The sequence below is a fragment of the Delphinapterus leucas genome, chromosome 19, assembly GCF_059928025.1.
Source record: "Delphinapterus leucas isolate spDelLeu-1000000601 "Yukka" chromosome 19, BTC_Dleu_Yukka2, whole genome shotgun sequence".
NCBI lineage: Eukaryota > Metazoa > Chordata > Mammalia > Artiodactyla > Monodontidae > Delphinapterus > Delphinapterus leucas.
The window spans coordinates 1,946,574-2,018,662 of NC_143147.1; positions in this window are offsets into that span (position 1 = coordinate 1,946,574).

Here is a 72,089-nt window from a genome sequence, read left to right on the forward strand (position 1 = left end):
TAAACGCAGCAGTGAATATCCGATAAATCCCATTATCAAAATAAATTGCAAAAACAAAACACAATGACAGTGAAATAGAGAGCAATTCTTAAATAATTCATTCAGGGCTTGTGATGCAACCTGGATTTACCACATCTACACCCAGAGCTGGGTGAGACATAAGGCTGGACACTTCGGGCTGATAGCATTGGTGAGGTTCGGTGAGCAAATGCAGACCCTTTGAAGTCATACTGCATGGTACCATTCCATGGGTCCCAACTCTCCAGGTTTAAGGGATGCTTCCTTCAGCTAAAACATGCATGGGAAACCCAGAGTATGGTCCACCGTGTGATTGGGAATCGTTTTCAAATGCATCTCAGGTTTCCTCCCCTGGTACTCGGGTTCACCGTTCCAGACGCTTTACTAACACTCTCCCCACTTGGAGAGTCAGTGCCTTTAACCTCCTGTTTGGCACAGTTTGCAATTTCTGCGCAAGATGAACAGGAATAGGGAGAACCAATGAGAGACTAGCTGTAGGTTCTGCACGGGCAAATGGAATGCTCATTTCCCACCAGGAAGAGGAATTAACCAAAGGCTCAGTGTGCCCTGCCGGAACCAGATGAGGGCCTGAAGCAATCCTGAGGTTTTGCGGCCAGCTCACAAGAAAGCGAGTTGAAGAAAGGAGCTCAGGGGCACTGTAATTCACAAACCTGCAGTGTTATGAATGACAGCTATCGTCCAAAAATATATTGAAGTAAGTCTTCAAAGAGGACTTGAAAGTGGGGCAGAATTTCAGGAAAACGATTTCAGGGGGTAGACTGGAATTGCACTTAAAGCGTAGGAAAAGATGCAGAATGTCCAAAATGATGCACTTGGCCAAAAAGGGCGTATGCGTTTTTTCATGAATATATTCAGGAAAAAACGCATACGCTCTTTTTGGCCAACCAAGCAAGCGTGTAAAGGAAATCTGCACTACAATGAAGTCTCACTGCCCCCCGGTCAAAAGGGCCATCTGAAAAAAGTGTAAAATCCAGAAAGGCAGGACAGGTCATGGAGAACAGGGAGCCTTGTTATGCTGATGGGTGGGATGTAAATTGCCAACAGCCACTCTGGAGAAGCGTATGGTGTTGCCTGAAACACGTAGGAAACAAAGCAACAAGGCCTATGGCACTTCCACTTATGGTCCTATAGCTTAGGGAAATTAAAATCAAAAACACACAGCCACCCCAAAGTTTGGGACGGCTATCTTTACAAGAACCTCGTCTACGGTACAAGTTAAATATCCGAGAAAGCAAAAAATGGATACAGAAGTTGTGGTACGTACGTACAATGGAATATCACTCAGCAATGAAATCTACGTCATCAGGCCCGTAGCCGCATAATGAGTGGATTCAGGTACGACGATTCTACGAGAAATATGTCACACAGAAAAAGAAACATCATAAGATATCACTAATACACGGAACGTAAACGTGGCTACACATGAACTGAATTACAAAACAGAACAGGGTCTCAAATTTAGAAAACCAACTTATGCTTGCTTATGGTGAAAGGTGAGTTGGGGTGCTGCATCAAACCAGAGATTGAAATTAGCACAGATACCGTTCCATAAGCCAAATATATAATAGACAAGACCTACTCCTTGCTCAACAAAATGGACTCAACACCCCATATTCAACGCCTGGGAATATACCTGACAAGTAAGAATCTTAAGACTCATGGAATTATATGTCTCCATAAGGAAAACTTGAGTGTGTACAGCGGCCTAAACGCAGCAGTGAAAATCCGATAAATCCCATTATCAAAATAAATTTCAAAAACAAAACACAATGACAGTGAAATAGAGAGCAATTCTTAAATAAGTCATTCAGGGCTTGTGATGCAACCTGGATTTACCACATCTACACCCAGATCTGGGTGAGGCATAAGGCTGGAATCCTCGAGCTGATAGCACTGGTGAGGTTCGGTGAGCAAACGCAGACCCTTTGAAGTCATACTGCGTGGTACCCATTCCATGGGTCCCAACTCTCCAGGTTTAAGGGATTCTTCCTTCAGCTAAAACATGCATGGGAAAGCCAGAGTATGGTCCACCGTGTGATTGGGAAACGTTTTCAAATGCATCTCAGGTTTCGTCACCTGGTACTCAGGTTCACCGTTCCAGACGCTTTACTAACACTCTCCCCACTTGGAGAGTCTGTGCCTTTAACCTCCTGTTTGGCACAGTTTGCAATTTCTGCGCAAGATGAACAGGAATACGGAGAACCAATGAGAGACTAGCTGTAGGTGTCTGCACGGGCAAATGGAATGCTCATTTCCCACCAGGAAGAGGAATTAACCAAAGGCTCAGCGTGCCCTGCCCGAACCAGATTAGGGCCTGAAGCAATCCTGCGGTTTTGCGACCAGCTCACAAGAAAGTGAGTTGAAGAAAGGAGTTCAGGGGCACTGTAATTCACAAACTTGCAGAGTTAGGAATGACAGCTATCGTCCAAAAATGTATTGAAGTAAGTCTTCGAAGAGGACTTGAAAGTGGGGCAGAATTTCAGGAAAACGATTTCAGGGGGTAGACTGGAATTGCTCTTAAAGCATTGGAAAAGAGGCAGAATGTCATCAATGATGCACTTGGCCAAAAAGGGCGTATGCGTTTTTTCCTGAATATATTCAGGAAAAAACGCATACGCCGTTTTTGGCCAACCAAGCAAGCCTGTAAAGGAAATCTGCACTACAATGAAGTCTCACTGCCCCCCGGTCCAAAGGGCCATCTGAAACAAGTGTAAAATCCAGAAAGGCAGGACAGGTCATGGAGAACAGGGAGCCTTGTTATGCTGATGGGCTGGATGTAAATTGCCAACAGCCACTCTGGAGAAGTGTATGGTGTTTCCTGAAACACGTAGGAAACAAAGCAACACAGCCTATGGCACTTCCACTTAGGGTCCTATAGCTTAGGGAAATTAAAATCAAAAAACACACAGCCACCCGAACGTTTGGACGGCTCTGTTTACAAGAACCTCGTGTACGGTACAAGTTAAATATCTGAGAAAGCAAAAAATGGATAAAGAAGTTGTGGTACGTACGTACAATGGAATGTCACTCAGCAATGAAATCTACGTCATCAGCCCCATAGCGGCATAATGAGTGGATTCAGGTACGTCGATTCTACAAGAAATAAGTCACACAGAAAAAGAAACATCATAAGATATCACTAATACACGGAACGTAAACTTGGCTACACATGAACTGAATTACAAAACAGAACAGGGTCTCAAATTTAGAAAACCAGCTTATGCTTGCTAATGGGGAAAGGTGAGTTGGGGTGCTGCATAAAACCAGAGATTGAAATTAGCACAGATACCGTTCCATAAGCCAAATATATAATAGACAAGACCTACTCCTTGCTCAACGAAATGGACTCAAAACCACATATTCAACGCCTGGGAATATACCTGACAAGAAAGAATCTTAAGACCCATGGATTTATATGTCTCCATAAGGAAATCAAACATGTGTACAGCGGCCTAAACACAGCAGTGAAAATCTGATAAATCACATTATCAAAATAAATTTCACAAACAAAACACAATGACAGTGAAATAGAGAGCAATTCTTAAATAATTCATTCAGGGCTTGTGATGCAACCTGGATTTACCACATCTACACCCAGATCTGGGAGAGACATAAGGCTGGATTCCTCGGGCTGATAGCATTGGTGAGGTTCGGGGAGCTAACGCAGACCCTTTGAAGTCATACTGCGTGGTACCCATTCCATGGGTCCCAACTCTCCAGGATTAAGGGATTCTTCCTTCAGCTAAAACATGCATGGGAAACCCAGAGTATGGTCCACCGTGTGATTGGGAAACGTTTTCAAATGCATCTCAGGTTTCGTCCCCTGGTACTCAGGTTCACCGTTCCAGACGCTTTACTAACACTCTCCCCACTTGGAGAGTCAGTGCCTTTAAACTCCTGTTTGGCACAGTTTGCAATTTCTGCGCCAGATGAACAGGATTACGGAGAACCAATGAGAGAATAGCTGTAGGTGTCTGCACGGGCAAATGGAACGCTCATTTCCAACCAGGAAGAGGAATTAACCAAAGGCTCAGTGTGCCCTGCCGGAACCAGATGAGGGCCTGAAGCAATCCTGCGGTTTTGCGGCCAGCTCACAAGAAAGCGAGTTGAAGAAAGGAGCTCAGGGGCACTGTAATTCACAAACGTACAGAGTTATGAATGACAGCTATCGTCCAAAAATGTATTGAAGTAAGTCTTCGAAGAGGACTTGAAAGCCGGGCAGAATTTCAGGAAAACGATTTCAGGGAGTAGACCGGAATTACACTTAAAGCATAGGAAAAGAGGCAGAATATCCACAATGATGCACTTGGCCAAAAATTGCGTATGCATTTTTTCCTGAATATATTCAGGAAAAAACGCATACGCACTTTTTGGCCAACCAAGCAAGCGTGTAAAGGAAATCTGCACTACATTGAAGTCTCACTGCCCTCCGGTCCAAAGGGCCATCTGTAAAAAGTGTAAAATCCAGAAAGGCAAGACAGGTCATGGAGAACAGGGAGCCTTGTTTTGCTGATGGGCGGGATGTAAATTGCCAACAGCCACTCTGGAGAAGTGTATGGTGTTTCCTGGAACACGTAGGAAACAAAGCAACACAGCCTATGGCACTTCCACTTAGGGTCCTATAGCTTAGGGAAATTAAAATCAATAACACAGAGCCACGCCAAAGTTTGGGACGGCTCTGTTTACAAGAACCTCGTCTACAGTACAAGTTAAATATCCGAGAAAGCAAAAATTGGATAAAGAAGTTGTGGTACGTACGTACAATGGAATAACATTCAGCAATGCAATCTACGTCATCAGGCCCGTAGTGCCATAATGAGTGGTTTCAGGTACGACGATTCTACGAGAAATAAGTCACACAGAAATAGAAACATCATAAGATATCACTAATACATGGAACTTAAACTTGGCTACACATGAACTGAATTACAAAAGAGAACAGGGTCTCAAATTTAGAAAACCAACTTATGCTTGCTTATGGGGAAAGGTGAGTTGGGGTGCTGCATAAAACCAGAGATTGAAATTAGCACAGATACCGTTCCATAAGCCAAATATATAATAGACAAGACCTACTCCTTGCTCAACGAAATGGACTCAACACCCCATATTCAACGCCTGGGAATATCCCTGACAAGTAAGAATCTTAAGACCCATGGATTTATATGTCTCCGTAAGGAAATCAAGCATGTGTACAGCGGCCTAAACGCAGCAGTGAATATCCGATAAATCCCATTATCAAAATAAATTTCACAAACACAACACAATGACAGTGAAATAGAGAGCAATTCTTAAATAATTCATTCAGGGCTTGTGATGCAACCTGGATTTACCACATCTACACCCAGAGCTGGGTGAGACATAAGGCTGGACACTTCGGGCTGATAGCATTGGTGAGGTTCGGTGAGCAACCGCAGACCCTTTGAAGTCATACTGCATGGTATCATTCCATGGGTCCCAACTCTCCAGGTTTAAGGGATACTTCCTTCAGCTAAAACATGCATGGGAAACCCAGAGTATGGTCCACCGTGTGATTGGGAAACGTTTTCAAATGCATCTCAGGTTTCGTCCCCTGGTACTCGGGTTCACCGTTCCAGACGCTTTACTAACACTCTCCCCACTTGGAGAGTCAGTGCCTTTAACCTCCTGTTTGGCACAGTTTGCAATTTCTGCGCAAGATGAACAGGAATACGGAGACCCAATGAGAGACTAGCTGTAGGTGTCTGCACGGGCAAATGGAACGCTCATTTCCCACCAGGAAGAGGAATTAACCAAAGGCTCAGCGTGCCCTGCCGGAACCAGATGAGGGCCTGAAGCAATCCTGAGGTTTTGCGGCCAGCTCACAAGAAAGCGAGTTGAAGAAAGGAGCTCAGGGGCACTGTAATTCACAAACCTGCAGTGTTATGAATGACAGCTATCGTCCAAAAATATATTGAAGTAAGTCTTCGAAGAGGACTTGAAAGTGGGGCAGAATTTCAGGAAAACGATTTCAGGGGGTAGACTGGAATTGCACTTAAAGCATAGGAAAAGATGCAGAATTTTCAAAATGATGCACTTGGTCAAAAAGGGCATATGCGTTTTTTCATGAATATATTCAGGAAAAAACGCATATGCACTTTTTGGCCAACCAAGCAAGCGTGTAAAGGAAATCTGCACTACAATGAAGTCTCACTGCCCCCCGGTCAAAAGGGCCATCTGAAAAAAGTGTAAAATCCAGAAAGGCAGGACAGGTCATGGAGAACAGAGAGCCTTGTTATGCTGATGGGCGGGATGTAAATTGCCAACAGCCACTCTGCAGAAGTGTATGGTGTTTCCTGAAACACGTAGGAAACAAAGCAACACAGCCTATGGCACTTCCACTTAGGGTCCTATAGCTTAGGGAAATTAAAATCAAAAACACACAGCCACCCCAAAATTTAGGACGGATCTGTTTACAAGAACCTCGTCTACGGTACAAGTTCAATATCTGAGAAAGCAAAAAATGGATAAAGGATTTGTGGTACGTACGTACAATGGAATATCAGTCAGCAATGAAATCTGCGTCATCAGGCCCGTAGCGGCATAATGAGTGGATTCAGGGACGACGATTCTACGAGAAATAAGTCACACAGAAAAAGAAACATCATAAGATATCACTAATAGACGGAACGTAATCTTGGCTACACATGAACTGAATTACAAAAGAGAACATGGTCTCAAATTTAGAAAACCAACTTATGCTTGCTTATCGGGAAAGGTGAGTTGGGGTGCTGCATAAAACCAGAGATTGAAATGAGCACAGATATCGTTCCATAAGCCAAATATATAATAGACAAGACCTACTCCTTGCTCAACGAAATGGACTCAACAACCCATATTCAATGCCTGGGAATATACCTGACAAGTAAGAATCTTAAGGCCCATGGATTTATATGTCTCCATAAGGAAATCAAGCGTGTGTACAGCGGCCTAAACGCAGCAGGGAAAATCCGATAAATCCCATTATTATAATAAATTTAACAAACAAAACACAATGACAGTGAAATAGATAGCAATTCTTATATAATGCATTCAGGGCTTGTGATGCAACCTGGATTTACCACATCTACACCCAGAGCTGGGTGAGACATAAGGCTGGACACTTCAAGCTGATAGCATTGGTGAGGTTCGGTGAGCAAACGCAGACCCTTTGAAGTCATACTGCATGGTACCCATTCCATGGGTCCCAGCTCTCCAGGTTTAAGGGATTCTTCCTTCAGCTAAAACATGCATGGGAAACCCAGAGTATGGTCCACCGTGTGATAGGGAATCTTTTTCAAATGCCTCTCAGGTTTCGTCCCCTGGTACTCGGGTTCACCGTTCCAGACGCTTTACTAACACTCTCCCCACTTGGAGAGTCAGTGGCTTTAAACTCCTGTTTGGCACAGTTTGCAATTTCTGCGCAAGATGAACAGGAATAGGGAGAACCAATGAGAGACTAGCTGTAGGTGTCTGAACGGGCAAATGGAACGCTCATTTCCCACCAGGAAGAGGAATTAACCAAAGGCTCAGTGTGCCCTGCCGGAACCAGATTAGGGCCTGAAGCAATCCTGCGGTTTTTTGGCGAGCTCACAAGAAAGCGAGTTGAAGAAAGGAGCTCAGGGGCACTGTAATTCACAAACCTGCAGAGTTATGAATGACAGCTATCGTCAAAAATGTACTGAAGTATGTCTTAGAAGAGGACTTGAAAGTGGGGCAGAATTTCAGGAAAACGATTGCAGGGGCTAGACAGGAATTGAACTTAAAGCATAGGAAAAGAGGCAGAATGTCCACAATGATGCACTTGGCCAAAAAGGGCGTATGCGTTTTTTCCTGAGTATATTCAGGAAAAACGCATACGCACTTTTTGGCCAACCAAGCAAGCGTATAAAGGAAATCTGTACTACAATGAAGTCTCACTGCCCCACGGTTAAAAGGGCCATCTGAAACAAGTGTAATACCCAGAAAGGCAGGACAGGTCATGGAGAACAGGGAGCCTTGTTATGCTGATGGGCGCGATGTAAATTGCGAACAGTCACTCTAGAGAAGTGTATGGTGTTTCCTGAAACACATAGGAAACAAAGCAACACAGCCTATGGCACTTCCACTTAGGGTCCTATAGCTTAGGGAAATTAAAATAAAAAACACACAGCCACCCCAAAGTTTGGGACGGCTCTGTTTACAAGAACATAGTCTACAGTACAAGTTAAATATCCGAGAAAGCAAAAAATGGATAAAGAAGTTGTGGTACGCACGTACAATGTTATATCACTCAGCAATGAAATCTACGTCATCAGGCCCGTAACGGCATAATGAGTGGATTCAGGTACGACGATTCTACGAGAAATAATTCACACAGAAAAAGAAACATCATAAGATATCACTAATACACGGAACGTAAACTTGGCTACACATGAACTGAATTACAAAACAGAACAGGGTCTCAAATTTAGAAAACCAACTTATGCTTGCTTATGGGGAAAGGTGAGTTGGGGTGCTGCATAAAACCAGAGATTGAAATTAGCACAGATACCGTTCCATAAGCCAAATATATAATAGACAAGACCTACTCCTTGCTCAACGAAATGGACTCAACACCCCATATTCAACGCCTGGGAATATACCTGACAAGTGAGAATCTTGAGTTCCATGGATTTATATGTCTCCATAAGGAAATCAAGCGTGTGTACAGTGGCCTAAACGCAGCAGTGAAAATCCGATAAATCCCATTATCAAAATAAATTTCAAAAACAAAACACAATGACAGTGAAATAGAGAGCAATTCTTTAATAATTCATTCAGGGCTTGTGATGCAACCTGGATTTACCATATCTACACCCAGAGCTGGGTGAGACATAAGGCTGGACACTTCGGGCTGATAGCATTGGTGAGGTTCGGTGAGCAAAGGCAGACCCTTTGAAGTCATACTGGATGGTACCCATTCCATGGGTCCCAACTCTCCAGGTTTAAGGGATTCTTCCTTCAGCTAAAACATGCATGGGAAACCCAGAGTATGGTGCACCGTGTGATTGGGAATCGTTTTCAAATGCATCTCAGGTTTCCTCCCCTGGTACTCGGGTTCACCATTCCAGACGCTTTACTAACACTCTCCCCAATTGGAGAGTCAGTGCCTTTAACCTCCTGTTTGGCACTGTTTGCAATTTCTGCGCAAGAAGAACAGGAATAGGGAGAACCAATGAGAGACTAGCTGTAGGTGTCTGCACGGGCAAATGGAACGCTCATTTCCCACCAGGAATAGGAATTAACCAAAGGCTCAGCGTGCCCTGCCGAAACCAGATGAGTGCCTGAAGCAATCCTGCGGTTTTGCGGCCAGCTCACAAGAAAGCGTGTTGAAGAAAGGAGCTCAGGGGCACTGTAATTCACAAACCTGCAGAGTTATCAATGACAGCTATCGTCCAAAAATGTATTGAAGTATGTCTTCGAAGAGGACTTGAAAGTGGGGCAGAATTTCAGGAAAACGATTTCAGCGGGTAGACTGGAATTGCACTTAAAGCATAGGAAAAGAGGCAGAATGTCCACAATGATGCACTTGGCCAAAAGGGGCGTATGCGTTTTTTCCTGAATATATTCAAGAAAAAAACATACGCACTTTTTGGCCAACCAAGCAAGCTTGTAAAGGAAATCTGCACTACAATGAAGCCTCACTGCCCCTCGGGCCAAAGGGCCATCTGAAACAAGTGTAAAATCCAGAAAGGCAGGACAGGTCATGGAGAACAGGGAGCCTTGTGATGCTGATGGGCGGGATGTAAATTGCCAACAGCCACTCTGGAGAAGTGTATGGTGTTTCCTGAAACACGTAGGAAACAAAGCAACACAGCCTATGGCACTTCCACTTATGGTCCTATAGCTTAGGGAAATTAAAATCAAAAACACACAGCCACCCCAAAGTTTGGGACGGCTCTGTTTACAAGAATCTCGTATACGGTAAAAGTTCAATATCTGAGAAAGCAAAAAATGGATAAAGAAATTGTGGTACGTACGTACAATGGAATATCACTCAGCAATGCGATCTACGTCATCAGGCCGATAGCGGCAGAATGAGTGGATTCAGGTACGACGATTCTACGAGAAATAAGTCACACAGAAAAAGAAACATCATAAGATATCACTAATACACGGAACGTAAACTTGGCTACACATAAACTGAATTACAAAACAGAACAGGGTCTCAAATTTAGAAAACCAACTTATGCTTGCTTAAGGGGAAAGGTGAGTTGGGGTGCTGCATAAAACCAGAGATTGAAATTAGCACAGATACCGTTCCATAAGCCAAATATATAATAGACAAGACCTACTCCTTGCTCAACGAAATGGACTCAACACCCCATATTCAACACCTGGGAATATACCTGACAAGTAAGAATCTTAAGACCCATGGATTTATATGTCTCCATAAGGAAGTCAAGCATGTGTACAATGGCCTAAACGCAGCAGTGAAAATCCAATAAATCCCATTATCAAAATAAATTTCACAAACACAACTCAATGACAGTGGAATAGAGAGCAATTCTTAAATAATTCATTCAGGGCTTGTGATGCCACCTGGATTTACCACACCTACAACCAGAGCTGGGTGAGACATAAGGCTGGCCTCTTTGGGCTGATAGCATTGGTGAGGTTCGGTGAGCAAACGCAGACCCTTTGAAGTCATACAGCATGGTATCCATTCCAAGGGTCCCGACTCTCCAGGTTTAAGCGATTCTTCCTTCAGCTAAAGCATGCATGGGAAACCCACAGTATGGTGCACCGTGTGACCGGGAAACGTTTTCAAATGCATCTCAGTTTTCGTCCCCTTTTACTCGGGTTCAAAATTCCAGACCCTTTACTAACACTCTCCCCACATGGAGAGTCAGTGCCTGTAACCTGCTGTTTGGCACAGTTTGCAATTTCTGCACAACATGAACAGGAATACGGAGAAGCAATGAGAGACTAGCTGTAGGTGTCTGCACGGGCAAATTTAACGCTCATTTCCAACCAGGAAGAGGAATTAACCAAAGGCTCAGCATGCCGTGCCGGAACCAGATTAGGGCCTCAAGCAATCCTGCGGGTTTGGGGCCAGCTCACAAGAAAGCGATTTGAAGAAAGGAGCTCAGGGGCACTGTAATTCACAAACCTGCAGAGTTATAAATGACAGCTCTCGTCCAAAAATATATTGAAGGAAGGTTTCGAAGAGGACTTGAAAGCGGGGCAGAATTTCAGGAAAACGATTTCAGGGGGTAGACTGGAACTGCATTTAAAGCATAGGAAAAGAGGCAGAACGTCGACAATGATGCACTTGGCCAAAAAGGGCGTATGCGTTTTTTTCCTGAATATATTCAGGAAAAAACGCATACGCACTTTTTGGCCAACCAAGCAAGCATGTTAAAGAAATCTGCACTACAATGAAGTCTCACTGCCCCCCGGTCAAAAGGGCCATCTGAAAAAAGTGTAAAATCCAGAAATGCAGCACAGGCCATGGAGAACAGGGAGCCTTGTTATGCTGATGGGTGGGATGTAAATTTCCACGAGCCACTCTGGAGAAGTGTATGCTGTTTCCTGAAACACCTAAAAAACAAAGCAACGGAGCCTACCGCACTTCCACTTATGGTCCTATAGCTTAGGGAAATTAAAATCAAAAACACACAGCCACCCCAAAATTTCAGACGGCTCTGTTTACAAGAACCTCGTCTACGGTACAAGTTAAATATCCCAGAAGTGAAAAATGGATAAAGAAGTTGTGGTACGTACGTACAATGGAATATCACTCAGCAATGAAATCTATGTCATCTGGCCCGTCGTGGCATAATGAGTGGATTCAGGTATGATGATTCTAAGTGAAATATGTCACACAGAAAATGAAACATCATAAGATATCTCTAATACACGGAATGTAATCTTGGCTACACATGAACTGAATTACAAAACAGAACAGGGTCTCAAATTTAGAAAACCAACTTATGTTTGCTTAAGGGGAAAGGTGAGTTGGGGTGCTGCATAAAACCACAGATAGAAATTAGCACAGATAACATTCCATACGTCAAATATGTAATAGTCAAGACCTACCCCTTGCTCAACGAAATGGGCTAAACACCCTATATTCAACGCCTAGGAATACACCTGACTAGTAAGAATCTTCAAACCCATGGATTTATATGTCTCCATAAGAGAATCAAGCGTTTGTACAGCTGCATGAAGGCAGCAGAGAAAATCCGATAAATCCTATTATCAAAATAAATTACAAAAACAAAACACAATGACAGTTAAATAGAGAGCAATTCTAAATAATTCATTCAGGGCTTTTGATGCAACCTGGATTTACCTCATCTACACCCAGAGCTGAGTGAGACATAAGGTTGGACACTTCGGGCTGATAGCATTGGTGAGGTTCGATGAGCAAATGCAGACCATTTGAAGTCATACTGCATGGTACCCATTCCATGGGTCCCAACTCTCCAGGTTTAAGCGATTCTTCCTTCAGCTAAAACATGCATGGGAAACCCACAGTATGGTGCACCGTGTGACCGGGAAACGTTTTCAAATGCATCTCAGTTTTCGTCCCCTTTTACTCTGGTTCACAATTCCAGACCCTTTACTAAAACTCTCCCCACTTGGAGAGTCAGTGCCTTTAACCTGCTGTTTGGCGCAGTTTGCAATTTCTGCGCAAGATGAACAGGAATAGGGAGAACCAATGAGAGACTAGCTGTAGGTGTCTGCACGGGCAAATTTAACGCTCATTTCCAATCAGGAAGTGGAATTAACCAAACGCTCAGCATGCCGTGCCGGAAACAGTTTAGGGCCTGAAGCAATCCTGCGGGTTTGCGGCCAGCTCACAAGAAAGCGATTTGAAGAAAGGAGCTCAGGGGCACTGTAATTCAAAAACCTGCAGAGTTATAAATGACAGCTATCGTCCAAAAATATATTGAAGGAAGGCTGCGAAGAGGACTTGAAAGCGGGGCAGAATTGCAGGAAAACGATTTCAGGGGGTAGACTGGAATTGCATTTAAAGCATAGGAAAAGAGGCAGAACGTCGACAATGATGCACTTGGCCAAAAAGGGCGTATGCGTTTTTTCCTGAATATATTCAGGAAAAAACGCATAGGTACTCTTTGACCAACCAAGCAAGCATGTTAAAGAAATCTGCACTACAATGAAGTCTCACTGCCCCCCGGTCAAAAGGGTCATCTGAAAAAAGTGTAAAATCCAGAAATGCAGCACAGGCCATGGAGAACAGGGAGCCTTGTTATGCTGATGGGTGGGATATAAACTGCCAAGAGCCACTCTGGAGAAGTGTATGGTGTTTCCTGAAACACCTAAAAAACAAAGCAACGGAGCCTACGGCACTTCCACTTATGGTCCTATAGCTTAGGGAAATTAAAATCAAAATCACACAGCCACCCCAAAGTTTCAGACGGCTCTGTTTACAAGAACCTCGTCTACGGTACAAGTAAAATATCCCAGAAAGCGAAAAATGGATAAAGAAGTTGTGGTACGTACGTACAATGGAATATCACTCACCAATGAAATCTATGTCATCTGGCCCGTCGTGGCATAATGAGTGGATTCAGGTACGATGATTCTAAGTGAAATAAGTCACACAGAAAATGAAACATCATAAGATATCACTAATACACGGAATGTAATCTTGGCTACACATGAACTGAATTACAAAACAGAACAGGGTCTCAAATTTAGAAAACCAACTTATGTTTGCTTAAGGGGAAAGGTGAGTTGGGGTGCTGCATAAAACCAGAGATAGAAATTAGCACAGATATCATTCCATACGTCAAATATGTAATAGTCAAGACCTATCCCTTGCTCAACGAAATGGGCTAAACACCCTATATTCAACGCCTAGGAATACACCTGATTAGAAAGAATCTTCAAACCCATGGATTTATATGTCTCCATAAGAGAATCAAGAGTGTGTACAGCTGCATGAAGGCAGCAGAGAAAATCCGATAAATCCCATTATCAAAATGAATTACAAAAACAAAACACAATGACAGTGAAATAGAGAGCAATTCTTAAATAATTCATTCAGGGCTTGTGATGCAACCTGGATTTACCTCATCTACACCCAGAGCTGAGTGAGACATAAGGTTGGACACTCCCGGCTGATAGCATTGGTGAGGTTCGATGAGCAAATGCAGACCATTTGAAGTCATACTTCATGGTACCCATTCCATGGGTCCCAACTCTCCAGGTTTAAGCGATTCTTCCTTCAGCTAAAGCATGCATGGGAAACACACAGTATGGTGCACCGGGTGACCCGGAAACATTTTCAAATGCATCTCAGGTTTGTCCCCTTTTACTCGGGTTCACAATTCCAGACCCTTTACTAACACTCTCCCCACTTGGAGAGTCTGTGCCTTTAACCTGCTGTTTGGCACATTTTGCAATTTCTGCGCAAGATGAACAGGAATAGGGAGAACCAATGAGAGACTAGCTGTAGGTGTCTGCACGGGCAAATTTAACGCTCATTTCCAACCAGGAAGAGGAATTAACCAAACGCTCAGCATGCCGTGCCGGAACCAGATGAGTGCCTGAAGCAATCCTGCGGTTTTGCGGCCAGCTCACAAGAAAGCGTGTTGAAGAAAGGAGCTCAGGGGCACTGTAATTCACAAACCTGCAGAGTTATCAATGACAGCTATCGTCCAAAAATGTATTGAAGTATGTCTTCGAAGAGGACTTGAAAGTGGGGCAGAATTTCAGGAAAACGATTTCAGCGGGTAGACTGGAATTGCACTTAAAGCATAGGAAAAGAGGCAGAATGTCCACAATGATGCACTTGGCCAAAAGGGGCGTATGCGTTTTTTCCTGAATATATTCAAGAAAAAAACATACGCACTTTTTGGCCAACCAAGCAAGCTTGTAAAGGAAATCTGCACTACAATGAAGCCTCACTGCCCCTCGGGCCAAAGGGCCATCTGAAACAAGTGTAAAATCCAGAAAGGCAGGACAGGTCATGGAGAACAGGGAGCCTTGTGATGCTGATGGGCGGGATGTAAATTGCCAACAGCCACTCTGGAGAAGTGTATGGTGTTTCCTGAAACACGTAGGAAACAAAGCAACACAGCCTATGGCACTTCCACTTATGGTCCTATAGCTTAGGGAAATTAAAATCAAAAACACACAGCCACCCCAAAGTTTGGGACGGCTCTGTTTACAAGAATCTCGTATACGGTAAAAGTTCAATATCTGAGAAAGCAAAAAATGGATAAAGAAATTGTGGTACGTACGTACAATGGAATATCACTCAGCAATGCGATCTACGTCATCAGGCCGATAGCGGCATAATGAGTGGATTCAGGTACGACGATTCTACGAGAAATAAGTCACACAGAAAAAGAAACATCATAAGATATCACTAATACACGGAACGTAAACTTGGCTACACATAAACTGAATTACAAAACAGAACAGGGTCTCAAATTTAGAAAACCAACTTATGCTTGCTTAAGGGGAAAGGTGAGTTGGGGTGCTGCATAAAACCAGAGATTGAAATTAGCACAGATACCGTTCCATAAGCCAAATATATAATAGACAAGACCTACTCCTTGCTCAACGAAATGGACTCAACACCCCATATTCAACACCTGGGAATATACCTGACAAGTAAGAATCTTAAGACCCATGGATTTATATGTCTCCATAAGGAAGTCAAGCATGTGTACAATGGCCTAAACGCAGCAGTGAAAATCCAATAAATCCCATTATCAAAATAAATTTCACAAACACAACTCAATGACAGTGGAATAGAGAGCAATTCTTAAATAATTCATTCAGAGCTTGTGATGCCACCTGGATTTACCACACCTACAACCAGAGCTGGGTGAGACATAAGGCTGGCCTCTTTGGGCTGATAGCATTGGTGAGGTTCGGTGAGCAAACGCAGACCCTTTGAAGTCATACAGCATGGTATCCATTCCAAGGGTCCCGACTCTCCAGGTTTAAGCGATTCTTCCTTCAGCTAAAGCATGCATGGGAAACCCACAGTATGGTGCACCGTGTGACCGGGAAACGTTTTCAAATGCATCTCAGTTTTCGTCCCCTTTTACTCGGGTTCAAAATTCCAGACCCTTTACTAACACTCTCCCCACATGGAGAGTCAGTGCCTGTAACCTGCTGTTTGGCACAGTTTGCAATTTCTGCACAACATGAACAGGAATACGGAGAAGCAATGAGAGACTAGCTGTAGGTGTCTGCACGGGCAAATTTAACGCTCATTTCCAACCAGGAAGAGGAATTAACCAAAGGCTCAGCATGCCGTGCCGGAACCAGATTAGGGCCTGAAGCAATCCTGCGGTTTTGCGGCCAGCTCACAAGAAAGCGATTTGAAGAAAGGAGCTCAGGGGCACTGTAATTCACAAACCTGCAGAGTTATAAATGACAGCTCTCGTCCAAAAATATATTGAAGGAAGGTTTCGAAGAGGACTTGAAAGCGGGGCAGAATTTCAGGAAAACGATTTCAGGGGGTAGACTGGAACTGCATTTAAAGCATAGGAAAAGAGGCAGAACGTCGACAATGATGCACTTGGCCAAAAAGGGCGTATGCGTTTTTTTCCTGAATATATTCAGGAAAAAACGCATACGCACTTTTTGGCCAACCAAGCAAGCATGTTAAAGAAATCTGCACTACAATGAAGTCTCACTGCCCCCCGGTCAAAAGGGCCATCTGAAAAAAGTGTAAAATCCAGAAATGCAGCACAGGCCATGGAGAACAGGGAGCCTTGTTATGCTGATGGGTGGGATGTAAATTTCCAAGAGCCACTCTGGAGAAGTGTATGCTGTTTCCTGAAACACCTAAAAAACAAAGCAACGGAGCCTACCGCACTTCCACTTATGGTCCTATAGCTTAGGGAAATTAAAATCAAAAACACACAGCCACCCCAAAATTTCAGACGGCTCTGTTTACAAGAACCTCGTCTACGGTACAAGTTAAATATCCCAGAAGTGAAAAATGGATAAAGAAGTTGTGGTACGTACGTACAATGGAATATCACTCAGCAATGAAATCTATGTCATCTGGCCCGTCGTGGCATAATGAGTGGATTCAGGTATGATGATTCTAAGTGAAATATGTCACACAGAAAATGAAACATCATAAGATATCTCTAATACACGGAATGTAATCTTGGCTACACATGAACTGAATTACAAAACAGAACAGGGTCTCAAATTTAGAAAACCAACTTATGTTTGCTTAAGGGGAAAGGTGAGTTGGGGTGCTGCATAAAACCACAGATAGAAATTAGCACAGATAACATTCCATACGTCAAATATGTAATAGTCAAGACCTACCCCTTGCTCAACGAAATGGGCTAAACACCCTATATTCAACGCCTAGGAATACACCTGACTAGTAAGAATCTTCAAACCCATGGATTTATATGTCTCCATAAGAGAATCAAGCGTTTGTACAGCTGCATGAAGGCAGCAGAGAAAATCCGATAAATCCTATTATCAAAATAAATTACAAAAACAAAACACAATGACAGTTAAATAGAGAGCAATTCTAAATAATTCATTCAGGGCTTTTGATGCAACCTGGATTTACCTCATCTACACCCAGAGCTGAGTGAGACATAAGGTTGGACACTTCGGGCTGATAGCATTGGTGAGGTTCGATGAGCAAATGCAGACCATTTGAAGTCATACTGCATGGTACCCATTCCATGGGTCCCAACTCTCCAGGTTTAAGCGATTCTTCCTTCAGCTAAAACATGCATGGGAAACCCACAGTATGGTGCACCGTGTGACCGGGAAACGTTTTCAAATGCATCTCAGTTTTCGTCCCCTTTTACTCTGGTTCACAATTCCAGACCCTTTACTAAAACTCTCCCCACTTGGAGAGTCAGTGCCTTTAACCTGCTGTTTGGCGCAGTTTGCAATTTCTGCGCAAGATGAACAGGAATAGGGAGAACCAATGAGAGACTAGCTGTAGGTGTCTGCACGGGCAAATTTAACGCTCATTTCCAATCAGGAAGTGGAATTAACCAAACGCTCAGCATGCCGTGCCGGAAACAGTTTAGGGCCTGAAGCAATCCTGCGGGTTTGCGGCCAGCTCACAAGAAAGCGATTTGAAGAAAGGAGCTCAGGGGCACTGTAATTCAAAAACCTGCAGAGTTATAAATGACAGCTATCGTCCAAAAATATATTGAAGGAAGGCTGCGAAGAGGACTTGAAAGCGGGGCAGAATTGCAGGAAAACGATTTCAGGGGGTAGACTGGAATTGCATTTAAAGCATAGGAAAAGAGGCAGAACGTCGACAATGATGCACTTGGCCAAAAAGGGCGTATGTGTTTTTTCCTGAATATATTCAGGAAAAAACGCATAGGTACTCTTTGACCAACCAAGCAAGCATGTTAAAGAAATCTGCACTACAATGAAGTCTCACTGCCCCCCGGTCAAAAGGGTCATCTGAAAAAAGTGTAAAATCCAGAAATGCAGCACAGGCCATGGAGAACAGGGAGCCTTGTTATGCTGATGGGTGGGATATAAACTGCCAAGAGCCACTCTGGAGAAGTGTATGGTGTTTCCTGAAACACCTAAAAAACAAAGCAACGGAGCCTACGGCACTTCCACTTATGGTCCTATAGCTTAGGGAAATTAAAATCAAAATCACACAGCCACCCCAAAGTTTCAGACGGCTCTGTTTACAAGAACCTCGTCTACGGTACAAGTAAAATATCCCAGAAAGCGAAAAATGGATAAAGAAGTTGTGGTACGTACGTACAATGGAATATCACTCACCAATGAAATCTATGTCATCTGGCCCGTCGTGGCATAATGAGTGGATTCAGGTACGATGATTCTAAGTGAAATAAGTCACACAGAAAATGAAACATCATAAGATATCACTAATACACGGAATGTAATCTTGGCTACACATGAACTGAATTACAAAACAGAACAGGGTCTCAAATTTAGAAAACCAACTTATGTTTGCTTAAGGGGAAAGGTGAGTTGGGGTGCTGCATAAAACCAGAGATAGAAATTAGCACAGATATCATTCCATACGTCAAATATGTAATAGTCAAGACCTATCCCTTGCTCAACGAAATGGGCTAAACACCCTATATTCAACGCCTAGGAATACACCTGATTAGAAAGAATCTTCAAACCCATGGATTTATATGTCTCCATAAGAGAATCAAGAGTGTGTACAGCTGCATGAAGGCAGCAGAGAAAATCCGATAAATCCCATTATCAAAATGAATTACAAAAACAAAACACAATGACAGTGAAATAGAGAGCAATTCTTAAATAATTCATTCAGGGCTTGTGATGCAACCTGGATTTACCTCATCTACACCCAGAGCTGAGTGAGACATAAGGTTGGACACTCCCGGCTGATAGCATTGGTGAGGTTCGATGAGCAAATGCAGACCATTTGAAGTCATACTACATGGTACCCATTCCATGGGTCCCAACTCTCCAGGTTTAAGCGATTCTTCCTTCAGCTAAAGCATGCATGGGAAACACACAGTATGGTGCACCGGGTGACCCGGAAACATTTTCAAATGCATCTCAGGTTTGTCCCCTTTTACTCGGGTTCACAATTCCAGACCCTTTACTAACACTCTCCCCACTTGGAGAGTCTGTGCCTTTAACCTGCTGTTTGGCACATTTTGCAATTTCTGCGCAAGATGAACAGGAATAGGGAGAACCAATGAGAGACTAGCTGTAGGTGTCTGCACGGGCAAATTTAACGCTCATTTCCAACCAGGAAGAGGAATTAACCAAACGCTCAGCATGCCGTGCCGGAACCAGATTAGGGCCTGAAGCAATCCTGCGGGTTTGCCGCCAGCTCACAAGAAAGCGATTTGAAGAAAAGAGCTCAGGGGCACTGTAATTCACAAAACTGCAGAGTTATAAATGACAGCTATCGTCCAAAAATATATTGAAGGAAGGCTGCGAAGAGGACTTGAAAGCGGGGCAGATTTGCAGGAAAACGATTTCAGGGGGTAGACTGGAATTGCATTTAAAGCATAGGAAAAGAGGCAGAACGTCGACAATGATGCACTTGGCCAAAAAGGGCATATGCGTTTTTTCCTGAATATATTGAGGAAAATACGCAGACGCACTTTTTGGCCAACAAAGCAAGCATGTTAAAGAATTCTGCACTACAATGAAGTCTCACTGCCCCCCGGTAAAAAGGGCCATCTGAAAAAAGTGTAAAATCCAGAAATGCAGCACAGGCCATGGAGAACAGGGAGCCTTGTTATGTTGATGGGTGGGATGTAAATTGACAAGAGCCACTCTGGAGAAGTGTAAGGTGTTCCTGAAGCACCTAAAAAACAAAGCAACGGAGCCTACGGAACTTCCACTTATGGTCCTATAGCTTAGGGAAATTAAAATCAAAACCACACAGCCACCCCAAAGTTTCAGACGGCTCTGTTTACAAGAACCTCGTCTACGGTACAAGTAAAATATCCCAGAAAGCGAAAAATGGATAAAGATGTTGTGGTACGTACGTACAATGGAATATCACTCACCAATGAAATCTATGTCATCTGGCCCGTCGAGGCATAGTGAGTGGATTCAGGTACGATGTTTCTAAGTGAAATAAGTCACACAGAAAATGAAACATCATAAGATATCACTAATAAACGGAATGTAATCTTGGCTACACATGAACTGAATTACAAAACAGAACAGGGTCTCAAATTTAGAAAACCAACTTATGTTTGCTTAAGGGGAAAGGTGAGTTGGGGTGCTGCATAAAACCAGAGATAGAAATTAGCACAGATACCATTGCATACGTCAAATATGTAATAGTCAAGACCTACCCCTTGCTCAACGAAATGCGCTAAACACCCTATATTCAAAGCCTAGGAATACACCTGACTAGAAAGAATCTTCAAACCCATGGATTTATATGTCTCCATAAGAGAATCAAGCGTGTGTACAGCTGCATGAAGGCAGCAGAGAAAATCCGATAAATCCCATTATCAAAATGAATTAGAAAAACAAAACACAATGACAGTGAAATAGAGAGCAATTCTTAAATAATTCATTCAGGGCTTGTGATGCAACCTGGATTTACCTCATCTACACCCAGAGCTGAGTGAGACATAAGGTTGGACACTTCGGGCTGATAGCATTGGTGAGGTTCGATGAGCAAATGCAGACCATTTGAAGTCATACTACATGGTAACCATTCCATGGGTCCCAACTCTCCAGGTTTAAGCGATTCTTCCTTCAGCAAAAGCATGCATGGGAAACCCACAGTATGGTGCACCGAGTGACCCGGAAACATTTTCAAATGCATCTCAGTTTTTGTCCCCTTTTACTCGGGTTCACAATTCCAGACCCTTTACTAACACTCTCCCCACTTGGAGAGTCAGTGCCTTTAACCTGCTGTTTGGCACATTTTGCAATTTCTGCGCAAGATGAACAGGAATAGGGAGAACCAATGAGAGACTAGCTGTAGGTGTCTGCACGGGCAAATTTATCGCTCATTTCCAATCAGGAAGAGGAATTAACCAAACGCTCAGCATGCCGTGCCGGAACCAGATTAGGGCCTGAAGCAACCCTGTGGGTTTGCCGCCAGCTCACAAGAAAGCGATTTTAAGAAAAGAGCTCAGGGGCACTGTAATTCACAAACTTGCAGAGTTATAAAGGACAGCTATCGTCCAAAAATATATTGAAGGAAGGCTGCGAAGAGGACTTGAAAGCGGGGCAGAATTGCAGGAAAACGATTTCACGGGGTAGACTGGAATTGCATTTAAAGCATAGGAAAAGAGGCAGAACATCGACAATGATGCACTTGGCCAAAAAGTGCGTATGCGTTTTTTCCTGAATATATTAAAGAAAAAACGCATACGCCCTTTTTGGCCAACCAAGCAAGCATGTTAAAGAAATCTGCACTACAATGAAGTCTCACTGCCCCCGGTCAAAAGGGCCATCTGAAAAAAGTGTAAAATCCAGAAATGCAGCACAGGCCATGGAGAACAGGGAGCCTTGTTATGCTGATGGGTGGGATGTAAATTGCCAACAGCCACTCTGGAGAAGTGTATGGTGTTTCCTGAAACACCTAAAAAACAAAGCAACGGAGCCTACGGCACTTCCACTTATGGTCCTATAGCTTAGGGAAATTAAAATCAAAACCACACAGCAACCCCAAAGTTTCAGACGGCTCTGTTTACAAGAACCTCGTCTACGGTACAAGTTAAATATCTCAGAAAGCGAAAAATGGATAAAGAAGTTGTGGTACGTACGTACAATGGAATATCACTCACCAATGAAATCTATGTCATCTGGCCCGTCGTGGCATAATGAGTGGATTCAGGTACGATGATTCTAAGTGAAATAAGTCACACAGAAAATGAAACATCATAAGATATCACTAATACACGGAATGTAATCTTGGCTACACATGAACTGAATTACAAAACAGAACAGGGGCTCAAATTTAGAAAACCAACTTATGTTTGCTTAAGGGGAAAGGTGAGTTGGGGTGCTGCATAAAACCAGAGATAGAAATTAGCACAGATATCATTCCATACGTCAAATATGTAATAGTCAAGACCTATCCCTTGCTCAATGAAATGGGCTAAACACCCTATATTCAACGCCTAGGAATACACCTGATTAGAAAGAATCTTCAAACCCATGGATTTATATGTCTCCATAAGAGAATCAAGAGTGTGTACAGCTGCATGAAGGCAGCAGAGAAAATCCGATAAATCCCATTATCAAAATGAATTACAAAAACAAAACACAATGACAGTGAAATAGAGAGCAATTCTTAAATAATTCATTCAGGGCTTGTGATGCAACCTGGATTTACCTCATCTACACCCAGAGCTGAGTGAGACATAAGGTTGGACACTTCCGGCTGATAGCATTGGTGAGGTTCGATGAGCAAATGCAGAGCATTTGAAGTCATACTATATGGTACCCATTCCATGGGTCCCAACTCTCCAGGTTTAAGCGATTCTTCCTTCAGCTAAAGCATGCATGGGAAACACACAGTATGGTGCACCGGGTAACCCGGAAACATTTTCAAATGCATCTCAGTTTTTGTCCCCTTTTACTCGGGTTCACAATTCCAGACCCTTTACTAACACTCTCCCCACTTGGAGAGTCAGTGCCTTTAACCTGCTGTTTGGCACAGTTTGCAATTTCTGCTCAAGATGAACAGGAATAGGGAGAACCAATGAGAGACTAGCTGTAGGTGTCTGCACGGGCAAATTTAACGCTCATTTCCAACCAGGAAGAGGAATTAACCAAACGCTCAGCATGCCGTGCCGGAACCAGATTAGGGCCTGAAGCAACCCTGTGGGTTTACCGCCAGCTCACAAGAAAGCGATTTGAAGAAAAGAGCTCAGGGGCACTGTAATTCACAAACTTGCAGAGTTATAAAGGACAGCTATCGTCCAAAAATATATTGAAGGAAGGCTGCGAAGAGGACTTGAAAGCGGGGCAGAATTGCAGGAAAACGATTTCAGGGGGTAGACTGGAATTGCATTTAAAGCATAGGAAAAGAGGCAGAACATCGACAATGATGCACTTGGCCAAAAAGTGCGTATGTGTTTTTTCCTGAATATATTGAAGAAAAAACGCATACGCCCTTTTTGGCCAACCAAGCAAGCATGTTAAAGAAATCTGCACTACAATGAAGTCTCACTGCCCCCGGTCAAAAGGGCCATCTGAAAAAAGTGTAAAATCCAGAAATGCAGCACAGGCCATGGAGAACAGGGAGCCTTGTTATGCTGATGGGTGGGATGTAAATTGCCAACAGCCACTCTGGAGAAGTGTATGGTGTTTCCTGAAACACCTAAAAAACAAAGCAACGGAGCCTACGGCACTTCCACTTATGGTCCTATAGCTTAGGGAAATTAAAATCAAAACCACACAGCAACCCCAAAGTTTCAGACGGCTCTGTTTACAAGAACCTCGTCTACGGTACAAGTTAAATATCCCAGAAAGCGAAAAATGGATAAAGAAATTGTGGTACGTACGTACAATGGAATATCACTCACCAATGAAATCTATGTCATCTGGCCCGTCGTGGCATAATGAGTGGATTCAGGTACGATGATTCTAAGTGAAATAAGTCACACAGAAAATGAAACATCATAAGATATCACTAATACACGGAATGTAATCTTGGCTACACATGAACTGAATTACAAAACAGAACAGGGTCTCAAATTTAGAACACCAACTTATGTTTGCTTAAGGGGAAACGTGAGTTGGGGTGCTGCATAAAACCAGAGATAGAAATTAGCACAGATACCATTCCATACGTCAAAGATGTAATAGTCAAGACCTACCCCTTGCTCAATGAAATGGGCTAAACACCCTATATTCAACGACTAGGAATACACCTGACTAGAAAGAATCTTCAAACCCATGGATTTATATGTCTCCATAAGAGAATCAAGCGTGTGTACAGCTGCATGAAGGCAGCAGAGAAAATTCGATAAATCCCATTATCAAAATGAATTACAAAAACAAAACTCAATGACAGTGAAATAGAGAGCAATTCTTAAATAATTCATTCAGGGCTTGTGATGTAACCTGGAATTACCTCATCTACACCCAGAGCTGAGTGAGACATAAGGTTGGACACTTCGGGCTGATAGCATTGGTGAGGTTCGATGAGCAAATGCAGACCATTTGATGTCATGCTGCATGGTACCCATTCCATGGGTCCCAACTCTCCAGGGTTAAGCGATTCTTCCTTCAGCTAAAACATGCATGGAAAACCCACAGTATGGTGCACCGTGTGACCGGGAAACGTTTTCAAATGCATCTCAGTTTTCGTCCCCTTTTACTCAGGTTCACAATTCCAGACCCTTTACTAAAACTCTCCCCACTTGGAGAGTCAGTGCCTTTAACCTGCTGTTTGGCACAGTTTGCAAATTCTGCACAAGATGAACAGGAATAGGGAGAAGCAATGAGAGACTAGCTGTAGGTTTCTGCATGGGCAAATTTAACGCTCATTTCCAACCAGGAACAGGAATTAACCAAACGCTCAGCATGCCGTGCCAGAAACAGATTAGTGCCTGAAGCAATCCTGCGGGTTTGTGGCCAGCTCACAAGAAAGCGATTTGAGGAAAGGAGCTCAGGGGCACTCTAATTCACAAACCTGCAGAGTTATAAAGGACAGCTATCGTCCAATAATATACTGAAGGAAGGCTGCAAAGAGGACTTGAAAGCGGGGCAGAATTGCAGGAAAACGATTTCAGGGGGTAGACTGGAATTGCATTTAAAGCATAGGAAAAGAGGCAGAACGTCGACAATGATGCACTTGGCCAAAAAGGGCGTATGCGTTTTTTCCTGAATATATTCAGGAAAAAACGCATACGCCCTTTTTGGGCAACCAAGCAAGCATGTTAAAGAAATCTGCACTACAATGAAGTCTCACTGCCCCCCGGTCAAAAGGGCCATCTGAAAAAAGTGTAAAATCCAGAAATGCAGCACAGGCCATGGAGAACAGGGAGCCTTGTTATGCTGATGGGTGGGATGTAAATTGCCAAGAGCCACTCTGTAGAAGTGTATGGTGTTTCCTGAAACACCTAAAAAACAAAGCAACGGAGCCTACGGCACTTCCACTTATGGTCCTATAGCTTAGGGAAATTAAAATCAAAAACACACAGCCACCCCAAAGTTTCAGTCAGCTCTGTTTACAAGAACCTCGTCTACGGTAGAAGTTAAATATCCCAGAAAGCGAAACATGGATAAAGAAGTTGTGGTACGTACGTACAATGGAATATCACTCACCAATGAAATCTATGTCATCTGGCCCGTCGTGGCATAATGAGTGGATTCAGGTACGATGATTCTAAGTGAAATAAGTCACACAGAAAATGAAACATCATAACATATCACTAATACACCGAATGTAATCTTGGCTACATATGAACTGAATTACAAAACAGAACAGGGTCTCAAATTTAGAAAACCAACTTATGTTTGCTTAAGGGGAAAGGTGAGTTGGGGTGCTGCATAAAACAAGAGATAGAAATTAGCACAGATACCATTCCATACGTCAAATATGTAATAGTCAAGACCTACCCCTTGCACAACGAAATGGGCTAAACACCCTATATTCAACGCCTAGGAATACACCTGACTAGTAAGAATCTTCAAACCCATGGATTTATATGTCTCCATAAGAGAATCAATCGTGTGTACAGCTGCATGAAGGCAGCAGAGAAAATCCGATAAATCCTATTATAAAAATGAATTACAAAAGCAAAACACAATGACACTGAAATAGAGAGCAATTCTTAAATAATTCATTCAGGGCTTGTCATGCAACCTGGATTTACCTCATCTACACCCAGAGCTGAGTGAGACATAAGGTTGTACACTTCGGGATGATAACATTGGTGAGGTTCGATGAGCAAATGCAGACCATTTGAAGTCATACTTCATGGTACCCATTCCATGGGTCCCAACTCTCCAGGTTTAAGTGATTCTTCCTTCAGCTAAAGCATGCATGGGAAACCCACAGTATGGTGCACCGTGTGACTGGGAAACGTTTTCTAATGCACCTCAGTTTTCGTCCCCTTTTACTCGGGTTCACAATTCCAGGCCCTTTACTAACACTCTCCACACTTGGAGAGTCAGTGCATTTAACCTGCTGTTTGGCACAGTTTGCAATTTCTGCGCAAGATGAACAGGAATAGGGAGAACCAATGAGAGACTAGCTGTAGGTGTCTGCACGGGCAAATTTAACGCTCATTTCCCACCAGGAAGAGGAATTAACCAAACGCTCAGCATGCCGTGCCGGAACCAGATTAGGGCCTGAAGCAATCCTGCGGTTTTGCGGCCAGCTCACAAGAAAGTGATTTGAAGAAAGGAGCTCAGGGGCACTGTAATTCACAAACATGCAGAGTTATAAATGACAGCTATCGTCCAAAAATATATTGAAGGAAGGCTGCGAAGAGGACTTGAAAGCGGGGCAGAATTGCAGGAAAACGATTTCACGGGGTAGACTGGAATTGCATTTAAAACATAGGAAAAGAGGCAGAACGTCGACAGTGATGCACTTGGCCAAAAAGGGCGTATGAGTTTTTTCCTGAATATATTCAGGAAAAAACGCATACGCACTTTTTGGCCAACCAAGCAAGCATGTTAAAGAAATCTGCACTACAATGAAGTCTCACTGCCCCCGGTCAAAAGGGCCATCTGAAAAAAGTGTAAAATCCAGAAATGCAGCACAGGCCATGGAGAACAGGGGGCCTTGTTATGCTGATGGGTGGGATGTAAATTGCCAAGAGCCACTCTGGAGAAGTGTATGTTGTTTCCTGAAACACCCAAAAAACAAAGCAAGGGAGCCTATGGCACTTCCACTTATGGTCCTATAGTTTAGGGAAATTAAAATAAAAAACACACAGCCACCCCAAAATTTCAAACGGCTCTGTTTACAAGAACCTCGTCTACGGTACAAGTTAAATATCCCAGAAAGCGAAAAATGGATAAAGAAGTGGTGGTACGTACGTACAATGGAATATCACTCACCAATGAAATCTATGTCATCTGGCCCGTCGTGGCATAATGAGTGGATTCAGGTACGATGATTCTAAGTGAAATAAGTCACACAGAAAATGAAACATCATAAGATATCACTAATACACCGAATGTAATCTTGCCTACATATAAACTGAATTACAAAACAGAACAGGGTCTCAAATTTAGAAAACCAACTTATGTTTGCTTAAGGGGAAAGGTGAGTTGGGGTGCTGCATAAAACCAGAGATAGAAATTAGCACAGATACCATTCCATTCGTCAAATATGTAATAGTCAAGACCTACCCCTTGCACAACGAAATGGGCTAAACACCCTATATTCAACGCCTAGGAATACACCTGACTAGTAAGAATCTTCAAACCCATGGATTTATATGTCTCCATAAGAGAATCAATCGTGTGTACAGCTGCATGAAGGCAGCAGAGAAAGTCCGATAAATCCTATTATCAAAATGAATTACAAAAACAAAACACAATGACACTGAAATAGAGAGCAATTCTTAAAAAATTCATTCAGGGCTTGTGATGCAACCTGGATTTACCTCATCTACACCCAGAGCTGAGTGAGACATAAGGTTGGACACTTCGGGCTGATAACATTGGTGAGGTGCGAAGAGCAAATGCAGACCATTTGAAGTCATACTTCATGGTACCCATTCCATGCGTCCCAACTCTCCAGGTTTAAGCGATTCTTCCTTCAGCTAAATCATGCATGGGAAACCCACAGTATGGTGCACCGTGTGACTGGGAAACGTTTTCAAATGCACCTCAGTTTTCGTCCCCTTTTACTCGGATTCACAATTCCAGACCCTTTACTAACACTCTCCCCACTTGGAGAGTCAGTGCCTTTAACCTGCTGTTTGGCACAGTTTCCAATTTCTGCGCAAGATGAACAGGAATAGGGAGAACCAATGAGAGACTAGCTGTAGGTGTCTGCACGGGCAAATTTAACGCTCATTTCCCACCAGGAAGAGGAATTAACCAAAGGCTCAGCATGCCATGCCGGAACCAGATAAGGGCCTGAAGCAATCCTGCGGGTTTGCTGCCAGCTCACAAGAAAGCGATTTGAAGAAAGGAGCTCAGGGGCACTGTAATTCACAAACCTGCAGAGTTATATTTGACAGCTATCGTCCAAAAATATATTGAAGGAAGGCTGCGAAGAGGACTTGAAAGCGGGGCAGAATTGCAGGAAAACGATTTCAGGGGGTAGACTGGAATTGCATTTAAAGCATAGGAAAAGAGGCAGAACGTCGACAATGATGCACTTGGCCAAAAAGGGCGTATGCGTTTTTTCCTGAATATATTCAGGAAAAAACGCATACGTCCTTTTTGGCCAACCAAGCAATCATGTTAAAGAAATCTGCACTACAATGAAGTCTCACTGCTCCCGCTCAAAAGGGCCATCTGAAAAAAGTGTAAAATCCAGAAATGCAGCACAGGCCATGGAGAACAGGGGGCCTTGTTATGCTGATGGGTGGGATGTAAATTGCCAAGAGCCACTCTGGAGAAGTGTATGTTGTTTCCTGAAACACCTAAAAAACAAAGCAAGGGAGCCTACGGCACTTCCACTTATGGTCCTATAGTTTAGGGAAATTAAAATAAAAAACAAACAGCCACCCCAAAGTTTCAAACGGCTTTGTTTACAAGAACATCATCTACGGTACAAGTTAAATATCCTAGAAAGCGAAAAATGAATAAAGAAGTTGTGGTACGTACGTACAATGGAATATCAGTCACCAAAAAATCTATGTCATCTGGCCCGTCGTGGCATAATGAGTGGATTCAGGTACGATGATTCTAAGTGAAATAAGTCACACCGAAAATGAAACATCATAAGATATCACTAATACACCGAATGTAATCTTGGCTACACATGAACTGAATTGCAAAACAGAACAGTGTCTCAAATTTAGAAAACCAACTTATGTTTGCTTAAGGGGAAAGGTGAGTTGGGGTGCTGCATAAAATCAGAGATAGAAATTAGCACAGATACTATTCCATATGTCAAATATGTAATAGTCAAGACCTACGCCTTGCTCAACAAAATGGGCTAAACACCCTATATTCAACACCTAGGAATACACCTGACTAGTAAGAATCTTCAAACCCATGGATTTATATGTCTCCATAAGAGAATCAAGCGTGTGTACAGCTGCATGAAGGCAGCAGAGAAAATCGGATAAATCCTATTATCAAAATGAATTACAAAAACAAAACACAATGACAGTGAAATAGAGAGCAATTCGTAAATAATTCATTCAGTGCTTGTGATGCAACCTGGATTTACCTCATCTAAACCCAGAGCTGAATGAGACATAATGTTGGACACTTCGGGCTGATAGCATTGGTGAGGTTCGATGAGCAAATGCAGACCATTTAAAGTCATAATACATGGTACCCATTCCATGGGTCCCAACTCTCCAGGTTGAAGCAATTCACCCTTCAGCTAAAGCATGCATGGGAAACCCACAGTATGGTGCACCGTGTGACCGGGAAACGTTTTCAAATGCATCTCAGATTTTGTCCCCATTTTCTCGGGTTCACAATTCCAGACCCTTTACTAACACTCTCCCCACTTGGAGAGTCAGTGCCTTTAACCTCCTGTTTGGCACAGTTTGCAATTTCTGCGCAAGATGAACAGGAATAGGGAAAACCAATGAGAGACTAGCTGTAGGTGTCTGCAGGGGCAAATTTAACGCTCATTTCCCACCAGGAAGAGGAATTAACCAAAGGCTCAGCATGCCGTGCCGGAACCAGATTAGGGCCTGAAGCAATCCTGCGGGTTTGCTGCCAGCTCACAAGAAAGCGATTTGAAGAAAGGAGCTCAGGGGCACTGTAATTCACAAACCTGCAGAGTTATAAATGACAGCTCTCGTCCCAAAATATATTGAAGGAAGGCTGCGAAGAGGACTTGAAAGCGGGGCAGAATTGCAGGAAAACGATTTCAGGGGGTAGACTGGAATTGCATTTAAAGCATAGGAAAAGAGGCAGAACGTCGACAATGATGCACCTGGCCAAAAAGGGCGTATGCCTTTTTTCCTGAATATATTCAGGAAAAAACGCATACGCCCTTTTTGGCCAACCAAGCAAGCATGTTAAAGAAATCTGCAGTACAATGAAGTCTCACTGCCCCCGGTCAAAAGGGCCATCTGAAAAAAGTGTAAAATCCAGAAATGCAGCACAGGCCATGGAGAACAGGGAGCCTTGTTATGCTGATGGGTGGGATGTAAATTGCCAACAGCCACTCTGGAGAAGTGTATGGTGTTTCCTGAAACACCTAAAAAACAAAGCAACGGAGCCTACGGCACTTCCACTTATGGTCCTATAGCGTAGGGAAATTAAAGCCAAAAACACACAGCCACCCCAAAGTTTCAGACGGCTCTGATTACAAGAACCTCGTCTATGGTACAAGTTAAATATCCCAGAAAGCGAAAAATGGATAAAGAAGTTGTGGTACGTACGTACAATGGAATATCACTCACCAATGAAATCTATGTCCTCTGGCCCGTTGTGGCATAATGAGTGGATTCAGGTACGATGATTCTAAGTGAAATAGGTCACACCGAAAATGAAACATCATAAGATATCACTAATACACCGAATGTAATCTTGGCTACACATGAACTGAATTACAAAACAGAACACGGTCTCAAATTTAGAAAACCGACTTATGTTTGCGTAAGGGGAAAGGTGAGTTGGGGTGCTGCATAAAAGCAGAGTTAGAAATTAGCACAGATACCATTCCATACGTCAAATATGTAATAGTCAAGACCTACCCCTTGCTCAAGGAAATGGGCTAAACACCCTATATTCAACGCCTAGGAATACACCTGTCTAGTAAGAATCTTCAAACCCATGGATTTATATGTCTCCATAAGAGAATCAAGCGTGTGTACAGCTGCATGAAGACAGCAGAGAAAATCCGATAAATCCTATTATCAAAATGAATTACAAAAACAAAACACAATGACAGTGAAATAGAGAGCAATTCTTAAATAATTCATTCAGGGCTTGTGATGAAACCTGGATTTACCTCATCTAAACCCAGAGCTGAGTGAGACATAAGGTTGGACACTTAGGGCTCATAGCATTGGTGAGGTTCGATGAGCAAATGCAGACCATTTGAAGTCATACTGCATGGTACCCATTCCATGCGTCCCAAGTCTCCAGGTTTAAGCGATTCTTCCTTCAGCTAAAGCATGCATGGGAAACCCACAGTATGGTGCACCGTGTGACCGGGAAACATTTTCAAATGCATCTCAGTTTTTGTCCCCTTTTAGTCGGGTTCACAATTCCAGACCCTTTACTAACACTCTCCCCACTTGGAGAGTCAGTCCCTTTAACCTCCTGTTTTGCACTGTGTGCAATTTCTGCGCAAGATGAACAGGAATAGGGAGAACCAGTGAGAGACTAGCTGTAGGTGTCTGCACGGGCAAATTTAACGCTCATTTCCCACCAGGAAGAGGAATTAACCAAAGGCTCAGCATGCCGTGCCGGAACCAGATTAGGGCCTGAAGCAATCCTGCGGTTTTGCGGCCAGCTCACAAGAAAGCGATTTGAAGAAAGGAGCTCAGGGGCACTGTAATTCACAAACCTGCAGAGTTATAAATGACAGCTATCGTCCAAAAATATATTGAAGGAAGGCTGCGAAGAGGACTTGAAAGCGGGGCAGAATTGCAGGAAAACGATTTCAGGGGGTAGACTGGAATTGCATTTAAAGCATAGGAAAAGAGGCAGAACGTCGACAATGATGCACTTGGCCAAAAAGGGAGTATGCGTTTTTCCTGAATATTCAGGAAAAAACGCATACGCCCTTTTAGGCCAACCAAGCAAGCATGTTAAAGAAATCTGCAGTACAATGAAGTCTCACTGCCCCCGGTCAAAAGGGCCATCTGAAAAAAGTGTAAAATCCAGAAATGCAGCACAGGCCATGGAGAACAGGGAGCCTTGTTATGCTCATGGGCGGGATGTAAATTGTCAACAGCCACTCTGGAGAAGTGTATGGTGTTTCCTGAAACACCTAAAAAACAAAGCAACAGAGCCTACGGCACTTCCACTTATGGTTCTATAGCTTAGGGAAATTAAAATCAAAAACACACAGCCACCCCAAAATTTCAGACGGCTCTGTTTACAAGAACCTCGTCTACGGTACAAGTTAAATATCCCAGAAAGCGAAAAATGGATAAAGAAGTGGTGGTACGTACGTACAATGGAATATCACTCACCAATGAAATCTATGTCATCTGGCCCGTCGTGGCATAATGAGTGGATTCAGGTACGATGATTCTAAGTGAAATAAGTCACACAGAAAATGAAACATCATAAGATATCACTAATACACCGAATGTAATCTTGGCTACACATGAACTGAATTACAAAACAGAACAGGGTCTCAAATTTAGAAAACCAACTTATGTTTGCTTAAGGGGAAAGGTGAGTTCGGGTGCTGCATAAAACCAGAGATAGAAATTAACACAGATACCACTCCATGCGTCAAATATGTAATAGTCAAGACCTACCCCTTGCTCAACGAAATGGGCTAAACACCCTATATTCAACGCCTAGGATTATACCTGACTAGAAAGAATTTTCGAACCCATGGATTATATGTCTCCATAAGGGAATCAAGCGTGTGTACAGCTGCATGAAGGCAGCAGAGAAAATCCGATAAATCCCATTATCAAAATGAATTACAAAAACAAAACACAATGACAGTGAAATAGAGAGCAATTCTTAAACAATTCATTCAGGGCTTGTGATGCAACCTGGATTTACCTCATCTACACCCAGAGCTGAGTGAGACATAAGGTTGGACAATTCGGGCTGATAGCATTGGTGAGGTTCGATGAGCAAATGCAGACCATTTGAAGTCATAATACATGGTACACATTCCATGGGTCCCAACTCTCCAGGTTGAAGCGATTCTTCCTTCAGCTAAAGCATGCATGGGAAACCCACAGTATGGTGCACCGTGTGACCGTCAAACGTTTTCAAATGCATCTCAGTTTTTGTCCCATTTTACTCGGGTTCACAATTCCAGACCCTTTACTAACACTCTCCCCACTTGGAGAGTCAGTGCCTTTAACCTCCTGTTTGGCACAGTTTGCAATTTCTGCGCAAGATGCACAGGAATAGGGAGAACCAATGAGAGACTAGCTGTAGGTGTCTGCAGGGGCAAATTTAACGCTCATTTCCCACCAGGAAGAGGAATTAACCAAAGGCTCAGCATGCCGTGCCGGAACCAGATTAGGGCCTGAAGCAATCCTGTGGGTTTGCTGCCAGCTCACAAGAAAGCGATTTGAAGAAAGGAGCTCAGGGGCACTGTAATTCACAAACCTGCAGAGTTATAAATGACAGCTATCGTCCAAAAATATATTGAAGGAAGGCTGCGAAGAGGCCTTGAAAGCGGGGCAGAATTGCAGGAAAACGATTTCAGGGGGTAGACTGGAATTGCATTTAAAGCATAGGAAAAGAGGCAGAACGTCGACAATGATGCACCTGGCCAAAAAGGGCGTATGCGTTTTTTCCTGAATATATTCAGGAAAAAACGCATACGCCCTTTTTGGCCAACCAAGCAAGCATGTTAAAGAAATCTGCAGTACAATGAAGTCTCACTGCCCCCGGTCAAAAGGGCCATCTGAAAAAAGTGTAAAATCCAGAAATGCAGCACAGGCCATGGAGAACAGGGAGCCTTGTTATGCTCATGGGTGGGATGTAAATTGCCAACAGCCACTCTGGAGAAGTGTATGGTGTTTCCTGGAACACCTAAAAAACAAAGCAACGGAGCCTACGGCAGTTCCACTTATGGTCCTATAGCGTAGGGAAATTAAAGTCAAAAACACACAGCCACCCCAAAGTTTCAGACGGCTCTGTTTACAAGAACCTCGTCTACGGTACAAGTTAAATATCCCAGAAAGCGAAAAATGGATAAAGAAGTTGTGGTACGTACGTACAATGGAATATCACTCACCAATGAAATCTATGTCCTCTGGCCCGTCGTGGCATAATGAGTGGATTCAGGTACGATGATTCTAAGTGAAATAGGTCACACCGAAAATGAAACATCATAAGATATCACTAATACACCGAATGTAATCTTGGCTACACATGAACTGAATTACAAAACAGAACACGGTCTCAAATTTAGAAAACCGACTTATGTTTGCGTAAGGGGAAAGGTGAGATGGGGTGCTGCATAAAAGCAGAGTTAGAAATTAGCACAGATACCATTCCATACGTCAAATATGTAATAGTCAAGACCTACCCCTTGCTCAAGGAAATGGGCTAAACACCCTATATTCAACGCCTAGGAATACACCTGTCTAGTAAGAATCTTCAAACCCATGGATTTATATGTCTCCATAAGAGAATCAAGCGTGTGTACAGCTGCATGAAGACAGCAGAGAAAATCCGATAAATCCTATTATCAAAATGAATTACAAAAACAAAACACAATGACAGTGAAATAGAGAGCAATTCTTAAATAATTCATTCAGGGCTTGTGATGAAACCTGGATTTACCTCATCTAAACCCAGAGCTGAGTGAGACATAAGGTTGGACACTTAGGGCTCATAGCATTGGTGAGGTTCGATGAGCAAATGCAGACCATTTGAAGTCATACTGCATGGTACCCATTCCATGCGTCCCAACTCTCCAGGTTTAAGCGATTCTTCCTTCAGCTAAAGCATGCATGGGAAACCCACAGTATGGTGCACCGTGTGACCGGGAAACATTTTCAAATGCATCTCAGTTTTTGTCCCCTTTTAGTCGGGTTCACAATTCCAGACCCTTTACTAACACTCTCCCCACTTGGAGAGTCAGTCCCTTTAACCTCCTGTTTTGCACTGTGTGCAATTTCTGCGCAAGATGAACAGGAATAGGGAGAACCAGTGAGAGACTAGCTGTAGGTGTCTGCACGGGCAAATTTAACGCTCATTTCCCACCAGGAAGAGGAATTAACCAAAGGCTCAGCATGCCGTGCCGGAAACAGATTAGGGCCTGAAGCAATCCTGCGGGTTTGCGGCCAGCTCACAAGAAAGCGATTTGAAGAAAGGAGCTCAGGGGCACTGTAATTCACAAACCTGCAGAGTTATAAATGACAGCTATCGTCCAAAAATATGTTGAAGGAAGGCTGCGAAGAGGACTTGAAAGCGGGGCAGAATTTCAGGAAAACGATTTCAGGGGGTAGACTGGAATTGCATTTAAAGCATAGGAAAAGAGGCAGAACGTCGACAATGATGCACTTGGCCAAAAAGGGAGTATGCGTTTTTCCTGAATATTCAGGAAAAAACGCATACGCCCTTTTTGGCCAACCAAGCAAGCATGTTAAAGAAATCTGCAGTACAATGAAGTCTCACTGCCCCCGGTCAAAAGGGCCATCTGAAAAAAGTGTAAAATCCAGAAATGCAGCACAGGCCATGGAGAACAGGGAGCCTTGTTATGCTCATGGGTGGGATGTAAATTGTCAACAGCCACTCTGGAGAAGTGTATGGTGTTTCCTGAAACACCTAAAAAACAAAGCAACAGAGCCTACGGCACTTCCACTTATGGTCCTATACCTTAGGGAAATTAAAATCAAAAACACACAGCCACCCCAAAATTTCAGACGGCTCTGTTTACAAGAACCTCGTCTACGGTACAAGTTAAATATCCCAGAAAGCGAAAAATGGATAAAGAAGTGGTGGTACGTACGTACAATGGAATATCACTTACCAATGAAATCTATGTCATCTGGCCCGTCATGGCATAATGAGTGGATTCAGGTACGATGATTCTAAGTGAAATAAGTCACACAGAAAATGAAACATCATAAGATATCACTAATACACCGAATGTAATCTTGGCTACACATGAACTGAATTACAAAACAGAACAGGGTCTCAAATTTAGAAAACCAACTTATGTTTGCTTAAGGGGAAAGGTGAGTTCGGGTGCTGCATAAAACCAGAGATAGAAATTAACACAGATACCACTCCATGCGTCAAATATGTAATAGTCAAGACCTACCCCTTGCTCAACGAAATGGGCTAAACAGCCTATATTCAACGCCTAGGATTATACCTGACTAGAAAGAATTTTCGAACCCATGGATTATATGTCTCCATAAGGGAATCAAGCGTGTGTACAGCTGCATGAAGGCAGCAGAGAAAATCCGATAAATCCCATTATCAAAATGAATTACAAAAACAAAACACAATGACAGTGAAATAGAGAGCAATTCTTAAACAATTCATTCAGGGCTTGTGATGCAACCTGGATTTACCTCATCTACACCCAGAGCTGAGTGAGACATAAGGTTGGACAATTCGGGCTGATAGCATTGGTGAGGTTCGATGAGCAAATGCAGACCATTTGAAGTCATAATACATGGTACACATTCCATGGGTCCCAACTCTCCAGGTTGAAGCGATTCTTCCTTCAGCTAAAGCATGCATGGGAAACCCACAGTATGGTGCACCGTGTGACCGTCAAACGTTTTCAAATGCATCTCAGTTTTTGTCCCATTTTACTCGGGTTCACAATTCCAGACCCTTTACTAACACTCTCCCCACTTGGAGAGTCAGTGCCTTTAACCTCCTGTTTGGCACAGTTTGCAATTTCTGCGCAAGATGCACAGGAATAGGGAGAACCAATGAGAGACTAGCTGTAGGTGTCTGCAGGGGCAAATTTAACGCTCATTTCCCACCAGGAAGAGGAATTAACCAAAGGCTCAGCATGCCGTGCCGGAACCAGATTAGGGCCTGAAGCATTCCTGCGGGTTTGTGGCCAGCTCACAAGAAAGCGATTTGAAGAAAGGAGCTCAGGGGCACTGTAATTCACAAACCTGCAGAGTTATAAATGACAGCTATCGTCCAAAAATATATTGAAGGAAGGCTGCGAAGAGGACTTGAAAGCGGGGCAGAATTGCAGGAAAACGATTTCGGGGGGGTAGACTGGAATTGCATTTAAAGCATAGGAAAAGAGGCAGAACGTCAACAATGATGCACTTGGTCAAAAGATCCTATGCGTTTTTTCCTGAATATATTCAGGAAAAAACGCATACGCCCTTTTTGGCCAACCAAGCAAGCATGTTAAAGAAATCTGCACTAAAATAAAGTATCACTGCCTCCTGGTCAAAAGGGCCATCTGAAACAAGTGTAAAATCCAGAAATGCAGCACAGGCCATGGAGAACAGGGAGCCTTGTTATGCTGATGGGTGGGATGTAAATTGCCAAGAGCCACTCTGGAAAAGTGTATGGTGTTTCCTGAAACACCTAAAAAACTAAGCAACGGAGCCTACGGCACTTCCACTTATGGTCCTATAGCTTAGGGAAATTAAAATCAAAAACACAGAGCCACCCCAAAGTTTGGGAAGGCTCTGTTTACAAGAACCTCGTCTACGGTACAAGTTAAATATCCGAGAAAGCAAAAAATGGGTAAAGAAGTTGTGGTACGTACATACAATGGATTATCACTCAGCAATGAGATATACGTCATCAGGCCCGTAACGTCATAGTGAGTGGATTCAGGTACGACGATTCTACGAGAAATAAGTCACACAGAAAAAGAAACATCATAAGATATCACTAATACACGGAAGGTAAACTTGGCTACACATGAACTGAATTACAAAACAGAACAGAGTCTCAAATTTAGAAAACCAACTTATGCTTGCTTATGGGGAAAGGTGAGTTGGGGTGCGGCATCAAACCAGAGATTGAAATTAGCACAGATACCATTTCATAAGCCAAATATATAAAAGACAAGACCTACTCCTTGCTCAACGAAATGGACTCAACACCCCATATTCAACGCCTGGGAATATACCTGACAAGTAAGAATCTTAAGACCCATGGATTTATATGTCTCCATAAGGAAATCAAGCATGTGTACAGCGACCTAAACACAGCAGTGAAAATCCGATAAATCCCATTATCAAAACTAATTTCAAAAACACAACACAATGACAGTGAAATAGAGAGCAATTCTTAAATAATTCATTCAGGGCTTGTGATGCAACCTGGATTTACCACATCTACACCCAGAGCTGGGTGAGACATAAGGCTGGACACTTCGGGCTGATAGCATTGGTGAGGTTTGGTGAGCAGACGCAGACCCATTGAAGTCATACTGCATGGTACCCATTCCATAGGTCCCAACTCTCCAGGTTTAAGGGATTCTTCCTTCAGCTAAAACATGCATGGGAAACCCAGAGTATGGTCCACCGTGTGATTGGAAAACGTTTTCAAATGCATGTCAGGTTTCGCCCCCTGGTACTCGGGTTCACCATTCCAGACGCTTTACTAACACTCTCCCCACTTGGAGAGTCAGTGCCTTTAACCTCCTGTTTGGCACATTTTGCAATTTCTGCGCAAGATGAACAGGAATAGGGAGAACCAATGAGAGACTAGCTGTAGGTGTCTGCACGGGCAAATGGAAAGCTCATTTCCCACCAGGAAGAGGAATTAACCAAAGGTTCAGCGTGCCCAGCCGGAACCAGAGAGGGCCTGAAGCAATCCTGCGGTTTTGCGGCCAGCTCACAAGAAATCCAGTTCAAGAAAGGAGATCAGGGGCACTGTAATTCACAAACCTGCAGAGTTATGAATGACAGCTATCGTCCAAAAGTGTATTGAAGTAAGTCTTCGAAGAGGACTTGAAAGCAGGGCAGAATTTCAGGAAAACGATTTCAGGGGGTAGACTGGAATTGCACTTAAAGCATAGGAAAAGAGGCAGAATGTCAACAATGATGCACTTGCCCAAAAAGGGCGTATGCGTTTTTTCCTGAATATATTCAGGAAAAAACGCATACGCCCTTTTTGGCCAACCAAGCAAGCGTGTAAAGGAAATCTGCACTACAATGAAGTCTCACTGCCCCCCGGTCCAAAGGGCCATCTGAAACAAGTGTAAAATCCAGAAAGGCAGGACAGGTCATGGAGAACAGGGAGCCTTGTTATGCTGATGGGCGGGATGTACATTGCCAACAGCCACTCTGGAGAAGTGTATGGTGTTTCCTGAAACACGTAGGAAACAAAGCAACCCAGCCTATGGCACTTCCACTTTTGGTCCTATAGCTTAGGGAAATTAAAATCAAAAACACACAGCCACCCCAACGTTTGGGACGGCTCTGTTTACAAGAACCTCGTCTGCGGTACAAGTTAAATATCCGAGAAAGCAAAAAGTGGATAAAGAAGTTGTGGTACGTACGTACAATGGAATATCACTCAGCAATGAAATCTACATCATCAGGCCCGTAGCGGCATAATGAGTGGATTCAGGTACGACGATTCTACGAGAAATAATTCACACAGAAAAAGAAACATCATAAGATATCACTAATACACGGAACGTAAACTTGGCTACACATGAACTGAATTACAAAACAGAACAGGGTCTCAAATTTAGAAAACCAACTTATGCTTGCTTATGGGGAAAGGTGAGTTGGGGTGCTGCATAAAACCAGAGATTGAAATTAGCAAAGATTCCGTTCCATAAGCCAAATATATAATAGACAAGACCTACTCCTTGCTCAACGAAATGGACTCAACACCCCATATTCAATGCCTGGGAATATACCTGACAAGTGAGAATCTTGAGACCCATGGATTTATATGTCTCCGTAAGGAAATCAAGTGTGTGTACAGCGGCCTAAACGCAGCAGTGAAAATCCGATAAATCCCATCATCAAAATAAATTTCAAAAACAAATCACAATAACAGTGAAATAGAGAGCAATTCTTAAATAATTCATTCAGGGCTTGTGATGCAACCTGGATTTACCACATCTACAACCAGAGCTGGTTGAGACATAAGGCTGGACTCTTTGGGCTGATAGCATTGGTGAGGTTCGATGAGCAAACGCAGACCCTTTGAAGTCATACTGCATGGTACCCATTCCATGGGTCCCAACTCTCCAGGTTTAAGGGATTCTTCTTTCAGCTTAAACATGCATAGGAAACCCAGAGTATGGTCCACCGTGTGATTGGGAAACGTTTCCAAATGCATCTCAAGTATCGTCCCCTGGTACTCGGGTTCACCGTTCCAGAGGCTTTACTAACACTCTCCCCACTTGGAGAGTCAGTGGCTTTAACCTCCTGTTTGGCACAGTTTGCAATTTCTGCGCAAGATGAACAGGAATAGGGAGAACCAATGAGAGACTAGCTGTAGGTGTCTGCACGGGCAAATGGAATGGTCATTTCCCAGCAGGAAGAGGAATTAACCAAAGGCTCACAGTGCCCTGCCGGAACCAGATTAGGGCCTGAAGGAATCCTGCCGTTTTGCGGCCAGCTCACAAGAAAGCGAGCTGAAGAAAGGAGCTCAGGGACACTGTAATTCACAAACCTGCAGAGTCATGAATGACAGCTATCGTCCAAATATGTATTGAAGTAAATCTTCGAAGAGCACTTGAAAGCGGGACAGAATTTTAGGAAAACGATTTCAGGGGGTAGACTGGAATTGCACTTAAAGCATAGGAAAAGAGGCAGAATGTCGAAAATGATGCACTTGGCCTAAAAGGGCGTATGCGTTTTTTCCTGAATATATTCAGGAAAAAACGCATACGCCCTTTTTGGCCAACCAAACAAGCGTGTAAAGGAAATCTGCACTACAAGGAAGACTCACTGCCCCCCGGTCAAAAGGGCCATCTGAAAAAAGTGTAAAATCCAGAAAGGCAGGACAGGTCATGGAGAACAGGGAGCCTTGTTATGCTGATGGGCGGGATGTAAATTGCCAACAGCCACTCTGGAGAAGTGTATGGTGATTCCTGAAACACGTAGGAAACAAAGCAACACATCCTATGGCACTTCCACTTAGGGTCCTATAGCTTAGGGAAATTAAAATCAAAAACACACAGCCGCCCCAAAGTTTGGGACGGCTCTGTTTACAAGAATCTTGTCTATGGTACAAGTTAAATATCCGAGAAAGCAAAAAATGGATAAAGAAGTTGTGGTACGTACGTACAATGGAATATCACTCAGCAATGAGATCTACATCATCAGGCCCGTAGCGGCATAATGAGTGGATTCAGGTACGACGATTCTACGAGAAATAATTCACACAGAAAAAGAAACATCATAAGATATCACTAATACACGGAACGTAAACTTGGCTACACATGAACTGAATTACAAAACAGAACAGGGTCTCAAATTTAGAAATCCAACTTATGCCTGCTTATGGGGAAAGGTGAGTTGAGGTGCTGCATAAAACCATAGATTGAAATTAGCACAGACACCGTTCCATAAGCCAAATATATAAAAGACAAGACCTACTCCTTGCTCAACGAAATGGACTCAACACCCCATATTCAACGCCTGGGAATATACCTGACAAGTAAGAATCTTAAGACCCATGGATTTATATGTCTCCATAAGGAAATCAAGCGTGTGTACAGCGGCCTAAACGCAGCAGTGAAAATCTGACAAATCCCATTATCAAAATAAATTTCACAAACAAAACCCAATGACAGTGAAATAGAGAGCAATTCTTAAATAATTCATTCAGGGTTTGTGATGCAACCTGGATTTGCTACATCTACACCCAGAGCTGGGTGAGACATAAGGCTGGACACTTCGGGCTGATAGCATTGGTGAGGTTCGGTGAGCAAACGCAGACCCTTTGAAGTCATACTGCATGGTACCCATTCCATGGGTCCCAACTCTCCAGGTTTAAGGGATTCTTCCTTCAGCTAAAACATGCATGGGAAACCCAGAGTATGGTCCACCGTGTGATTGGGAAACGTTTTCAAATGCATCTCAGGTTTCGTCCCCTGGTACTCGGGTTCACCATTCCACACGCTTTACTAACACTCTCCCCACTTGGAGAGTCAGTGCCTTTAACCTCCTGTTTGGCACAGGTTGCAATTTCTGCGCAAGATGAACAGGAATTGGGAGAACCAATGAGAGACTAGCTGTAGGTGTCTGCACGGGCAAATGGAACGCTCATGTCCCCCCAGGAAGAGGAATTATCCAAAGGCTCAGAGTGCCCTGCCGGAATCAGATTAGGGCCTGAAGCAATCCTGCAGTTTTGCGGCCAGCTCACAAGAAAGCGAGTGAAAGAAAGGAGCTCAGTGGCACTGTAATTCACAAAACTGCAGAGTTATGAATGACAGCTATCGTCCAAATATGTATTGATGTAAGTCTTCGAAGAGGACTTGAAAGCGGGGCAGAATTTCAGGAAAACGATTTCAGGGGGTAGACTGGAATTGCACTTAAAGCATAGGAAAAGAGGCAGAATGTCGACAATGATGCACTTGACCAAAAAGGGCGTATGCGTTTTTTCCTGAATATATTCAGGAAAAAACGCATACGCCCTTTTTGGCCAACCAAGCAAGCATGTAAAGGAAATCTACACTACAATGAAGTCTCACTGCCCCCCGGTCAAAAGGGCCATCTGAAAAAAGTGTAAAATCCAGAAAGACAGGACAGGTCATGGAGAAGAGGGAGCCTTGTTATGCTGATGGGCGGGATGTAAATTGCAAACAGCCACTCTGGAGAAGTGTATGGTGTTTCCTGAAACACGTAGGAAACAAAGCAACACAGCCTATGGCATTTCCACTTATGGTCCTATAGCTTAGGGAAATTAAAATCAAAAACACACAGCCACCCCAAAGTTTGGGATGGCTCTGTTTACAAGAACCTCGTCTACGGTACAAGTTAAATATCCGAGAAAGCAAAAAATGGATAAAGAAGTTGTGGTATGTAAGTACAATGGAATATCACTCAGCAATGAAATCTACGTCATCAGGCCTGTAGTGGCATAATGAGTGGATTCAGGTACGACGATTCTACGAGAAATAAGTCACACAGAAGAAGAAACATCATAAGGTATCACTAATACACGGAATATAAACTTGGCTACACATGAACTGAATTACAAAACAGAACAGGGTCTCAAATTTAGAAAACCAACTTATGCTTGCTTATGAGGAAAGGTGAGTTGGGGTGCTGCATAAAACCAGAGATTGAAATTAGCACAGACACCGTTCCATAAGCCAAATATGTAATAGTCAAGACCTACTCCTTGCTCAACGAAATGGACTAAACACCCCATATTCAATGCCTAGGAATACACCTGACTAGTAAGAATCTTAAAACCCATGGATTTATATGTCTACGTAAGAGAATGCAGCCTGTTTACAGCGGCATGAATGCCGCAGTGAAAATCCGATAAATCCCATTATCAAAATAAATTTCAAAAACAAAACACAATGACAGTGAAATAGAGAGCAATTCTTAAATAATTCATTCAGGGCTTGTGATGCAACCTGGATTTACCACATCTACACCCAGAGCTGAGTGACACATAAGGTTGGACACTTCGGGCTGATAGCATTGGTGAGGTTCGATGAGCAAATGCAGACCCTTTGAAGTCATACTGCATGGTACCCATTCCATGGGTCCCAACTCTCCAGGTTTAAGTGATTCTTCCTTCAGCTAAAACATGCATGGTAAACCCAGATTATTGTGCACCGTGTGACTGGGAAACGTTTTCAAATGCATCTCAGTTTTTGTCCCCTGGTACTCGGGTTCACCGTTCCAGAAGCTTTACTAACACTCGCCCCACTTAGAGAGTCAGTGCCTTTAACCTCCTGTTTGGCACAGTTTGCAATTTCTGCGCAAGATGAACAGGAATAGGGAGAACGAATGAGAGACTAGCTGTAGGTATCTGCATGGGCAAATTTAACGCTCATTTCCCACCAGGAAGAGGAAATAGCCAATGGCTCAGCATACCGTGCCGGAATCAGATTAAAGCCTGAAGCAATCCTGCGGTTTTGTGGCCAGCTCACAAGAAAGCGAGTTGAAGAAAGGAGCTCAGGGGCACTGTAATTCACAAACCTGCAGAGTTAGAAATGACAGCTATCGTCCAAAAATATATTGAAGTAAGGCTGCGAAGAGGACTTGAATGCGGGGCAGAATTGCAGGAAAACGATTTCAAGGGGTACAATTGAATTGCATTTAAAGAATTGGAAAAGAGGGAAAACGTCGACAATGTTGCACTTGGCCAAAAGTGCGTAGGCGTTTTTTCCTGAATATATTCAGAAAAAAACGCATACGCCCTTCTTTGCCAACCAAGCAAGCGTGTAAGGAAATCTGCACTACAATGAAGCCTCACTGCCCCCCGGTCAAATGGGTCATCTGAAAAAAGTGTAAATCCAGAAAGGCACGACAGGCCATGGAGAAGAGGGAGCCTTGTTATGTTGATGGGCGGGATATAAATTGCCAGCTGCCACTCTGGAGAAGTGTATGGTGTTTCCTGAAACACATAAAAAACAAAGCGATGTTGCCTACGGCACTTCCAGTTATGGTCCTAGAGTTTTGGGAAATTAAAATCAAAAACACACAGCCACCCCAAAGTTTCGGGTGGCTCTGCTTACAAGAACCTCGTCTACGGTACAAGTTAAATGTCCCAGAATGTGAAAAATGGATAAAGAAGTTGTGATACGTATGTACCATGGAATATCACTAAGCAATGAAATCTATGTCATCAGGCCTGTTGCAGCATAATGAGTGGATGCAGCTACGAGGATTCTAAGTTAAATTAGTCTCACAGAGAAAGAAACATCATAAGAGATCACTAATAGATGGAATGTAAACTTGGCTACACATGAACTGAATTACAAAGCAGAACAGGGTCTCAAATTTAGAAAACCAACTTATGCTTGCTTAAGGGGAAAGGTGAGTTAGGGTGCTGCATAAAACCAGACATTGAAATTAACACAGATACCGTTCCATAAGCCAAATATATAATAGACAAGACCTACTCCTTGCTCAACGAAATGGACTCAACACCCCATATTCAATGCCTGGGAATATACCTGACAAGTAAGAATCTTAAGACCCATGGATTTATATATCTCCATAAGGAAATCAAGCCTGTGTACAGCGGCCTAAACGCAGCAGTGAAAATCCGATAAATCCCATTATCATAATAAATTTAAAAAACACAACACAGTGACAGTGAAATACAGAGCAATTCTTAAATAATCCATTCAGGCCTTGTGATGCAACCTGGATTTACCACATCTACACCCAGAGCTGGGTGAGACATAAGGCTGGACACTTTGGGCTGATAGCATTGGTGAGGTTCGGTGAGCAAACGCAGACCCTTTGAAGTCATACTGCATGGTACCCATTCCATGGGTCCCAACTCTCCAGGTTTAAGGGATTCTTCCTTCAGCTAAAACATGCATGGGAAACCCAGAGTATGGTCCACCGGGTGATTGGGAAACGTTTTCAAATGCATCTCAGGTTTCGTCCCCTGGTACTCGGGTTCACCGTTCCACACGCTTTACTAACACTCTCCCCACTTGGAGAGTCAGTGCCTTTAACCTCCTGTTTGTCAGAGTTTGCAATTTCTGCGCAAGATGAACAGGAATAGGGAGAACCAAAGAGAGACTAGCTGTAGGTGTCTGCACGGGCCAATGGAATGTTCATTTCCCAGCAGGAATAGGAATTAACCAAAGGCTCATCGTACCCTGCAGGAAACAGATTAGGGCCTGAAGCAATCCTGCGGTTTTCGGCCAGCTCACAAGAAAGCGAGTTGAAGAAAGGAGCTCAGGGGCCCTGTAATTCACAAACCTGCAGAGTAATGAATGACAGCTATCGTCCAAAAATGTATTGAAGTAAGTCTTCGAAGAGGACTTGAACGCGGGGCAGAATTTCAGGAAAACGATTTCAGGGGGTAGACTGGAATTGCACTTAAAGCATAGGAAAAGAGGCAGAATGTCCACAATGATGCACTTGGCGAAAAAGGGCGTATGCGTTTTTTCCTGAATATATTCAGGAAAAAACGCATACGACCTTTTTGGCCAACCAAGCAAGCGTGTAAAGGAAATCTGCACTACAATGAAGTATCACTGCCCCCCGGTCAAAAGGGCCATCTGAAAAAAGTGTAAAATCCAGAAAGGCAGGACAGGTCATGGAGAATAGGGAGCCTTGTTATGCTGATGGGCGGGATGTAAATTGCCAACAGCCACTCTGGAGAAGCGTATGGTGTTTCCTGAAACACGTAGGAAACAAAGCAACACAGCCTATGGCACTTCCACTTATGGTCCTATAGCTTAGGGAAATTAAAATCAAAAACACACAGCCACCCCAAATTTGGGACGGCTTTCTTTACAAGAACCTCGTCTACGGTACAAGTTAAATATCCGAGAAAGCAAAAAATGGATACAGAAGTTGTGGTACGTACGTACAATGGAATATCACTCAGCAATGAAATCTATGTCATCAGGCCCGTAGCCGCATAATGAGTGGATTCAGGTACGACGATTCTACGAGAAATATGTCACACAGAAAAAGAAACATCATAAGATATCACTAATACACGGAACGTAAACTTGGCTACACATGAACTGAATTACAAAACAGAACAGGGTCTCAAATTTAGAAAACCAACTTATGCTTGCTTATTGGGAAAGGTGAGTTGGGGTGCTGCATCAAACCAGAGATTGAAATTAGCACAGATACCGTTCCATAAGTCAAATATATAATAGACAAGACCTACTCCTTGCTCAACAAAATGGACTCAACACCCCATATTCGACGCCTGGGAATATACCTGACAAGTAAGAATCTTAAGACTCATGGATTTTTAAATCTCCATAAGGAAAACATGACTGTGTACAGCGGCCTAAACGCAGCAATGAAAATACGATAAATCCCATTATCAAAATAAATTTCACAAACAAAACTCAATGACAGTGAAATAGAGAGCAATTAATATATAGTTCATTCAGGGCTTGTGATGCAACCTGGATTTACCACATCTACACCCAGAGCTGGGTGAGACATAAGGCTGGACACTTTGGGATGATAGCATTGGTGAGGTTCGGTGAGCAAACGCAGACCCTTTGAAGTCATACTGCATGGTACCCATTCCATGGGTCCCAACTCTCCAGGTTTAAGGGATTCTTCCTTCGGCTAAAACATGCATGGGAAACCCAGAGTATGGTCAACCATGTGATTGGAAAACGTTTTCAAATGCATCTCAGGTTTCGTCCCCTGGTACTCGGGTTCACCGTTCCCCATACTTTACTAACACTCTCCCCACTTGGAGAGTCAGTGCCTTTAACCTCCTGTTTGGCACAGTTTGCAATTTCTGCGCATGATGAACAGGAAAAGGGAGAACCAATGAGAGACTAGCTGTAGGTGTCTGCACGGGCAAATGGAAAGCTCATTTCCCACCAGGAAGAGGAATTAACCAAAGGTTCAGCGTGCCCAGCCGGAACCAGAGAGGGCCTGAAGCAATCCTGCGGTTTTGCGGCCAGCTCACAAGAAATCCAGTTCAAGAAAGGAGATCAGAGGCACTGTAATTCACAAACCTGCAGAGTTATGAATGACAGCTATCGTCCAAAAGTGTATTGAAGTAAGTCTTCGAAGAGGACTTGAAAGCAGGGCAGAATTTCAGGAAAACGATTTCAGGGGGTAGACTGGAATTGCACTTAAAGCATAGGAAAAGAGGCAGAATGTCGACAATGATGCACTTGCCCAAAAAGGGCGTATGCGTTTTTTCCTGAATATATTCAGGAAAAAACGCATACGCCCTTTTTGGCCAACCAAGCAAGCGTGTAAAGGAAATCTGCACTACAATGAAGTCTCACTGCCCCCCGGTCCAAAGGGCCATCTGAAAAAAGTGTAAAATCCAGAAAGGCAGGACAGGTCATGGAGAACAGGGAGCCTTGTTATGCTGATGGGCGGGATGTAAATTGCCAACAGCCACTCTGGAGAAGTGTATAGTGTTTCCTCAAACACGTAGGAAACAAAGCAACCCAGCCTATGGCACTTCCACTTTTGGTCCTATAGCTTAGGGAAATTAAAATCAAAAACACACAGCCACCCCAACGTTTGGGACGGCTCTGTTTACAAGAACCTCGTCTACGGTACAAGTTAAATATCCGAGAAAGCAAAAAATGGATAAAGAAGTTGTGGTACGTACGTACAATGGAATATCACTCAGCAATGAAATCTACATCATCAGGCCCGTAGCGGCATAATGAGTGGATTCAGGTACGACGATTCTACGAGAAATAATTCACACAGAAAAAGAAACATCATAAGATATCACTAATACACGGAACGTAAACTTGGCTACACATAAACTGAATTACAAAACAGAACAGGGTCTCAAATTTAGAAAACCAACTTATGCTTGCTTATGGGGAAAGGTGAGTTGGGGTGCTGCATAAAACCAGAGATTGAAATTAGCAAAGATTCCGTTCCATAAGCCAAATATATAATAGACAAGACCTACTCCTTGCTCAACGAAATGGACTCAACACCCCATATTCAACGCCTGGGAATATACCTGACAAGTGAGAATATTGAGACCCATGGATTTATATATCTCCATAAGGAAATCAAGTGTGTGTACAGCGGCCTAAACGCAGCAGTGAAAATCCGATAAATCCCATCATCAAAATAAATTTCAAAAACAAAACACAATGACAGTGAAATAGAGAGCAATTCTTAAATAATTCATTCAGGGCTTGTGATGCAACCTGGATTTACCACATCTACAACCAGAGCTGGTTGACACATAAGGTTGGACTCTTTGGGCTGATAGCATTGGTGAGGTTCGGTGAGCAAACGCAGACCCTTTGAAGTCATACTGCATGGTACCCATTCCATGGGTCCCAACTCTCCAGGTTTAAGGGATTCTTCTTTCAGCTTAAACATGCATAGGAAACCCAGAGTATGGTCCACCGTGTGATTGGGAAACGTTTCCAAATGCATCTCAAGTATCGTCCCCTGGTACTCGGGATCACCGTTCCAGAGGCTTTACTAACACTCTCCCCACTTGGAGAGTCAGTGGCTTTAACCTCCTGTTTGGCACAGTTTGCAATTTCTGCGCAAGATGAACAGGAATAGGGAGAACCAATGAGAGACTAGCTGTAGGTGTCTGCACGGGCAAATGGAATGGTCATTTCCCAGCAGGAAGAGGAATTAACCAAAGGCTCATAGTGCCCTGCCGGAACCAGATTAGGGCCTGAAGCAATCCTGCCGTTTTGCGGCCAGCTCACAAGAAAGCGAGCTGAAGAAAAGAGCTCAGGGACACTGTAATTCACAAACCTGCAGAGTCATGAATGACAGCTATCGTCCAAATATGTATTGAAGTATGTCTTCGAAGAGCATTTGAAAGCGGGGCAGAATTTCAGGAAAACGATTTCAGGGGGTAGGCTGGAATTGCACTTAAAGCATAGGAAAAGAGGCAGAATGTCGACAATGATGCACTTGGCCTAAAAGGGCGTATGCGTTTTTTCCTGAATATATTCAGGAAAAAACGCATACGCCCTTTTTGGCCAACCAAACAAGCGTGTAAAGGAAATCTGCACTACAAGGAAGACTCACTGCCCCCCGGTCAAAAGGGCCATCTGAAAAAAGTGTAAAATCCAGAAAGGCAGGACAGGTCATGGAGAACAGGGAGCCTTGTTATGCTGATGGGCGGGATGTAAATTGCCAACAGCCACTCTGGAGAAGTGTATGGTGATTCCTGAAACACGTAGGAAACAAAGCAACACAGCCTATGGCACTTCCACTTAGGGTCCTATAGCTTAGGGAAATTAAAATCAAAAACACACAGCCGGCCCAATGTTTGGGACGGCTCTGTTTACAAGAATCTTGTCTATGGTACAAGTTAAATATCCGAGAAAGCAAAAAATGGATAAAGAAGTTGTGGTACGTACGTACAATGGAATATCACTCAGCAATGAGATCTACGTCATCAGGCCCGTAGCGGAATAATGAGTGGATTCAGGTACGACGATTCTACGAGAAATAAGTCACACAGAAAAAGAAACATCATAAGATATCACTAATACACGGAACGTAAACTTGGCTACACATGAACTGAATTACAAAACAGAACAGGGTCTCAAATTTAGAAATCCAACTTATGCCTGCTTATGGGGAAAGGTGAGTTGAGGTGCTGCATAAAACCAGAGATTGAAATTAGCACAGACACCGTTCCATAAGCCAAATATATAAAAGACAAGACCTACTCCTTGCTCAACGAAATGGACTCAACACCCCATATTCAACGCCTGGGAATATACCTGACAAGTAAGAATCTTAAGACCCATGGATTTATATGTCTCCATAAGGAAATCAAGCGTGTGTACAGCGGCCTAAACGCAGCAGTGAAAATCTGACAAATCCCATTATCAAAATAAATTTCACAAACAAAACACAATGACAGTGAAATAGAGAGCAATTCTTAAATAATTCATTCAGGGTTTGTGATGCAACCTGGATTTGCTACATCTACACCCAGAGCTGGGTGAGACATAAGGCTGGACACTTCGGGCTGATAGCATTGGTGAGGTTCGGTGAGCAAACGCAGACCCTTTGAAGTCATACTGCATGGTACCCATTCCATGGGTCCCAACTCTCCAGGTTTAAGGGATTCTTCCTTCAGCTAAAACATGCATGGGAAATCCAGAGTATGGTCCACCGTGTGATTGGGAAACGTTTTCAAATGCATCTCAGGTTTCGTCCCCTGGTACTCGGGTTCACCGTTCCAGACGCTTTACTAACACTCTCCCCACTTGGAGAGTCAGTGCCTTTAACCTCCTGTTTGGCACAGGTTGCAATTTCTGCGCAAGATGAACAGGAATTGGGAGAACCAATGAGAGACTAGCTGTAGGTGTCTGCACGGGCAAATGGAACGCTCATGTCCCCCCAGGAAGAGGAATTATCCAAAGGCTCAGAGAGCCCTGCCGGAATCAGATTAGGGCCTGAAGCAATCCTGCGGTTTTTCGGCCAGCTCACAAGAAAGCGAGTGGAAGAAAGGAGCTCAGGGGCACTGTAATTCACAAAACTGCAGAGTTATGAATGACAGCTATCGTCCAAATATGTATTGATGTAAGTCTTCGAAGAGGACTTGAAAGCGGGGCAGAATTTCAGGAAAACGACTTCAGGGGGTAGACTGGAATTGCACTTAAAGCATAGGAAAAGAGGCAGAATGTCGACAATGATGCACTTGACCAAAAAGGGCGTATGCGTTTTTTCCTGAATATATTCAGGAAAAAACGCATACGCCCTTTTTGGCCAACCAAGCAAGCATGTAAAGGAAATCTACACTACAATGAAGTCTCACTGCCCCCCGGTCAAAAGGGCCATCTGAAAAAAGTGTAAAATCCAGAAAGACAGGACAGGTCATGGAGAAGAGGGAGCCTTGTTATGCTGATGGGCGGGATGTAAATTGCAAACAGCCACTCTGGAGAAGTGTATGGTGTTTCCTGAAACACGTAGGAAACAAAGCAACACAGCCTATGGCATTTCCACTTATGGTCCTATAGCTTAGGGAAATTAAAATCAAAAACACACAGCCACCCCAAAGTTTGGGATGGCTCTGTTTACAAGAACCTCGTCTACGGTACAAGTTAAATATCCGAGAAAGCAAAAAATGGATAAAGAAGTTGTGGTATGTAAGTACAATGGAATATCACTCAGCAATGAAATCTACGTCATCAGGCCTGTAGCGGCATAATGAGTGGATTCAGGTACGACGATTCTACGAGAAATAAGTCACACAGAAGAAGAAACATCATAAGGTATCACTAATACACGGAATATAAACTTGGCTACACATGAACTGAATTACAAAACAGAACAGGGTCTCAAATTTAGAAAACCAACTTATGCTTGCTTATGAGGAAAGGTGAGTTGGGGTGCTGCATAAAACCAGAGATTGAAATTAGCACAGACACCGTTCCATAAGCCAAATATGTAATAGTCAAGACCTACTCCTTGCTCAACGAAATGGACTAAACACCCCATATTCAATGCCTAGGAATACACCTGACTAGTAAGAATCTTAAAACCCATGGATTTATATGTCTACGTAAGAGAATGCAGCCTGTTTACAGCGGCATGAATGCAGCAGTGAAAATCCGATAAATCCCATTATCAAAATAAATTTCAAAAACAAAACACAATGACAGTGAAATAGAGAGCAATTCTTAAATAATTCATTCAGGGCTTGTGATGCAACCTGGATTTACCACATCTACACCCAGAGCTGAGTGACACATAAGGTTGGACACTTCGGGCTGATAGCATTGGTGAGGTTCGATGAGCAAATGCAGACCCTTTGAAGTCATACTGCATGGTACCCATTCCATGGGTCCCAACTCTCCAGGTTTAAGTGATTCTTCCTTCAGCTAAAACATGCATGGTAAACCCAGATTATTGTGCACCGTGTGACTGGGAAACGTTTTCAAATGCATCTCAGTTTTTGTCCCCTGGTACTCGGGTTCACCGTTCCAGAAGCTTTACTAACACTCGCCCCACTTAGAGAGTCAGTGCCTTTAACCTCCTGTTTGGCACAGTTTGCAATTTCTGCGCAAGATGAACAGGAATAGGGAGAACGAATGAGAGACTAGCTGTAGGTATCTGCATGGGCAAATTTAACGCTCATTTCCCACCAGGAAGAGGAAATAGCCAATGGCTCAGCATACCGTGCCGGAATCAGATTAAAGCCTGAAGCAATCCTGCGGTTTTGTGGCCAGCTCACAAGAAAGCGAGTTGAAGAAAGGAGCTCAGGGGCACTGTAATTCACAAACCTGCAGAGTTAGAAATGACAGCTATCGTCCAAAAATATATTGAAGTAAGGCTGCGAAGAGGACTTGAATGCGGGGCAGAATTGCAGGAAAACGATTTCAAGGGGTACAATTGAATTGCATTTAAAGAATTGGAAAAGAGGGAAAACGTCGACAATGTTGCACTTGGCCAAAAGTGCGTAGGCGTTTTTTCCTGAATATATTCAGAAAAAAACGCATACGCCCTTCTTTGCCAACCAAGCAAGCGTGTAAGGAAATCTGCACTACAATGAAGCCTCACTGCCCCCCGGTCAAATGGGTCATCTGAAAAAAGTGTAAATCCAGAAAGGCACGACAGGCCATGGAGAAGAGGGAGCCTTGTTATGTTGATGGGCGGGATATAAATTGCCAGCTGCCACTCTGGAGAAGTGTATGGTGTTTCCTGAAACACATAAAAAACAAAGCGATGTTGCCTACGGCACTTCCAGTTATGGTCCTAGAGTTTTGGGAAATTAAAATCAAAAACACACAGCCACCCCAAACTTTCAGGTGGCTCTGCTTACAAGAACCTCGTCTACGGTACAAGTTAAATGTCCCAGAATGTGAAAAATGGATAAAGAAGTTGTGATACGTACGTACCATGGAATATCACTAAGCAATTAAATCTATGTCATCAGGCCTGTTGCAGCATAATGAGTGGATGCAGCTACGAGGATTCTAAGTTAAATTAGTCTCACAGAGAAAGAAACATCATAAGATATCACTAATAGATGGAATGTAAACTTGGCTACACATGAACTGAATTACAAAGGAGAACAGGGTCTCAAATTTAGAAAACCAACTTATGCTTGCTTAAGGGGAAAGGTGAGTTGGGGTGCTGCATAAAACCAGAGATTGAAATTAACACAGATACCGTTCCATAAGCCAAATATATAATAGACAAGACCTACTCCTTGCTCAACGAAATGGACTCAACACCCCATATTCAATGCCTGGGAATATACCTGACAAGTAAGAATCTTAAGACCCATGGATTTATATGTCTCCATAAGGAAATCAAGCCTGTGTACAGCGGCCTAAACGCAGCAGTGAAAACCCGATAAATCCCATTATCATAATAAATTTCAAAAACACAACACAGTGACAGTGAAATACAGAGCAATTCTTAAATAATCCATTCAGGGCTTGTGATGCAACCTGGATTTACCACATCTACACCCAGAGCTGGTTGAGACATAAGGCTGGACACTTCGGACTGATAGCATTGGTGAGGATTGGTGAGCAAACGCAGATCCTTTGAAGTCATACTGCATGGTACTTATTCCATGGGTCCCAACTCTCCAGGTTTAAGGGATTCTTCCTTCAGCTAAAACATGCATGGGAAACACAGAGTATGGTCCACCGTGTGATTGGGAAACGTTTTCAAATGCATCTCAGGTTTCATCCCCTGGCACTCGGGTTCACCTTTCCAGACGCTTTACTAACACTCTCCCCACTTGGAGAGTCAGTGCCTTTAACCTCCTGTTTGGCACAGTTTGCAATTTCTGCGCACGATGAACAGGAATAGGGAGAACCAATGAGAGACTAGCTGTAGGTGTCTGCACGGGCAAATGGAACGCTCATTTCCCACCAGGAAGAGGAATTAACCAAAGTCTCAGAGTGCGCTGCCGGAACCAGATGAGGGCCTGAAGCAATCCTGCGGTTTTGAGGCCAGCTCTCAAGAAAGCGAGTGGAAGAAAGGAGCTCAGGGGCACTGTAATTCACAAACCTGCAGAGTTATGAATGACAGCTATCGTCCAAAAATGTATTGAAGTAAGTCTTCAAAGAGCACTTGAAAGTGGGGCAGAATTTCAGGAAAATCATTTCAGGGGGTAGACTGGAATTGCACTTAAAGCATAGGAAAAGAGGCAGAATATCCACAATGATGCACTTGGCCAAAAAGGGCGTATGCGTTTTTTCCTAAATATATTCAGGAAAAAACGCATATGCCCTTGTTGGCCAACCAAGCAAGCTTGTAAAGGAAATCTGCACTACAATGAAGTCTCACTACCCCCGGTCAAAATGGCCATCTGAAAAAAGTGTAAAATCCAGAAAGGCAGGACAGGTCATGGAGAACAGGGAGCCTTGTTATGCTGATGGGCGGGATGTAAATTGCCAACAGCCACTCTGGAGAAGTGTATGGTGTTTCCTGAAACACGTAGGAAACAAAGCAACACAGCCTATGGCACTTCCATTTATGGTCCTATAGCTTAGGGAAATTAAAATCAAAAACACACAGGCACCCCAAAATTTGGGACGGCTCTATTTACAAGAACCTCGTCTACAGTACAAGTTCAATATCCGAGAAAGCAAAAAATGGATAAAGAAGTTGTGATACGTACGTACAATGGAATATCACTCAGCAATGAGATCTACGTCATCAGGCCCGTAGCGGCATAGTGAGTGGATTCAGGTACGACGATTCTATGAGAAATAAGTCACACAGAAAAATAAATACCATAAGATATCACTAATACACGGAACGTAAACTTGGCTACACATGAACTGAATTACAAAACAGAACAGGGTCTCAAATTTAGAAAACCAACTTATGCTTGCTTATGGGGAAAGGTGAGTTGGGGTACTGCATCAAACCAGAAATTGAAATTAGCACAGATACCATTCCATAAGCCAAATATATAATAGACAAGACCTACTCCTTGCTCAACGAAATGGACTCAACACCCCATATTCAACGCCTGGGAATATACCTGACAGGTAAGAATCTTAAGACCCATGGATTTATATGTCTCCATAAGGAAGTCAAGCGTGTGTACAGTGGCCTAAAAGCAGCAGTGAAAATCCGATAAATCCCATTATCAAAATAAATTTCAAAAACAAAACACAATGAGAGTGAAATAGAGACCAATTCTTAAATAATTCATTCAGGGCTTGTGATGCAACCTGGATTTACCACATCTACACCCAGAGCTGGGTGAGCCATAAGGCTGGACACTTCGGGCTGATAGCATTGGTGAGGTTCGGTGAGCAAAGGCAGACCCTTTGAAGTCATACTGCATGATACACATTCCATGGGTCCCAGCTCTCCAGGTTTAAGGGATTCTTCCTTCAGCTAAAACATGCATGGGAAACACAGAGTATGGTCAACCATGTGATTGGGAAACGTTTTCAAATGCATCTCAGGTTTCGTCCCCTGGTACTCGGGTTCACTGTTCCAGACGCTTTACTAACACACTCCCCACTTGGAGAGTCAGTGCCTTTAACCTCCTGTTGTCACAGTTTGCAATTTCTGCGCAAGATGAAAAGGAATAGGGAGAACCAATGAGCGACTAGCTGTAGGTGTCTGCACGGGCCAATGGAACGCTCATTTCCCACCAGGAAGAGGAATTAACCAAAGGCTCAGCGTGCCCTGCCGGAACCAGATTAGGGCCTGAAGCAATCCTGCGGTTTTGCGGCCAGCTCACAAGATAGCGAGTTGAAGAAAGGAGCTCAGGGGCACTGTAATTCACAAACCTGCAGAGTTATGAATGTCAGCTATCGTCCAAAAATGCATTGAAGTAAGTCTTCGAGGAGGACTTGAAAGCGGGACAGAATTTCAGGAAAACGATTTCAGGGGGTAGACTGGAATTGCACTTAAAGCATAGGAAAAGAGGCAGAATGTCGACAATGATGCACTTGGCCAAAAAGGCCGTATGCGTTTTTTCCTGAATATATTCAGGAAAAAACGCATACGCCCTTTTTGGCCAACCAAGCAAGCGTGTAAACGAAATCTGCACTACAATGAAGTCTCACTGCCCCCCGGTCAAAAGGGCCATCTGAAAAAAGTGTAAAATCCAGAAAGACAGGACAGGTCATGGAGAAGAGGGAGCCTTGTTATGCTGATGGGCGGGATGTAAATTGCAAACAGCCACTCTGGAGAAGTGTATGGTGTTTCCTGAAACACGTAGGAAACAAAGCAACACAGCCTATGGCATTTCCACTTATGGTCCTATAGCTTAGGGAAATTAAAATCAAAAACACACAGCCACCCCAAAGTTTGGGATGGCTCTGTTTACAAGAACCTCGTCTACGGTACAAGTTAAATATCCGAGAAAGCAAAAAATGGATAAAGAAGTTGTGGTATGTAAGTACAATGGAATATCACTCAGCAATGAAATCTACGTCATCAGGCCTGTAGCGGCATAATGAGTGGATTCAGGTACGACGATTCTACGAGAAATAAGTCACACAGAAGAAGAAACATCATAAGGTATCACTAATACACGGAATATAAACTTGGCTACACATGAACTGAATTACAAAACAGAACAGGGTCTCAAATTTAGAAAACCAACTTATGCTTGCTTATGAGGAAAGGTGAGTTGGGGTGCTGCATAAAACCAGAGATTGAAATTAGCACAGACACCGTTCCATAAGCCAAATATGTAATAGTCAAGACCTACTCCTTGCTCAACGAAATGGACTAAACACCCCATATTCAATGCCTAGGAATACACCTGACTAGTAAGAATCTTAAAACCCATGGATTTATATGTCTACGTAAGAGAATGCAGCCTGTTTACAGCGGCATGAATGCAGCAGTGAAAATCCGATAAATCCCATTATCAAAATAAATTTCAAAAACAAAACACAATGACAGTGAAATAGAGAGCAATTCTTAAATAATTCATTCAGGGCTTGTGATGCAACCTGGATTTACCACATCTACACCCAGAGCTGAGTGACACATAAGGTTGGACACTTCGGGCTGATAGCATTGGTGAGGTTCGATGAGCAAATGCAGACCCTTTGAAGTCATACTGCATGGTACCCATTCCATGGGTCCCAACTCTCCAGGTTTAAGTGATTCTTCCTTCAGCTAAAACATGCATGGTAAACCCAGATTATTGTGCACCGTGTGACTGGGAAACGTTTTCAAATGCATCTCAGTTTTTGTCCCCTGGTACTCGGGTTCACCGTTCCAGAAGCTTTACTAACACTCGCCCCACTTAGAGAGTCAGTGCCTTTAACCTCCTGTTTGGCACAGTTTGCAATTTCTGCGCAAGATGAACAGGAATAGGGAGAACGAATGAGAGACTAGCTGTAGGTATCTGCATGGGCAAATTTAACGCTCATTTCCCACCAGGAAGAGGAAATAGCCAATGGCTCAGCATACCGTGCCGGAATCAGATTAAAGCCTGAAGCAATCCTGCGGTTTTGTGGCCAGCTCACAAGAAAGCGAGTTGAAGAAAGGAGCTCAGGGGCACTGTAATTCACAAACCTGCAGAGTTAGAAATGACAGCTATCGTCCAAAAATATATTGAAGTAAGGCTGCGAAGAGGACTTGAATGCGGGGCAGAATTGCAGGAAAACGATTTCAAGGGGTACAATTGAATTGCATTTAAAGAATTGGAAAAGAGGGAAAACGTCGACAATGTTGCACTTGGCCAAAAGTGCGTAGGCGTTTTTTCCTGAATATATTCAGAAAAAAACGCATACGCCCTTCTTTGCCAACCAAGCAAGCGTGTAAGGAAATCTGCACTACAATGAAGCCTCACTGCCCCCCGGTCAAATGGGTCATCTGAAAAAAGTGTAAATCCAGAAAGGCACGACAGGCCATGGAGAAGAGGGAGCCTTGTTATGTTGATGGGCGGGATATAAATTGCCAGCTGCCACTCTGGAGAAGTGTATGGTGTTTCCTGAAACACATAAAAAACAAAGCGATGTTGCCTACGGCACTTCCAGTTATGGTCCTAGAGTTTTGGGAAATTAAAATCAAAAACACACAGCCACCCCAAAGTTTCGGGTGGCTCTGCTTACAAGAACCTCGTCTACGGTACAAGTTAAATGTCCCAGAATGTGAAAAATGGATAAAGAAGTTGTGATACGTATGTACCATGGAATATCACTAAGCAATGAAATCTATGTCATCAGGCCTGTTGCAGCATAATGAGTGGATGCAGCTACGAGGATTCTAAGTTAAATTAGTCTCACAGAGAAAGAAACATCATAAGAGATCACTAATAGATGGAATGTAAACTTGGCTACACATGAACTGAATTACAAAGCAGAACAGGGTCTCAAATTTAGAAAACCAACTTATGCTTGCTTAAGGGGAAAGGTGAGTTAGGGTGTTGCATAAAACCAGACATTGAAATTAACACAGATACCGTTCCATAAGCCAAATATATAATAGACAAGACCTACACCTTGCTCAACGAAATGGACTCAACACCCCATATTCAATGCCTGGGAATATACCTGACAAGTAAGAATCTTAAGACCCATGGATTTATATGTCTCCATAAGGAAATCAAGCCTGTGTACAGCGGCCTAAACGCAGCAGTGAAAACCCGATAAATCCCATTATCATAATAAATTTCAAAAACACAACACAGTGACAGTGAAATACAGAGCAATTCTTAAATAATCCATTCAGGGCTTGTGATGCAACCTGGATTTACCACATCTACACCCAGAGCTGGTTGAGACATAAGGCTGGACACTTCGGACTGATAGCATTGGTGAGGATTGGTGAGCAAACGCAGATCCTTTGAAGTCATACTGCATGGTACTTATTCCATGGGTCCCAACTCTCCAGGTTTAAGGGATTCTTCCTTCAGCTAAAACATGCATGGGAAACCCAGAGTATGGTCCACCGTGTGATTGGGAAACGTTTTCAAATGCATCTCAGGTTTCATCCCCTGGCACTCGGGTTCACCTTTCCAGACGCTTTACTAACACTCTCCCCACTTGGAGAGTCAGTGCCTTTAACCTCCTGTTTGGCACAGTTTGCAATTTCTGCGCACGATGAACAGGAATAGGGAGAACCAATGAGAGACTAGCTGTAGGTGTCTGCACGGGCAAATGGAACGCTCATTTCCCACCAGGAAGAGGAATTAACCAAAGTCTCAGAGTGCGCTGCCGGAACCAGATGAGGGCCTGAAGCAATCCTGCGGTTTTGAGGCCAGCTCTCAAGAAAGCGAGTGGAAGAAAGGAGCTCAGGGGCACTGTAATTCACAAACCTGCAGAGTTATGAATGACAGCTATCGTCCAAAAATGTATTGAAGTAAGTCTTCAAAGAGCACTTGAAAGTGGGGCAGAATTTCAGGAAAATCATTTCAGGGGGTAGACTGGAATTGCACTTAAAGCATAGGAAAAGAGGCAGAATATCCACAATGATGCACTTGGCCAAAAAGGGCGTATGCGTTTTTTCCTAAATATATTCAGGAAAAAACGCATATGCCCTTGTTGGCCAACCAAGCAAGCGTGTAAAGGAAATCTGCACTACAATGAAGTCTCACTACCCCCGGTCAAAATGGCCATCTGAAAAAAGTGTAAAATCCAGAAAGGCAGGACAGGTCATGGAGAACAGGGAGCCTTGTTATGCTGATGGGCGGGATGTAAATTGCCAACAGCCACTCTGGAGAAGTGTATGGTGTTTCCTGAAACACGTAGGAAACAAAGCAACACAGCCTATGGCACTTCCATTTATGGTCCTATAGCTTAGGGAAATTAAAATCAAAAACACACAGGCACCCCAAAATTTGGGACGGCTCTATTTACAAGAACCTCGTCTACAGTACAAGTTCAATATCCGAGAAAGCAAAAAATGGATAAAGAAGTTGTGATACGTACGTACAATGGAATATCACTCAGCAATGAGATCTACGTCATCAGGCCCGTAGCGGCATAGTGAGTGGATTCAGGTACGACGATTCTATGAGAAATAAGTCACACAGAAAAATAAATACCATAAGATATCACTAATACACGGAACGTAAACTTGGCTACACATGAACTGAATTACAAAACAGAACAGGGTCTCAAATTTAGAAAACCAACTTATGCTTGCTTATGGGGAAAGGAGAGTTGGGGTGCTGCATCAAACCACAGATTGAAATTAGCACAGATACCGTTCCATAAGCCAAATATGCAATAGTCAAGACCTACTCCTTGCTCAATAAAATGGACTCAACACCCCAAATTCAACGCCTAGGAATATACCTGACTAGTAAGAATCTTCAAACCCATGGATTTATATGTCTCCATAAGAGAATCAAGCGTGTGTAGAGCGGTATAAACGCAGCAGTGAAAATCCGATAAATCACATTATCAAAATGAATTATAAAAACAAAACACAATGACAGTAAAATAGAAAGCAATTCTTAAATAATTCATTCAGGACTTGTGATGCAACCTGGATTTACCATATCTACACCCAGAGCTGGGTGAGACATAAGGCTGGACACTTCGGGCTGATAGCATTGGTGAGGTTCGGTGAGCAAACGCTGACCCTTTGAAGTCATACTGCATGGTACCCATTCCATGTGTCCCAAATCTCCAGGTTTAAGGGATTCTTCCTTCAGCTAAAACATGCATGGGAAACCCAGAGTATGGCCCACCGTGTGATTGGGAAACGTTTTCAAATGCATCTCAGTTTTCGTCCCCTGGTACTCGGGTTCACCGTTCCAGACGCTTTACTAACACTCTCGCCACTTGGAGAGTCAGTGCCTTTAACCTCCTGTTTGGCACAGTTTGCAATTTCTGCGCAAGATGAACAGGAATAGGGAGAACCAATGAGAGACTAGCTGTAGGTGTCTGCACGGGCAAATGGAATGCTCATTTCCCACCAGGAAGTGGAATTAACCAAAGGCTCTGCATGCCCTGCCCGAACCAGATTAGGGCCTGAAGCAATCCTGCGGTTTTGCGACCAGCTCACAAGAAAGTGTGTTGAAGAAAGGAGCTCAGGGGCACTGTAATTCACAAACTTGCAGAGTTATGAATGACAGCTATCGTCCAAAAATGTATTGAAGTAAGTCTTCGAAGAGGACTTGAAAGTGCGGCAGAATTTAAGGAAAACGATTTCAGGGGGTAGACTGGAATTGCACTTAAAGCATAGGAAAAGAGGCAGAATGTCGTCAATGATGCACTTGGCCAAAAAAGGGCGTATGCGTTTTTTCCTGAATATATTCAGGAAAAAACGCATACGCCCTTTTTGGCCAACCAAGCAAGCGTGTAAAGGAAATCTGCACTACAATGAAGTCTCACTGCCCCCCGGGCCAAAGGGCCATCTGAAACAAGTGTAAAATCCAGAAAGGCAGGACAGGTCATGGAGAACAGGGAGCCTTGTTATGCTGATGGGTGGGATGTAAATTGCCAACAGCCACTCTGGAGAAGTGTATGGTGTTTCCTGAAACACGTAGGAAACAAAGCAACACAGCCTATGGCACTTCCACTTAGGGTCCTATAGCTTAGGGAAATTAAAATCAAAAACACACATCCACCCGAACGTTTGGACGGCTCTGTTTACAAGAACCTCGTGTACGTTACAAGTTAAATATCTGAGAAAGCAAAAAATGGATAAAGAAGTTGTGGTACGTACGTACAATGGAATATCACTCAGCAATGAAATCTACGTCATCAGGCCCATAGCGGCATAATGAGTGGATTCAGGTATGACGATTCTACGAGAAATAAGTCACACAGAAAAAGAAACCTCATAAGATATCACTAATACACGGAACGTAAACTTGGCTACACATGAACTGAATTACAAAACAGAACAGGGTCTCAAATTTAGAAAACCAACTTATGCTTGCTTATGGGGAAAGGTGAGTTGGGGTGCTGCATCAAACCAGAGATTGAAATTAGCACAGATACCGTTCCATAAGCCAAATATATAATAGACAAGACCTACTCCTTGCTCATCGAAATGGACTCAAAACCCCATATTCAACGCCTGGGAATATACCTGACAAGTAAGAATCTTAAGACCCATGGATTTATATGTCTCCATAAGGAAATCAAACGTGTGTACAGCGGCCTAAACACAGCAGTGAAAACCTGATAAATCACATTATCAAAATAAATTTCACAAACAAAACACAATGACAGTGAAATAGAGAGCAATTCTTAAATAATTCATTCAGGGCTTGTGATGCAACCTGGATTTACCACATCTACACCCAGATCTGGGAGAGACATAAGGCTGGATTCCTCGGGCTGATAACATTGGTGAGGTTCGGGGAGCTAACGCAGACCCTTTGAAGTCATACTGCGTGGTACCCATTCCATGGGCCCCAACTCTCCAGGTTTAAGGGATTCTTCCTTCAGCTAAAACATGCATGGGAAACCCAGAGTATGGTCCACCGTGTGATTGGGAAACGTTTTCAAATGCATCTCAGGTTTCGTCCCCTGGTACTCAGGTTCACCGTTCCAGACGCTTTACTAACACTCTCCCCACTTGGAGAGTCAGTGCCTTTAACCTCCTGTTTGGCACAGTTTGCAATTTCTGCGCAAGATGAACAGGAATACGGAGACCCAATGAGAGACTAGCTGTAGGTGTCTGCACGGGCAAATGGAACGCTCATTTCCCACCAGGAATAGGAATTAACCAAAGGCTCAGCGTGCCCTGCCGGAACCAGATTAGGGCCTGAAGCAATCCTGAGGTTTTGCGGCCAGCTCACAAGAAAGCGAGTTGAAGAAAGGAGCTCAGGGGCACTGTAATTCACAAACCTGCAGTGTTAAGAATGACAGCTATCGTCCAAAAATATATTGAAGTAAGTCGTCGAAGAGGACTTGAAAGTGGGGCAGAATTTCAGGAAAACGATTTCAGGGGTAGACTGGAATTGCACTTAAAGCATAGGAAAAAATGCAGAATGTCCAAAATGATGCACTTGGCCAAAAAGGGCGTATGCGTTTTTTCATGAATATATTCAGGAAAAAACGCATTCGCTCTTTTTGGCCAACCAAGCAAGCGTGTAAAGGAAATCTGCACTACAATGAAGTCTCACTGCCCCCCGGTCAAAAGGGCCATCTGAAAAAAGTGTAAAATCCAGAAAGGCAGGACAGGCCATGGAGAGCAGAGAGCCTTGTTATGCTGATGGGCGGGATGTAAATTGCCAACAGCCACTCTGGAGAAGTGTATGGTGTTTCCTGAAACACGTAGGAAACAAAGCAACACAGCCTATGGCACTTCCACTTATGGTACTATAGCTTAGGGAAATTAAAATCAAAAACACACAGCCACCCCAAAATTTGGGACGGCTCTGTTTACAAGAACCTCGTCTACGGTACAAGTTCAATATCTGAGAAAGCAAAAAATGGATAAAGGAGTTGTGGTACGTACGTACAATGGAATATCACTCAGCAATGAAATGTGCGTCATCAGGCCCGTAGCGGCATAATGAGTGGATTCAGGTACGACAATTCTACGAGAAATAAGTCACACAGAAAAAGAAACATCATAAGTTATCACTAATATACGGAACGTAATCTTGGCTACACATGAACTGAATTACAAAAGAGAACATGGTCTCAAATTTAGAAAACCAACTTATGCTTGCTTATCGGGAAAGGTGAGTTGGGGTGCTGCATAAAACCAGAGATTGAAATGAGCACAGATATCGTTCCATAAGCCAAATATATAATAGACAAGACCTACTCCTTGCTCAACGAAAAGGACTCAACAACCCATATTCAATGCCTGGGAATATACCTGACAAGTAAGAATCTTAAGGCCCATGGATTTATATGTCTCCATAAGGAAATCAAGCGTGTGTACAGCAGCCTAAACGCAGCAGGGAAAATCCGATAAATCCCATTATTAAAATAAATTTAACAAACAAAACACAATGACAGTGAAATAGAGAGCAATTCTTATATAATGCATTCAGGGCTTGTGATGCAACCTGGATTTACCACATCTACACCCAGAGCTGAGTGAGACATAAGGTTGGACACTTCAAGCTGATAGCATTGGTGAGGTTCGGTGAGCAAACGCAGACCCTTTGAAGTCATACTGCATGGTACCCATTCCATGGGTCCCAGCTCTCCAGGTTTAAGGGATTCTTCCTTCAGCTAAAACATGCATGGGAAACCCAGAGTATGGTCCACCGTGTGATTGGGAAACATTTTCAAATGCATCTCAGTTTTCGTCCCCTGGGACTCGGGTTCACCGTTCCAGACGCTTTACTAACACTCTCCCCACTTGGAGAGTCAGTGGCTTTTACCTCCTGTTTGGCACAGTTTGCTATTTCTGCGCAAGATGAACAGGAATAGGGAGAACCAATGAGAGACTATCTGTAGCTGTCTGCACGGGAAAATGGAACGCTCATTTCCCACCAGGAAGAGGAATTAACCAAAGGCTCAGCGTGCCCTGCCGGAAACAGATTAGGACCTGAAGCAATCCTGCGGTTTTGCGGCCAGCTCACAAGAAAGCGAGTTTAAGAAAGGAGCTCAGGGGCACTGTAATTCACAAACCTGCAGAGGTATGTATGACAGCTATTGTCCAAAAATGTATTGAAGTAAGTCTTCGAAGAGGACTTGAGAGCGTGGCAGAATTTCAGGAAAACGATTTCAGGGTGTAGACTGGAATTGCACTTAAAGCATAGGAAAAGAGGCAGAATGTCGACAATGATGCACTTGGCCAAAAAGTGCGTATGCGTTTTGTCCTGAATATAGTCAGGAAAAAACGCATACACACTTTTAGGCCAACCAAGCAAGGGTGTAAAGGAAATCTGCACTACAATGAAGTCTCACTCCCCCCGGGTCCAAAGGGCCATCTGAAAAAAGTGTAAAATCCAGAAAGGCAGGACAGGTCATGGAGAACAGGGAGCCTTGTTATGCTGATGGGCGGGATGTAAATTGCCAACAGCCACTCTGGAGAAGTGTATGGTGTTTCCTGAAACACGTAGGAAACAAAGCAACACAGCCTATGGCACTTCCACTTAGGGTCCTATAGCTTAGGGAAATTAAAATCAAAAACACACAGCCACCCCAAAGTTTGGGACGGCTCTGTTTACAAGACCCTCAACTACGGTACAAGTTAATTATCCGAGAAAGCAAAAAATGGATAAAGAAGTTGTGGTACGTACGTACAATGGAATATCACTCAGAAATGAAATCTACGTCATCAGGCCCATAGCGGCATAATGAGTGGATTCAGGTACGATGATTCTAGGTGAAATAAGTCACACAGAAAAAGAAAAATCATAAGGTATCACTAATATACGGAACGTAAACTTGGCTACACATGAACTGAATTAGAAAACAGAACAGGGTCTCAAATTTAGAAAACCAACTTATGCTTGCTTATGGGGAAAGGGGAGTTGGGGTGATGCATAAAACCAGAGATTGAAATTAGCACAGATACCATTCCATAAGCCAAATATATAATAGACAAGACCTACTCCTTGCTCAACGAAATGGACTCAACACCCCATATTAAACTCCTGGGAATATACCTGACAAGTAAGAATCTTAAGACCCATGGATTTATATGTCTCCATAAGGAAATCAAGCATGTGTACAGCAGCCTAAACGCAGCAGTGAAAATCCGATAAATCCCATTATCAAAATAAATTTCAAAAACAAAACACAATGACAGTGAAATAGAGAGCCATTCTTAAATAATTCATTGAGGGCATATGATGCAACCTGGATTTACCACATCTACACCTAGAGCTGGGTGAGACATAAGGCTGGACAGTTCGGGCTGATTGCATTGGTGAGGTTCGGTGAGCAAATGCAGACCCTTTGAAGTCATACTGCATGGTACCCATTCCATGGGTCCCAACTCTCCAGGTTTAAGGGATTCTTCCTTCAGCTAAAACATGCATGGGAAACCCAGAGTATGGTCCACCGTGTGATTGGGAAACGTTTTCAAATGCATCTCAGGTTTCGTCCCCTGGTATTCCGGTTCACCGTTCGAGACGCTTTACTAACACTCTCCCCACTTGGAGAGTCAGTGACTTTAACCTCCTGTTTGGCACAATTTGCAATTTCTGCGCAAGATGAACAGGAATAGTGAGAACCAATGCGAGACTTGCTGTAGGTGTCTGCACGGGCAAATGGAACGCTCATTTCCCACCAGGAAGAGGAATTAACCAAAGGCTCTGCATGCCCAACCCGAACCAGAATAGGGCCTGAAGCAATCCCTGCGGTTTTGCGGCCAGCTCACAAGAAAGCGAGTTGAGGAAAGGAGCTCAGGGGCACTGTAATTCACAAACCTGCAGAGTTATGAATGACCGCTATCGTCCAAAAATGTATTGAAGTAAGTCTTCGAAGAGGACTTGAAAGTGGGGCAGAATTTCAGGAAAACGATTTCAGGGGGTAGACTGGAATTGCACTTAAAGCATAGGAAAAGATGCAGAATGTCCAAAATGATGCACTTGGCCAAAAAGGGCGTATGCGTTTTTTCATGAATATATTCAGGAAAAAACGCATACGCTCTTTTTGGCCAACCAAGCAAGTGTGTAAAGGAAATCTGCACTACAATGAAGTCTCACTGCCCCCCGGTCAAAAGGGCCATCTGAAAAAAGTGTAAAATCCAGAAAGGCAGGACAGGTCATGGAGAACAGAGAGCCTTGTTATGCTGATGGGAGGGATGTAAATTGCCAACAGCCACTCTGGAGAAGTGTATGGTGTTTCCTGAAACACGTAGGAAACAAAGCAACACAGCCTATGGCACTTCCACTTATGGTCCTATAGCTTAGGGAAATTAAAATCAAAAACACACAGCCACCCCAATGTTTGGGACGGCTCTGTTTACAAGAACCTCGTCTACGGTACAAGTTCAATATCCGAGAAAGCAAAAAATGGATAAAGAAGTTGTGGTACGTACGTACAATGGAATATCAGTCAGCAATGAAATCTGCGTCATCAGGCCCGTAGCGGCATAATGAGTGGATTCAGGAACGTCGATTCTACGAGAAATAAGTCACACAGAAAAAGAAACATCATAAGATATCACTAATACACGGAACGTAAACTTGGCTACACAAGAACTGAATTAGAAAACAGAACAGGGTCTCAAATTTAGAAAACCAACTTATGCTTGCTTATGGGGAAAGGTGAGTTGGGGTGCTGCATAAAACCAGAGATTGAAATTAGCACAGATACCGTTCCATAAGCCAAATATATAATAGACAAGACCTACTCCTTGCTCAACGAAATGGACTCAACACCCCATATTCAACGTCTGGGAATATACCTGACAAGTAAGAATCTTAAGACCCATGGATTTATATGTCTCCATAAGGAAATCAAGCGTGTGTACAGTACCCTAAATGCAGCAGTGAAAATCCGATAAATCCCATTATCAAAATAAATTTCAAAAACACAAAACAATGACAGTGAAATAGAGAGCAATTCTTCAATAATTCATTCAGAGCTTGTGATGCAACATGGATTGACCACATCTACACCCAGAGCTGGGTGAGACATAAGGATGGACACTTCGGGCTGATAGCATTGGTGAGGTTCGGTGAGCAAACGCAGACCCTTTGAAGTCATACTGCATGGTTCCCTTTACATGGGTCCCAACTCTCCAGGTTTAAGGGATTCTTCTTTCAGCTAAAACATGCATGGGAAACCCAGAGTATGGTCCACCGTGTGATTGGGAAACATTTTCAAATGCATCTCAGATTTCGTCCCCAGGTACTCGGGTTCACCATTCCAGACGCTTTTCTAACACTCTCCCCACTTGGACAGTCAGTGTCTTTAACCTCCTGTTTGGCACAGTTTGCAATTTCTACACTAGATGTACAGGAATAGGGAGAACCAATGAGAGACTAGCTGTAGGTGTCTGCACGGGCAAATGGAACGCTCATTTCCCACCAGGAAGAGGAATTAACCAAAGGCTCAGCGTGCACTGCCGGAGCCAGATTAAGGCCTGAAGCAATCCTGCCGTTTTGCGGCCAGCTCACAAGAAAGCGAGTTGAAGAAAGGAGCTCTGGTCCACTGTAATTCACAAACCTGCAGAGTTATGAATGACAGCTATCGTCCAAAAATGTATTGAAGTAAGTCTTCGAAGAGGACTTGAAAGCGGGGCAGAATTTCAGGAAAACGATTTCAGGGAGTAGACTGGAATTGCACTTAAAGCATAGGAAAAGAGGCAGAATGTCGACAATGATGCACTTGGCCAAAAAGGGCGTATGCGTTTTTTCCTGAATATATTCAGTAAAAAACGCATACGCACTTTTTGGCTAGCCAAGCAAGCGTGTAAAGGAAATCTGCACTACAATGAAGTCTCAGTACTCCCCGGTGAAAAGGGCCATCTGAAACAAGTGTAAAATCCAGAAAGGCAGGACAGGTCATGGAGAACAGGGAGCCTTGTTATGCTGATGGGCGGGATGTAAATTGCCAACAACCACTCTGGAGAAGTGTATGGTGTTTCCTGAAACACGTAGGAAACAAAGCAACACAGCCTATGGCACTTCCACTTAGGGTCCTATAGCTTAGGGAAATTAAAATCAAAAACACACAGCCACCCCAAAGTTTGGGACGGCTCTGTTTACAAGAAACTCGTCTAAGGTACAAGTTAAATATCCGAGAAAGCAACAAATGGATAAAGAAGTTGTGGTACGTACGTACAATGGAATATCACTCAGCAATGAAATCTACGTCATCAGGCCCGTAGCGGCATAATGAGTGGATTCAGGTACGACGATTCTACGAGAAATAAGTCACACAGAAATAGAAACAACATAAGATATCACTAATACACGGAATGTAAACTTGGCTACACATGAACTGAATTACAAAACAGAACAGGGTCTCAGATTTAGAAAATCAACTTATGCTTGCTTATGGGGAAAGGAGAGTTGGGGTGCTGCATCAAACCACAGATTGAAATTAGCACAGATACCGTTCCATAAGCCAAATATGCAATAGTCAAGACCTACTCCTTGCTCAATAAAATGGACTCAACACCCCAAATTCAACGCCTAGGAATATACCTGACTAGTAAGAATCTTCAAACCCATGGATTTATATGTCTCCATAAGAGAATCAAGCGTGTGTAGAGCGGTATAAACGCAGCAGTGAAAATCCGATAAATCACATTATCAAAATGAATTATAAAAACAAAACACAATGACAGTAAAATAGAAAGCAATTCTTAAATAATTCATTCAGGACTTGTGATGCAACCTGGATTTACCATATCTACACCCAGAGCTGGGTGAGACATAAGGCTGGACACTTCGGGCTGATAGCATTGGTGAGGTTCGGTGAGCAAACGCTGACCCTTAGAAGTCATACTGCATGGTACCCATTCCATGTGTCCCAAATCTCCAGGTTTAAGGGATTCTTCCTTCAGCTAAAACATGCATGGGAAACCCAGAGTATGGCCCACCGTGTGATTGGGAAACGTTTTCAAATGCATCTCAGTTTTCGTCCCCTGGTACTCGGGTTCACCGTTCCAGACGCTTTACTAACACTCTCGCCACTTGGAGAGTCAGTGCCTTTAACCTCCTGTTTGGCACAGTTTGCAATTTCTGCGCAAGATGAACAGGAATAGGGAGAACCAATGAGAGACTAGCTGTAGGTGTCTGCACGGGCAAATGGAATGCTCATTTCCCACCAGGAAGTGGAATTAACCAAAGGCTCTGCATGCCCTGCCCGAACCAGATTAGGGCCTGAAGCAATCCTGCGGTTTTGCGACCAGCTCACAAGAAAGTGTGTTGAAGAAAGGAGCTCAGGGGCACTGTAATTCACAAACCTGCAGAGTTATGAATGACAGCTATCGTCCAAAAATGTATTGAAGTAAGTCTTCGAAGAGGACTTGAAAGTGCGGCAGAATTTAAGGAAAACGATTTCAGGGGGTAGACTGGAATTGCACTTAAAGCATAGGAAAAGAGGCAGAATGTCCAAAATGATGCACTTGGCCAAAAAAGGGCGTATGCGTTTTTTCCTGAATATATTCAGGAAAAAACGCATACGCCCTTTTTGGCCAACCAAGCAAGCGTGTAAAGGAAATCTGCACTACAATGAAGTCTCACTGCCCCCCGGGCCAAAGGGCCATCTGAAACAAGTGTAAAATCCAGAAAGGCAGGACAGGTCATGGAGAACAGGGAGCCTTGTTATGCTGATGGGTGGGATGTAAATTGCCAACAGCCACTCTGGAGAAGTGTATGGTGTTTCCTGAAACACGTAGGAAACAAAGCAACACAGCCTATGGCACTTCCACTTAGGGTCCTATAGCTTAGGGAAATTAAAATCAAAAACACACATCCACCCGAACGTTTGGACGGCTCTGTTTACAAGAACCTCGTGTACGTTACAAGTTAAATATCTGAGAAAGCAAAAAATGGATAAAGAAGTTGTGGTACGTACGTACAATGGAATATCACTCAGCAATGAAATCTACGTCATCAGGCCCATAGCGGCATAATGAGTGGATTCAGGTACGACGATTCTACGAGAAATAAGTCACACAGAAAAAGAAACCTCATAAGATATCACTAATACACGGAACGTAAACTTGGCTACACATGAACTGAATTACAAAACAGAACAGGGTCTCAAATTTAGAAAACCAACTTATGCTTGCTTATGGGGAAAGGTGAGTTGGGGTGCTGCATCAAACCAGAGATTGAAATTAGCACAGATACCGTTCCATAAGCCAAATATATAATAGACAAGACCTACTCCTTGCTCATCGAAATGGACTCAAAACCCCATATTCAACGCCTGGGAATATACCTGACAAGTAAGAATCTTAAGACCCATGGATTTATATGTCTCCATAAGGAAATCAAACGTGTGTACAGCGGCCTAAACACAGCAGTGAAAACCTGATAAATCACATTATCAAAATAAATTTCACAAACAAAACACAATGACAGTGAAATAGAGAGCAATTCTTAAATAATTCATTCAGGGCTTGTGATGCAACCTGGATTTACCACATCTACACCCAGATCTGGGAGAGACATAAGGCTGGATTTCTCGGGCTGATAACATTGGTGAGGTTCGGGGAGCTAACGCAGACCCTTTGAAGTCATACTGCGTGGTACCCATTCCATGGGCCACAACTCTCCAGGTTTAAGGGATTCTTCCTTCAGCTAAAACATGCATGGGAAACCCAGAGTATGGTCCACCGTGTGATTGGGAAACGTTTTCAAATGCATCTCAGGTTTCGTCCCCTGGTACTCAGGTTCACCGTTCCAGACGCTTTACTAACACTCTCCCCACTTGGAGAGTCAGTGCCTTTAACCTCCTGTTTGGCACAGTTTGCAATTTCTGCGCAAGATGAACAGGAATACGGAGACCCAATGAGAGA